At 39.7% G+C, this 59,072-nt stretch overlaps 1 protein-coding gene across 1 annotated transcript; it reads left to right on the top strand.

Moving 5' to 3' along the window:
• The first annotated feature begins 3,872 nt into the window (after window positions 1-3,872).
• LOC137298204 (DNA topoisomerase 2-binding protein 1-like) lies at window positions 3,873-46,077 on the top strand. The gene is made up of 44 exons (XM_067830373.1): window positions 3,873-3,960; window positions 6,103-6,202; window positions 7,493-7,635; window positions 7,975-8,020; window positions 8,417-8,503; window positions 8,997-9,104; window positions 11,685-11,758; window positions 12,226-12,353; window positions 12,784-12,849; window positions 13,600-13,773; window positions 14,245-14,411; window positions 14,966-15,039; window positions 15,426-15,515; window positions 15,749-15,871; window positions 16,496-16,611; window positions 17,103-17,177; window positions 18,140-18,277; window positions 20,236-20,345; window positions 20,961-21,082; window positions 21,508-21,567; window positions 21,824-21,952; window positions 22,802-23,327; window positions 25,673-25,792; window positions 27,069-27,137; window positions 27,414-27,515; window positions 28,163-28,309; window positions 30,148-30,231; window positions 30,378-30,446; window positions 31,105-31,410; window positions 31,726-31,814; window positions 32,014-32,054; window positions 34,624-34,710; window positions 34,875-34,913; window positions 35,180-35,255; window positions 35,884-36,040; window positions 36,450-36,516; window positions 36,682-36,806; window positions 37,195-37,288; window positions 38,602-38,708; window positions 39,729-39,851; window positions 40,370-40,491; window positions 41,532-41,601; window positions 41,983-42,116; window positions 42,682-46,077. Exons 2-44 carry the CDS (start codon window positions 6,122-6,124, stop codon window positions 42,755-42,757), a joined length of 4,941 nt encoding a protein of 1,646 aa, XP_067686474.1. The 5' UTR covers window positions 3,873-3,960; window positions 6,103-6,121; the 3' UTR covers window positions 42,758-46,077.
• The last annotated feature ends 12,995 nt before the right edge of the window (window positions 46,078-59,072 follow it).

Here is a 59,072-nt window from a genome sequence, read left to right on the forward strand (position 1 = left end):
ATCTTTCGACTCTAGAAAACCGTTAGCAAAAGCCACTCAAACCCATCCATTCGTTGTGCAAATGACGTTAATGCCAAATCAGGTTTTGCACGTGCAGTCGATCACGTGATCTTCGCATCGAAGTTTTCTGCATCTGCACGTGTTTGCATTGGCCTCAAGAATTGAGAAAAAACGCTTTTAAACTACAGTTCTCAGGGTATTTAAATGACACGATTGTCTAATGTGCAACGTGAACGTCGCATTGGCATGTTACAAGCGGGAAGATCAGTTATTAACGTCGCAAGAGCAATGGGATGCAGCCTTCGTACTGTGTATGTCTTGCGAGGTCGTCTACAACAAACTGGCACCACTTCTGATCGACCAAGGTCGGTTCGTCCACGTGTGATGTCACGAGCAGAAGACCGTCAAGTCGCACAACGTCACCTGCGTGACAGATTCTTGCCGGCTACACGAACCAGGTTGAGATGTTTAGAGGTCGACTGTCCTCACAGACCATTCGAAATCGGTTGCGGGCTGCCAGTCTCCATTCCCGACGTCCATATCGTGGGCCAATATTGACGCCGTTTCATCAACGTCAGCGTCTGCTGTGGGCCCAACGTCACCTCCGATGGACCCAGAGAGACTGGAATCGAGTCGTCTTCAGCGATGAATCCAGGTTTACCCTCAGACTCGCTGATGGCAGGCATAGCGTCTGGAGACGACTTCGTGAACGGTTTGCCCAATGTTGTGTACATGAAGCCGGCAGATTTGGGTCGGAAGTGGCATGGTGTGAGGGTGCTTTCTGTGGGAACAACCTTTCCCGACTTCTGGTCATACGTGGAAACCTCAAAACTGCTGCTTATTGCGAGCAAATGCTCACCCCTGAACTCGTTTCTTTCATGGCGGCTTATGGCCCATGTCTACAGTTCCAGCATGATATTGGTCGGCCGCATGCCGGAATGTTGAAACGAAATTTCCTTATAAACGCTGGAATCAACGTCATGGACTGGCAATCGAGGTCCCCTGATCATAATCCAATAGAGCACGTTTGGGGTGCACTTGGGAGAAGGCTTCGTGGTCTTAGAAACCAACCTCAGAATTTGCAGGAACTTGGCGCTGCCTTGCAAGAGCAATGGCGCAGAATCCCCAACCACGTGTTCATAAGCATCAGGCAGTCGATGAGGAGACGGTGTTTCGCAGTGGTGAATACACAATATTGAACTGAGAAATTTCGAATTTCGATTCTAGTGACTTGACATTCTATGTACCTATATTTTGGAACGGCGGTGTCGCCTTATGGAACTGATTGTGGCACTATCAGTGTATCGAGTACATCGCACAGATCTCAGCAGTGAAATAGTAACAATTTAATCATCTTACCATCTCTTGTTCTTTTATGGTGTCCAGGAGAAAGAATATAAAGTTTCTTTTTGACTCTGTTTATATGCCATCTGACGGCAAATACTGTTTGTATTTAGACTGAGGATCCGAACCAAGCCTCTACTCCATGCTTTTACAGTGTACTCCGGTTTCCTTGGGTGCGAAAGGCAAAACAATGATATGTATGATCGGATCAATGAAAATCATTAACATCAGGTGTTCGTGCAAAGGAACATCATGACCAAGCCTACCTGCAGCCCACTCACCTGGTCGCTGGTATTCTGACACTGACTTTTCTTACTGTTGTTTCTCTGTAAAAATTAACACAGATGGGACAAAAGCAAGTAAAAAATGCAACATTTTGTATTAATCCAGGCAACAATAGGACAGCTAACACAGTCGTTATGAGCTTACAACGTATAGAATATTTTAGAAACAGAAAAACTGAAAGTATGTGTGGAAATTTGAATACTGGTCTTGCAATAATCTGCAGTATTGAACTCCTTTGAACTCGGCTTATAAGATGCTATGAAAAATGGTCACATAAACCACAAATCTGTTTATGTATTTAGATGTCATTCCACAAATGTTCCCGTCACTCCTCGCTCCGGATTCTTTCACTCATCAGGGGATCAAGGTTGACCAGTCTGACATATTGAGACCCTGAAACAAATTTACTCAGTAGAACCCTTGCGAGTCTGAAATATGTGGCAAGTCTTGATTAGCATAGTTTCAGGAAAACGAATAAAATCTCAGGGCTCCCTTTTGTAATACTTTATTAACAAAATTTAGGGAATGTTTGTTTCTGTAAAAACTCATTTCAGAGATTAGATCTTAGTAAACCCCCTGATTGGTTAGTTGTCCTTTCATGATACGTGCAGCAATATTCCAGCTATATGGCGATGGTCTGTAAATAATCGAAAAGTGGTTGCTGTAACAGGTAGACACCTGGTGTGTTTGTTTACAGTTACATGATACTGTGTCGTGTCAAGCTCCACTGTAGCTAAAGAACGACTACTGGCCTTCAGACAGATTTATTACAAAATACGATCATTATCATTTAGATTGGGACATTTTTACTGCAATGGGTCATGGGTGTGCAGAGAAATATTTGTCTTGGGGTTGATTAATATGTCATCAAAACACAACATGACAAATATTTCCCGAAAATATGTCAGTATCCTACAAACGTTGACTGGCCGCTGCCTGGAAGCCAAGTACACAGGATCCATGCATTTTCACACTAAAACATTCCGACATTTTGATATTGATTAGTAAATATGGCGAAAAATCGCCCACCTTGGACAGAGATCGTATATTGTGTTCTGCTCTAGAATGATTATATGCTCTTTGTTAAACCTGAAAATGCTTTCGCAGTTATTTCCATTAATTAAATACATATAACATGCATGTTCTGCTCGTTCCAGAATGTCCGTAGTGCTTTTGTACCTAATATTTCAAGCGATATATTCAACACATTGTCTGATTTTGTCCCCATCACATTTGTTCATACATTTGTACATAAAGCACTAGGCATTAGACACGTCAAATATACAGTTAGCTCTCCCACAAGTAAGCATTATTATCAAAACTTCAATACAATTTTTGATAGTTGCATCGGAGGGGAAATGTCAGAAGACAAGTCTCGCATCTTTCGTTTTACTCTTGTAGTTCTTTACAAAAGCGTTATAGCATGCACATAACTGGTGTTACTGCGTTGTCAATGTATGAATATTACTTTTCCTCTTATCAGATCACTAATAGAAGATTTATCATATAAAATACTGTGTAATATTACATGTAGAATATAATATGAAGGTTGGCAAAAACACTGGGAATTTATGGCTTATATTTAACCATTTTACATAAATTAGGGCTCTTTGACTAACCCCCTGGGGCATTTTTAATAAATTTGCTGGGGTGTCTTGTCCCTGGGGCGATTGGACTCGCGCCCTTTGTAGAGTACAGGCATGCATATCAGTGATTTGAGGCAATAAGCATTTACCGGCTTGTTTTGTCAAATGTTATCATGTGAACTGCTCAGGGAATAAAAACAACAACAACAAACTGTCTCCGTGTAGCGCGGGTGAGAACGGCATTTTTAATTATCAACATATAATTTCTTTGAATTTGCTGTACGATTCTTTGACGACACTTCAGAGAGCCAAGGAGTACTCACTTATTTATAATATATCTGCATGTTAAATCATCGATGCTTATGGAAAGATTGTATCAAAATAACATTTCACATAGTGCCTGCTTGTTTGTTTCATAAATGTCGGTGTGATTTTGCGATATGGTTTCATTAGCAATCATATTTCGTTTTAGTTCTTGCCTGGATAATATCGAGATGTTGGCTTTGGAATATCAAGACCATAAATCAGTTCGTTTAACAATAAAACAGCAGACAGAATATTGTACTATGTGTAATTTGGAAATATATATGGGTAAAACTAACATTCCACAGCATTCTTACCAATATTTGATACGCATCTGATTTCGTTTGTTCTGCGGTTGTTACTTTTTTGTCCTCAAACAAAGATGGCGATTCAAAACTTTGGCGGTCGGAGAAGTGGAATTTAAACAACATATCTCTGTTGGGTATGCCTAATTCACGTTTACAACTGACTGTCAGTGGTTTAATAGTGGTTAGTGTCGTTGTGATACCACAGTCGCCAATGTGATCTTTGACTTTATTGTGACAGCAACCATGTTTCGCAATCGTCTGACTGCTGATTTTGCGGATTTGGAATGACAACAATAACAATTCTTCCTACACATTTCCTGGCTCACTACGCAAATTTGTGGGTTCTTTTCCTGAGGTATTTTTGGAAAATATACCCAAATTCTATAGACATATTCACGTCAGTCTCTGATATGTCTGTGTTGAGTTTTCCTGCTAGTGTCATTCAACTGTCAGTCAGACTCAAAATCAAAGAACGCATATTCCACGCCTGATACCATCAATACAAGGTTTATGTATTTTGTGAATGGAGAGGCGATTTCACATTTTTGTTATGACTGTAGACATCATTGGATCAGTGACCAAGACAGCATGTCAACCATGTCAACACTACTTTTTGTTTGTTGTTTTAAAAACTTGCAGGGATTTTTCATAATTTAAGGCAAAAAACATAATTTTTATCTATAATATTATTTGAAGTCTCATTTTACTAACATTGAGTGATAGATGGTATATTGGTCTATTTCCATTAAAGTAACATCAGATGTTTCCTACAAACATAGTGTCGACGACAATGCTCACTCTATATCCCAGTGTTAGGGGTTTTCGACGGTATAAGACAAAAACGTAATTTTTATCTGTAATATCGTTTTAAGTTTGATTTTGTTATATTCATCTATTTCACAAAAAAGTATCATGTGTTTCCAACAAAAAAAGAGTTTATAACATCGTATAGGTGCTTGTCACATCCGGGTATATTTGTATGTGTTTTCAATGGTGAGCCATACTTTTCCCTCTGCACTTCGAGAAAGTGTTTTGATCACATGGTCTTCAGGACTGTTTCATACATAACCTGGCACTAGCAGACGACTGATCTTGTTGAATTTTGCTCGCTATTTTTTGTTATACAGGCAATTGATTTTGCATCTGAAGTGGTATTAACGATCGAGGGTAAATAATATTGTTTATTTGCTCTTTACATAACTTAATTTCTTGATTTCAATCGTCAATAAAACGTCTCTTGACAGGAACTGGGCATCCACCCTACTGATGAAACTGTTTGTGCACTCCGATCGCGCACATACTTCCACGATATAGCGCTGGCAATGCAATCTTTGAAATCACCAGATCGTCGAATTCAGCTCGCTTTGGGATATATCTATGATGAGCCATGTCTTTTTCTCCACACCGCGAGGGAATGTTGTGATTACATGGCCTCCTATTATATCTTGCCTACTACCAGCAGATGACTGATCTTACTGAATGTTTGATGAACAGTTTTTGTTATATAAGCAGTTGAGTTTGCATTTGAAGTGGTACCAACAATCTTGGTATAATATTGATGTGTGTTTGCTTCTTATATGACATAATTTCAGATTTCCATTATCAATAAAACTTCTCACAACAGTGACTGGGCATCCGTCCAACTGATGGAACTGTTTGTACACACACTCTACTCATATAGCATGAGAAATGCAATCGTCGTAATCACCACCTCGATTTGGGATACCAGCTACATGGAGATGGTCTTAGAATAAATACCAGACAACCAGTTATCAACATCATGATTTTCTATTTAATAGCATCTATGCAACCGGCATATGATGACATTTGTCAACCAAGTCAGTGAGCCTGAGTAGGAGATCCTGTTACTCACCTTTTACAATAAGCATGGGTTACTGGAGACCAATGGCATTTCTACCTAGGATCTTTCTGGATCTCAGCATTATGACTCTATCCAAATGTTGCTCATGGAAATTCTAAAATTCAGAACTCTCTGTTGACATTTATTTTCAAGATAACAAACTCTTTTGCTTGCATGCTGTCTTGTTCAGAGTAGTAGAAGGTTTTGTCAGGTTATGAGAGAGCAAGGTGTCCAATTTGAGGAAAAGGATGTCAGTTTTGACATGCTCTCAAGTTTCATACTTCTTTTCCTTTCATATGTGCAGCTTTTATTTTTCACAGACCCCAGCACATCCCATTTTTATCAGTTCTCTTCATCATGCCAAGGAACCCTCCTGTTATATGACTATGTGTTTGCTTGTCTTTATTCCTTTCAGATAAAACAGGAGCACAATAATGTCAGAGGATAACTTGAAGGTGAAATGTGTGGGAGAGGCTGGTGGTGAGACAACAGATGAACTGAAGGAAGCTCGTGAGGTAACACTGAAAATTATGTTTGCGTTGAGTGTGACTTACAATGCTTAAAACATAGGGGAAAAATATGTTCTCAATTGCTTCAAAGTTAGTGCTGTCTAAAATTCAGAATTATTAAAGCAATAAAGGTCACATGCTACCAAAAAATCAAGCATGATTAAAATACAGTTATCACTTATTCATTATAGAAAATACATTGAAAAAATAAGAAAAAACAAATAAACAAAATTATAAGCTCATAATCGCAAATCAAAAGTGCAATATTTTGTACTTGACTTTACCTACCTCAAAATGAAACAGTTGCGATACCGAACCCAACCAATAAATATGGAAAAAAAAATAGTCTGTGAAATCAGAGTTGAAGTGATTCACTAATTGTCCCCCAGCGCAGGGGGGAAAAGTGGTTTCAACAGTTACATGAGTCTGTGGGTGTGCACTCAAGTGTAACAAAGCCCTTTCATTGGCCACTGGATCATTTGCCGATACGCTTAGGTGGCCCTTTGTTTATGGCTTATAAGCCTGATAGGTGTTAATTTCAAATTGCATGTGGTCAGTGGTTGAAATTGTGCATTGCATATTGTCTTTAGTAGACGGGCAGGCAGACGTAGGTGTCACTGAACCAGACATTGAGTTTCCTCTGTGACAGAGGCTGCTTTTCACAATCAGCATGTTTTTTTATGTATTGAGTAGATTATTTACTTGCTTGTGTAACACAACTACGACTAGACTACTGCTTACGGCCTCATACTTTTTCAAGCTCAGCGAACATATTCACTGTGCATGTGTTATGAGCACAGCGGAGCGTACCTGTTGACACCACTTTTTGGCCCAGTGCTGGGGGAAACTTAATGAACTGAATCGCTTAAGCTCTTATTTCGCAGGCTTTTGTTTTCATCATGTTCTTTTTTTCAACTTTATTGGTTGAATTTGCATTTTTGATGTTTTGTTTTGGTAAGTGCATGTCGAAAGATATCAGAATCTGCAAAGTTGTGTTGTATGTTGCATTTGACCTATGACTGCAATAGCCTATTGACAGTGTACTGTGTAGAAATGTTAATGGCAATCTATGGGTATCTGATGACGGTTCCTGACTGGTAGGGTTTGTTTCCTTCCACATTGCCAGTGTTCTTGACAACAGCATTCAGTCCTTGTAAAGACTGGTTGACTTCCAGGTAAGGCAGTTAATGCTTTTAACAGAATTGTGTGAATAAGCATGGTGATACAAGAATATTTATGTTAATTTGTGAATTATTAATCTAATGCTCATGATACATGTGTCCATGTTAATTTCAGATTTTAATTGAGAATGGGTTCAAGCCTCTCTGGATTACACCAGCTGAATGTCTGGACATGGAGCAGAAAGACAGAACCAGTGTTTACCTGATTGACCCATTTGAAGGAGAAGCCTTCCATCATCTTGCTGCCATAGGATGCAGGTCAGAAGGATTTGTTTCTTACTGTGTGTAACAGCTCCAGTGACTTACCATGCTTGAGCTGTGCAAGCAGATAGGATGTGATAATTTTGATACACATGTCATTTTAACACTTTCAGTAATTATGACCAGATAGTGGTTCTAAGTTAGAACAATAATCAGTGATATCTATTTATGGACAAACACAAATTATGTCTTATATAGCCAAGTGTCAGTATTGTCTAGAGATTTTCAGTTCAAGACAGAAATATTTTGATGCTGAAGTTGTACATCAATGGCTTTCCCAATGACTGTTTACATGAGCTATCTCCATACTTATGTATCTTTTTGTTTATTTTGCAGAGTGTATGGTCCCCAGTGTATCTTGTCCTGCATGCTGCTGAGAATGGTATGTCTGTCTGTGTACAGGCGGTGAGGTAGCGTAGTGGTTAGAGTTTAGACCTTGGTTCAATTCCTTGTGTGGGTACAGTGTGTGAAACCCATTTCTGGTGTTCCCCTCCGTATTACTGTTGGAATGTTGCTAAAAGCAATGTAAAACCAATCTCACTCACTCACTGTATACAAATAGACATTGCTGGCATTTCCTATTGTCTGTTTGTTGTCTTGTGGGCAATTTTATCATTATTTTCATACAAAGCAATCCAACATGTGGTCAAATGTTGACATAGAAATCAGTTAACAATAACATGAAGTTTTTGGACAGCTTATAGTATGTTTTTTACATGTTATGAGAATATGAGAAATGTCATGGAAATATGATTTAATGTTTTCAAAACATCCCCAGGAAATTCCCCGAAGACGTGTTCCCATTTACAACATGGCTATGAAGGATGTATTGGTCAGCTGTACCAGTATAGAGAAGGATGTGAGAGTAAGTTATATTCAGTAACGTTTTTCAGGGTTTTTTGTATTATATGAAATGATGTTGGTAATTTCAGCAAAGAATTGTTTCCCTTGTAAAATAATGAGGTGGACTGAGTTGGTGACAGTTTCAATTACATATCATCATCCCTGACAGTGTTGAACATAGTTCATTATATCAACCAGTAGATAGTTTGGACTTGAATATTTACATGTTGCTGAGATAAGCCTGGATGCTATTGACTCACACTGAGTCAAATTATGAAATGTGATCATGTTCGTTTTGAGAAATATTTTCCTGTTTCAGTAAATGTTTCCTTACATTTGTTGTTCTGAAGAATCTATACCATTGATTCTTTTTTCAAGGTCACATTATTTATACACTGTGATGAAAGTAGACATAATATATAACTCTTGCTCTTTATTATCTCAGTTTAACAATGAGTACACATGCATTAACATGATTAATAATCTGTGTTATGTTTTTTTGTCATGCTTCACAGGAGAAAATCCATAAGCAGGTTGAATACATGGCAGGCGAGGTGAGCAAGGACTTCACTGATGCAGTTACACACCTTGTTGCTGGGGAAGTGGGCAGCAAGAAATATGTCGTGAGTCACGTGACTTAGTTTTTTTGTCATTTTTCTACCAGTTAACCTGGTTATATTGTTCTACTATTCACGTTAGTAGACAAATGATACTAGTGTGGGACAAAGCCAAACCCAGAGTCAAGTTAGATGTTGGGGTGCGTTTCATTGTCACCTACAGACCAGTGGATGTATTAGGTTACAAGAGAAGTTTATAACTAAAACAGCACTATTCTGCCACTACAGAAAGATGCCCATTGCCAAAACTTTATAGAAAGGTGTTTTCACTCAGCTTGGGATTATATCAACAGTACATGTGTGAATGTATATTTACTAACACATAAGTTATTACAAGGTTTATTTTACCATTTTAAATTTTTTTCCTTATCCTGACTCATGATTATTATGCTTATAACCTCCCCCTATGCGAAAATAGTGGAACACTTGAAATCCCTTAGAAGTTCCCTTCTTGAAGTGGATGTACTATCACACTCACCTATTAGTAGGCTTCCTTTGCCCTTGGCTCCCTTATTGGTCACATGACCTGCCATGCTTGTCACTCTCTTTTCCTCTGCCCGACAAGTCGTTTGGAGGCACTTGGGGTCCCGATATGTCATATATGTCCTTTCAAATTTCGGTCCTTTAGTCAAAATTAAGCTGTATACGGCTTTTGGTCAGTATTTTTTATCATAATGATGATAAATAGATGCTATTTGAGGCATATTCCAAGCAGAAAGGCTTTACAGCATTGAAAACTTCACATCCTCAAGTGGCAGATTACTTACGTCATTTACGACATATAGGAGGACTCAAGGGTTCCATGTTATTAACTTACCTGGCGGCACCCAGTTTGGTTATCATCATGGGAACAGGGACAAAGCTGATGAAAGTGCCAGACTTACTCGCCCTACTGCACTCGTTCAGGATGGCGGACTAACTGCGAAAGCTGAAGGCACCATGTTGGGATCTGAATGTTGTATAACAACATCTCATCAGTGATACATACGAGCCACTTTACTGGACATCCTTTGAACTGTTTCTGCTTGCGGAAATACATGCTCAGGATTTGACACAATTTGATTCTGAACATCGTGATGTCATACACTTAGGACTGAGATGGTGTTTTATTGCCAAAAATCAACTGTCTGGACAACTGAATAGAGAATTCCACATCCCGGCATTGTCTACTGTCCTTTGGCCAGAAGATATGTAGGATTTATCTTTGTGCCTTGTAAGAGTTCTGAAAACATATCTCCAACAAATGGAAACATGGAGATGACAATACAAGTGTCTATTCACCCCCTTGTCTACTGAGACAAATATCCTGGAATACCATCTCAGTATGGACGAGATCCATTATTCCGAGGTCCTACAGAGCAGCAGGTCTGAATAATGATAATGCCAATTATTGCGCATAGAATCCAGCTTGATGCTGCTCTCTGGCATTACATTATTACCTTGATGGAATTGTACTTTCAAAGCTGTTACTAAGCGCTAAGCGCGAACATATAGGTCTGTACATCCACTTTTCAGGTAGCCACTTTAAACAGCAGGGTGGACTGTGTGCCTTGCCCAGGGACAAAACACAGCATGAGACCAGGTCTCAAATAAAGATGAGCAACACTAACTCTTCTATCACGTGACTTGTTTTGACCAAGACAGTCCACAGAGTGAAATAGTTGAGAGTTCATTCACCCATCTTGAACTCGCTATCATGAGTGATTATGACCCTCTACGTGTAATGTAGATGCTTGTACATGTGAAGGGTCGCAACTTGTATTGATGAGAAAATCTTGACATCAATTTGCAATAATTAGACAATAGCAGGATGGTAGTTCATCTATATATCCCCATGGACATGTCATCAGTCACTTCACAAGAAGAGAAGTCTGACATGGTGTGGACACCCCAGGTAATGGATAAATATTGGAAGAACAGGACCGATAAACTGCTGTTATAGTTCCATTAGGGGGAAGTACTGGATGTACTTATAAACCTGCCGATTCTGTCAGATTCTGTAAGCATAATAAGCATGAGTCAGGATAAGGAAAATCTGTAATTTTCTGAATAAAATTGATATTTAATACTTATCCTGGCTCATGACGTCAAGCCCTCCTAACCAACCCACTTATGGCACGATGGATCTCACTGTAGTTTCATGTGTTGGGCTCAAAGTCGGAGAGAGTGACAAGCATGGCAGGTCTTGTGACTAATAAAGGCCATTCGTAATTACTCGTGTCATTCCGCCAAGCAGGATGATCTTCTTGTAGGTCACGGAAAGAGACGAGTAGTTACGAATGTAATAAAGGCACCAATGGCAAAGGGAGACTGCTCACGAATGAGCGTGCTCGTACGTCTACTTCAAGAAGGGAATTTCAAAAGGATTTCAAGTGTTCCATTATCTTCATATAGAGGGAGCAGATGAGCTTGATAAGCCTGAGCCAGGATAAATATCAATCTTATTCAGAAAATTACATCATGGTGTGGTTTCTGAAACCTGCTGATGTTTTCCTAATTTATCAAATGTCACAGATGTTCAGATCTTAAAGGGGTAAGACATAGTATTGTAAATGCATGGACAATTGGTTGTTTACTGCCCTTCAGGTGGCCGGCAGTTTGGGCAAGCACATCATGATGCCTAAGTGGGTCACTGCTGTGTGGGAAAAGGCCAAGTACAGGTTTGTGTTGCTTACTTCTTCATGTCATTGAGGATAATGATGCTTTATTGACATTTTGGTTGAATGAGAACAACTGATGTTGTCATGTGTGACACAGCAAGAACATATATAACAAACAGTACCTGGGGAAGTTTAGTACATACTAAAATAGTAATGTAAGAATAATATCATACCAAATTAAAATTGCTTTTTATTCACCAGTATTCTTGGCACAATGCACACTGATGTAGGGAAACTGATATCATTATTTCAGCATTATTCCTCATTCAGGTGTTTTTTTAGGCCCCACTGCAGTCACTGTGCATTTCCATTCTTGTGAACAGATTATTGTCAAAACATTATATATATATTTCTCTCACCAATTAGTCTAGTTAACTTAGCTGTATTCATGTGAATATGCTATGCTATTGTGCAATGATAAGAAGGTGGTGTGCTGTCATGGTCATGGAGATACTGCTTTGATTCAGACATGTTCATGCCACTGACGACCAGTTCCAGAAGTACCGATGTCCCATATTCAGTGGCCTTGTTGTCACAGTCTCAGGGTTGGACCAAGATGAGAGGAAAGAAGTAAAGAAAACAATTGAGGCAGAGGGTTAGTTTGTTGGTTGAGACAAAGGATGTCATTCACATAAATATCTCAGTTGTGGAATACCTATATAAGTCTGTACCTTTATGTTGTGTCACTGAAAGTCTGGACATCTTTTTGCATTATGTGTTTTAGAGTATAACCTGATATCTCCCGATCTTCATCTGGTAAAGACTGTGAACAGTGTTAACTTTTTCCTCAGTGTCAGAAGAAGAATGGTTTTTAAAAAGGTTATGTAATATTGTTGTTCACTCGTATAATTGCTGCTTCACTGAGGTATAAGTTGGCTCCTTGACATTGAGTGGATAACAACTTTTTAAATTCTATTTTTTGACTTTTTGGGCAAATTACAGTTGTCATATAGATTTTTTAGTCATGACTTACATCCACCTTGAGATTATGCTGACTGTTATACTAAGTCCTGTTATTTCTACAGGTGGAAAATACACCGGGGAGATGAAGATGAAGGAATGCACGCATCTTATTGTCAAGGAAGCCAAAGGTGAAGTGTGTTATATCATTGCATTGGTCCATTGCCACTGATATACTTACTAGCGACAAAGATGTATGCCAAGGGACACTCATTGGGCAGACCAGGCAGCCCAGTCATATAAGGTTCTACAGTTTGCTATGCAGAGTTGAGTCCTTGGGGGGCTCCAGAAAGTTTTGATTGTGGGTTCAAATACTGGTTTGTCGTGATTATGTAATGAAGTTTTCAGCGTCATACTCATGTGTTTTACCTAAGTGGTAAATGTAGTGTTGAAGCATGCATAAATTATTCAATGCGGAACAGGTTCACTGCTATGATGGTGTTATAATTTGTATCAGACCTGTGAAGGTCCCGGGGTAGAATAGGCCTTCAGCAACCCATGCTTGCCATAAAAGGCGACTCAGCTTGTCGTAAGAGGCGACTAACGGGATCGGGTGGTCAGGCTCGCTGACTTGGTTGACGCATGTCATCGGTTCCCAATTGCGCAGATCAATGCTCATGTTGTTGATCACTGGATTGTCTGGTCCAGACTCGATTATTTACAGACCGCCGCCATATAGCTGTAATATTGCTGAGTGCGGCATAAAACTAAACTCACTCACTCACTCACTTACATAATTTGTATCAAGTGATGTAAAATTGTAAAAGAACAAAATGTGATTTTGTAAAATTAGCATGATTAGATCTTCATATTTTTTTAATCCCAAAACGAAATGGTATGTTAGAATGTATAAACTATTGTACATGTTACGTATAATCCAGGACAGAAATACGAGCATGCTTCAAAGTGGAAGATACATATAGTGAGGCCACGCTGGTTGTATGACTCTGTGGAGAAAGGGTACTGCCTGGATGAGACAGACTATAGAGTAGAGAAGAATCTGAACACAACAGGTCAACACAAGACATCAACGCCAGACAGGGAGAGATCTACTAGTGAGTTGTCAATAACAAGCATGAAACAACATTTGCTCTCTCTGTACGAAGAGCATTGAGCCATAAAGTTACTATGTTTGTAAAATCATTAAAAAATTGCACCTTTTCAAGATCAATCACATGTGTTTTTCAACTGTATAAGGCACTGAAATTTATGGTGCAGCATATCGTCCTATGGGCAGGTCAGAATGGAAGGTTTGAATTTCAGCTTGCCCCAGTTGTAGTTCTAGGTGTGTCAGCTCCATATCTCTCTTTGTTTGTTCCACCAAACTGTAAACACCTAGGACCAGCATCACTTTTCTTCCACATCAATTTGACATGTATGATTTTACTATTCAAAGTGGCATCAAACCCAAAATTATGTATCATAATAAAATGTTTGTGATAGTGATCTGTATTCTTACAGATAAATATCATGTTCAGTTTCCAGATGACGTGTTCCAATGTACTCAGTTCCATGTCTATTTTCAGTCCATGCAACCCATCTTGGTGACATTAGTTCCATAAGCAATTTATCTGTAATATCGGGGATCAATGAAACTACGGCTGCCTTACAGAGGACTCACGTTACCGAGGACCCTCTAGAGTCCCTGGATGTCACTCATATACCAGGAGATGTCTTCTTAGATGGTTGTAAGGTACTTGAGAGATATAAACAATTGAGTGTGTAAAATAGGAAAGATGTGTGTCCGTTGACAAGTAAACAGTCAAAATTAATTTGTCAGGAAAAGTGTATTTGTCCAAATTATTGACCAAAATTTTTGGTTTGTTGTGTATAAGATCTGCTTGATTTTAAGTTTTGTCTGTGACAACCTGTTTACTTGCCTGGTAATTTCATGATATGAGTTTGTCAAGGGTTAGTCAACACCAGGGCAGTGAGTTATGCCTTTCAGTGTTTATATGTAGCAGCTTCAAATGGTAGTCATTTAATGGTGGTGGCATGTATATGTCCCATATTTCAGAACCTTTCTAGAAATCATTTAACGAAAAGCAGAGGTGTTTTTCTTGAATGCAAAGCACTACAAATATAATCATGGACAAGCTGGAGATAAGAACCCTGCTGACAGTAACACTATCAGATTACCTTTCTTCTGTTTAACCTTACTTCTGTTTTGTACCTGGCTATTGTTACATTGTCACATCATGGGCCATGGTGATACTGTCACATACTGTTCTTGACTGAATTTTACAGTTCTACCTCAGCGGATTCCGTGGCTCAAGTCTTGAGAAGCTGAGGAAGATCATCAATGCAGGAGGAGCTACTAGGTATTTGTAACTAAGGCTGCAGATTCTTTTGAATTTTGGGCAATAACCTGTAAAGTCACATTGAAGAATAACAATGAAAGTAATCTTTGCATTTAAAGGAAAAGACAATATAACAAAATATTTTAAATACAATTGAATATACTCGAGCTAACATGTTAACAGTTACTTGCAGATATTGTGGCCAAAATGAATTTGTAACGAACAGTTTGAGCTTACAAGTATAATTCTCTTTCTAATAAGGATTGTGCCAGTGGTGACAAACACCATTTTAAAATCTATTGGTAGATATTATCTCTAGTTTGTAAATGATTTAGAGTGACCAAGGTTTCTTTATGACCTCTCATCATCTATGGAAGCAAGTGTGATATATTGACCATTTCTCACAGATTCAACACAATCAATGAGAGTGTGACACATGTTCTGATGGGAGAGAAGATCCAGTCAGATATTGACATGCTCAGAAATAGTGATCTCAGGTGTGTGTTTAGGCTGAAAAATACATGTCATTTTAATTTTAGCACAGATTGTATGGACACTTACCGTCTTTTGATAAAGGTGGACACTCAACTCAAGAAAATAACTATTTTTGCTCAAATAAATATTTTTGAATCCATACTTTATTTGCTTCATTGTATAACATTTATGACATTTGTGCTTTTGTCCGAATATGTGTAACTGAATATGTGGTGATGTTGATTTGTTTACACAGACCCCACATAGTGTCAGCAGCATGGCTCGTAGATTGTTACAAGAAGGAGAAGATAGTTGATGTGGAGCCGTATCTTTGTCTGGAGTTACCTGCCCTTGATCCAACTTCACCTAAAATGAAAGGGTAAGCACAGTTTGGTCATCATAAGCAGTGTTGAGTTGAACGCATTTTTATAAAATGGCAGACACAGTGGAAGCTGTCTGAACCAGCACTCTTTGGGACTGAAGAAATAATCCGGTTTAGACAATGTGCCAAATTGTAGAGCTAATGATAAATGTACACGATTCAGATGGAACTGAGATTTTAAGCCGGTGTTGACAACTTGCTTCATTGAACAAATGCCAGTTTTGACAGCTTCCACTGTACATGTCTTGTCTTGCTCTGATGATTTTTTTCATTGTTTTAGTAAATTCTGTTTGTTCAAAGGACATGGTAACAAGTATAGAAAGTTGGCAAGTACATTTTCATTCAGGGTATTTGATGTGATAAAACTACTTTCTCTACATTGTTTGGATTATAAAATTAATAGATGTATACACTTCAGAAAAACATATGATAGCTTTGCTAGTCATCAGGCTAGACAAGATTGCTCTCAGTTCTGTGATAACTGAGGATTCTCTTGTTTGTTTTGTTGTATATGTTTCAATTTGAAAAGTCACTTTATCATATTAGTCACTGTTACTTATGTCACAAATATAATATTTATTGGTTACATGTGAAGAAAAACAACAACTTTTTACACTACAGAAAAAGGAAATCATCCAAAACAGTTGCAGCACCTAAACCTGCTGATGCTGATGCAACACAGAATCCAGCAGATCAGAATGATATGGACGATATCCTCAGCCAATATCTCCCTCAAGGTACATTTTGTCTTCCTGTCCTTCTGTCCGTCTGTCCGTCTCTCCGTCTGTCTGTCTGAATGCCTTGATGGAGTTCAAAAACAGAAACCATGTTACAATTTGTTCTGGCCCTTGACATGTCTTTCTCGATTAGGTTTAATGATATCCCTACTGAGGACAGATTTTCTGAGAAACTATTAGAGATGAAACCAAATTTGATATGCATTTTCACGACATGAATGCGTTCATGGAGTTCGAAAACGGAAATGGTGTTACAATTCTTTACAGAGTTGTGGCCCTTATGAGTTTCTTGACTTGGTGTACCGTGTCCCTGTTGGGAACTGATTTTCTCATTTTACTGCTTATGTATCACTATTTGTAGGAAGAATGAGTAGGTGTCAAAATAGGAACAGAACACAGAGGCAGGGGTTATTGATGGCCTTGTGGTCTTGTTTTGTGATATTTTACATGTAAGTATGGTGTATGGTTGTTATGTTTTTGTTTATCTGTAGAATCTACAGAGAAAGATGCAGAGAAGGAAACAGCAGTTGAAGCAGCCAATGAGGATGAAACAATTACAGGCAATAGTGAGTTGTCAAGTAGTTGTCACTTAGATTTGAACTCTGTTTAAATTTGGATGACCTGTTAGTTAAATAATAGTTGAGAATTATTTGATGCCTTTGATACAGTTTTTGACTGAAACAACTTTACACCAAAATGCTGAGTTAGAAAATTAAATAGGTATTTGTTGAGTTAATTTTTATATATGTATTTTCTGTGAGTGATCAGTAGCTTACTTCAGAAATTATTAGCATTTTCTTCTTTGTCCATCCAGTATTGATTTACAGTCAAACCCTGTTTACTCAGACCCTGCATATCCAGAACATCTCATCAGTAAAGAAAACACATGTTAAGTAAGATTATGGTTAACAATATTGTAATTGTTCAGTATATGACACATATAAATCAACCCCTACTCTTGTCCTGATGCAAGTTAAAAGTAGCCTGCCACATGTCATGTAATCCTGACTGAAAGTTTACTTTCTGTAGACAGCGTAACTTTGATGTGATGTCAAATGTTTTCAGAACAAGGAATGCAGCTTTAAAATTAAGAAAAATTAAATGCAGTTGGCCAAAATGTGACTGTTTGTCATGGATTTATGTTTCTTATCTAACTTACCACCTGAAGCTCACACACCACATGATCAAACATCTGAGACAGCTCGTAATCTGCGTTCCACCTTCCATGTTTTATTGGTACACCTATATGTTATGATGATTCACTGTTATTACCATTGATTATTACTTTATTGATAAATGAATAAATTTTCTTAATTTTCACGTTTTGCTTGAATGATCCAGTCAACTGATGTCCTGCTCTCCGGATGATATTCAAGTGTAAAGTAGACGTCTGGATTAACGGGGTTCGACTGTGTGTGAAATGTAGTTTCTTGTCCATGTCAGCATATCCAGGTGAATGCTGAAAGTCCATGTTGTTTGCTAGTACTGACTGACCTGTGTTGACTGTGTTGATATTTCTCTATCCCAGATTATGATGAGGTTGATGGAGGAACTCAGAGCACACAGGAAGGGGACAAGGGGATATTTTACAAGAAATCCATTGTCTTCTTTGGATTTGATGAGGAGCAGATCAGTGAACTTGGCAATTACATTAAAGAGAGAGGAGGTAGGCCAAGTGATCAGGACGCAAAACTCCATACTTTGATTCATTCGTAACTACTGGTTTCTTTCCGTGACCTACAAGAAGACTCATACTCCTCGTGTGCCATTATTGCCAAGAACCGGGGCAAACCAATGAAAATTTCAAAACATGAAAATTGTGGAGCTGTTGAACTTTGAAACTATACCAAGCACAATTTAAACATAAACTCTTAAGCTTGAGGATGAACAACTTTCAACACTGAAACATATTTGCAAAGGGAATGACTGTATTACTGTTTTGCCCACAGGATGTAGGATATTCTAAGATCCATGTTTGGAAATTCAGAGTTATCTTTCCTTGATAATAGCACTAGACTATTCTCATCTCTGTGCCAGTTTGTGCTTAGACAGGACCCAGTCGTAAACATGGCCACGAGAGGGGTACAAGATGCTATCTGTCTTGCCGGAATGACACGAGTAGTTCCAAATGACTTTCAGTGTCAACATCAACATTTTATCATTTGAAGCCAGATGAAACACATTTCATCCTTTTTATACAGGAGAATATAGTGACAATGTACAGGTCATAAGTATATGAGCAACCAGTTCTATGAGTTTTTGGGAGGCTTGATGCAGCAGCCTGTGTGGAATTGACAATCAACCTTGAGGGGTTTGATGACTCAACAAAGCCACACAGCAAGTCAACCCCATCCGATTAAGTTGCCTCTCGCTGAGACTCAGGAAAGCAGTAGAGACCTAGTTTAACCTATCCTAACTTGAATCCTCATCAAGTCACATTCCAGTCACATGACTGGATGTATCTGATGTACTGTTCAAAACAATGATAAACCTCCTTTGCTCACACTCCAGGAGTAATTAGCAACTTTCATTGTTCAGTGTGGCATCCAGACTGCCTGTTTTGGGGATTCTCCCTATTAACATACTTCTCCTGCATTAAATAAAAATCAATGTGCGATCTATCAAGCAGTATTTAAATGACTATGTACTTATTGTGTCAACCCTTGCACCTGTGTAACATGTAAACAAAGCCGCAAATCATGCTGATAAGCTCTTCTGTTTGGTAAAAATAAACCGGATTCTGCATTCTCTCTCCTTTCTTGACACATACTCACAGTGGTTTTTTGGCCAGTCTAAGTAAACTTATCCTCAGTACTTTTCGTTACACTCCACTACTGAGTCTAACAAAACCTTATGGGGGGTCGTGTCAGGTAACCTTCGAGATTGACCAATCAGAGCACAACTTACCAAATCGCGAAAGTGGACATTCGCACATACCTTGTGAAGGTTCATACCAGAACAATTCCGAATGCTATTTAGTGTACGCTCGCTTCCGGGTGATGCACACGGCGTACTTACAACCATGACAACGGTGAGTAAACAGTCGTTGAAAATAGTGGTTTTGGCAACATTCAAGGATGTCATCTTGCAGAAATATTAGCTAATGGTAACCATGTCAACAGAAACCCCAAAGCGTATATACTGCTGGTCAAATAACAGTGTTATATCGGAATTTTTGTTTGTGGAGAGATCTGTGTCAGTGACCTGACTATTTTGAAAGTTCCTCCTATCCCTAAATAGTAGCCATTGTCTGATTGGTTAAATTTATTTAACCGTCTCGCATTTGATTGTACGATCATTGGTCGCTCAAAGGTCACTGGTTTTTTGGCCTATCTATTTCCAGCTTTGCATATGGTAATGTTGCAGCTTGGCAACATTTGTAATTTGAGTGGTTAAGTATTGTTGTAGCAGCATAAACATTATGGTAAATACCTATGCTTGGTGTCAGGCTGTCCTCTTTTGTTATTGTTAGGGGGGATGTCCCTTTAGTGCCAAATTCCTGGATGAAACACTGATGTTAAGAATACCAAATTCTGTAAAATAGTGCGATAGTACAAATAATTAATGAGCAGTATTAATAAACTGAGGACATGAGCTTCATAGCAACTATTTTTTTTGTTTCAGGCAGAGTTGTTGGTGAGAACCACCGTGTTGTTGCAGACTATGGCATTGTGCCCATTGATGGGTATCCTGTGTCCATCACTGTCAATGAAGTTCTTACTAATGTATGGCTGGTAAGGGACATTCTGCAATGTCCTCTGATGTTTTGGAGTGATATGTTTGTGAACCAAAAGTCATACTCAGATACTGGCATCGGTGTTCAAAAAAGGGTCCAAAGATTGGACAGTCCCCTAGTCCTTAGTAATGAACCCTAAACAATCAAAGTTCGCAATGCAACTCAGATTTTGGGGAAATGATAGAGACAAATTGACAGGTAAAAAACTTTATAAAAATATATGCAAGAACTCCTTCTACCTCTTTTATGGTACCTCTCATCATTTGTGTTGCCAAGTTTAATCAGTTAGATAATTTAAGAACCAACAGTGAGTTGTGTACGCTCAACTTCTTCCAGGCATAGATGATTGGATGAAAAGCCAGCGAAGGGAGGTAATAAGTTCATCAGGCGAAGTTACGGATACATCCAGGGTATATGGGAGATTTGTCAGAACATATACCCTGGGGATATCAACGATGGGGCTCCTCTTTGCTCAAGGTTTTCAGTTGCTAAGTTTTTTATTGAGATTTAACATCATTCTTGTGTTTTCAGCAATTGTGTATTGAGATTTAACATCATTCTTGTGTTTTCAGCAAATGTGTATTGAGATTTAACATCATTCTTGTGTTTTCAGCAAATGTGTATTGAGGAAGAGAAGCTACTACCTGTGCAGCAGAATCAGCTATTTCTTCCAATAGATATGATCAACAACATCGATGAGCTGAAGCCCCTAGATGGTTGTGTGCTCTCCATCAGGTTGGAATGCCACCATCCTAGTTAGCAGAACATTTCTAGGTCTTAGAATGGCATTTGTTGACATGAAATTCTATTGAACTTTTGTAATATGTGGGATATGACGTCTCCGAGTATATTCTTAGTCCTTTATCAGTTGAAGAAATCTGGGAAGCAGATATCAAGTACATGTGAAACAACAGTGATAAGATGACCATGGTGGATGCTAAACATGGGAAGTCAGTAGGTGATTGGTGTTGGATGTTAACGAACAAATAAAAGCCATGCTCCAGGCATAAATTGCGTCATATGACTTTGTTAGAAATACATTACGTCTATCACTACTTTCAGCTGTGGAATCACCAAGTCTTTCACCTTGCATGTGAGATAATGATGAGTGTTGGAGTAGTTCACATCATGTTAATGGTGAATGTTGTTCCTTGTTTCAGTGGTTTCAGTGGTACAGAGAGGGATTGTCTCATGCATATAGCCATGATAATTGGTGCAAGGTAGGTGTGCTAAACCCACCAGCTTTTCGTGGTAACTTTGTCACTGTGGCAACAACGGTACTCACTTTTAGTCAATTATCAGTTAATATTTGTATGTGTTTCTTCCAGTGAACTGGACATGGGTACAATGTGTGAAGCCCATTTTCTGGTGTCCCCGCCGTGATATTGCTGGAATATTGCTAAAAGCGGCGTAAAAATTTAACTCACTCACTCACTCACTCCAGTGAACTGGTGTTGACAATTAAATCTGTTGCAGTTGTCAGGAGTACTTTGTCCGGCGGGCAAATAAAGGCCTTCTGGCCAGCACACACCTGTTGGTGAAAGAAGCCTCAGGGACCAAGTATGAAGCAGCCAAGAAGTGGAAATTACCTGCAGTTTCAAAACTGTAAGTTGTAGGCTTGGTAGATTGGAATCAGTTTTTGTGTACAACAGTGCAGGTACATCATGGCATGTATGCTGGAGACAGAAGGAAAACCCCAAATTGGTGCAAGTCTTCATTGACATCTTCTGTGTAACACATAAGCATGGTATGGTGCTTGAAACCCAGGAACATAATTGTGTGTAAACAGGGGCTTATACTAGAGACATGTTCAGAACCACGAGAACTCAATCCTTAAACCAGACAAGCGTCCCCGAGCACCTGCAAAGCATCCCCACAGCTGCATTGCCAAGATGGGCACAGTATATGTCTCATTCAAAAAATAAAATGAACAAGAAAAGCAAGACCTATGGATGTCAACTTCTTTATTGTGAATAACATGACATTTCCGAGCGTATTCTTCCTCCTTCATCTGGTGCTATAATGTCATTTGTCACCAGTCACCCATTTCTGTAACGTCCATCTAGAGGACAAGAAGCTGTTCAATTTGTCCTGGAATAACACGAACTGATCATGAATGGTTTAGTGTAACCAAGCGCTCGTGTCCATTCAGGACCGATGCAAACATTCACACACACCTCTGAGATGATACTTGTCAGGTGTGCCCAAGGATTGTAACTAAGTGTAGTCAGTTGTGGCATCATAGACAGTTGTGCAAACTATGGTTTGTATGAAGGGTTTAATAGATTTATCTTATATCAGTAATAGAAATATTATTTGTCGTTTGATACTGTTCTTGAAAATCATGTGAAACAACATGATAGACATGATAATGATGATAAAGGCTCAAACAAAGATGGACCAAAGTAAATTTCTCTGTTTTCTCTTTTATGACAGTACTCAATTATTTTACAGCTGGCTGTTTGCCTGTGCAAAATCTGGGAAGAGGGAGCCAGAAGCTGACTACACAATAGATAAAGTCACTGCTCTGAAGTCAGGCCCAGAGTCAGTGCCCAACATTCCAAAACATGAGCCAGCATCAAAACACTGTGATAATCAACCAGACACTAACTCAAACAATAACAACATTACCTGTAAAGAGCCAAAAACGTCCGCACTTGAGGAAGTGACTCCTGTGTCAGTCAAACCTCCTAATGCAGTAGCATCTGCTGAGGAATCTCAGGGTCGGCCTAATGTGATGGACCCAAAGGCTTCCACTTTGGAGAAAGTGACTCCTGTTGAAGAGAGACCTGCTGATTCGGTGATACCAACATCATCGGCTGAGGAATCTCTGAGTCGGCCTAATGTGATGGACCCAATGTCTGGGGCCAAGTCATTGATGGAGAAGGAGCTGGCTTTGAAGGAAAGTCTCAGCCAGAAAGAAAATATATCACTGGAACCAACTGACATCACCAACAGACCTCAGCATAGTCGTGTTAAGGTTGGTTTGTTTTGTTTTTCATTTTATGCCACACTCAGCAGTATTCCAGCTGTGCGACAGGAGTCCAGTGATTGACTTTGTGAACAGTAGTTTTGGAGTATCAGATGGGGACATTCCTCTGAGAAGGGTATTGATGTTCATTCTATTGATATGGATTCGTTTTAGTCAGTAGAGGGTTGGCCTTCACAGGACCTTCATCGGGCTGTTGATGATGACCTTTGTTGTGAGAAATACTTTCAATGTATGATTGTTGAAATTGGGAGATATATGGGATAGAATCAATGTTGATACAATAATATGGATGTTTTGCGAATGCATCGCCACATGGATTTTGTATAGGAGAAAACACGCCTCCGAGGTTTTGGTAGACAATGTAAAACAGAAAGGGGAGGGATTTCCCGCCCCTGATGGTTTTACATTGTCTACCAAAACTGAGGAGAAGTGTTTTCTTTAACATATATACTGTCAATGATGGGTGATTACAATGTAGATGATCATATAATGAAACTACATAACAATAACTGAAGCGCATGTGAAATCAATTTAATGACAGTAACTATAAGTAGATAATTTAACCCCTCCACCTTCGTCAGCCAGGTGGCCGTGTGGTAGGAGAGAATTGCGGTTCCAATCTCGCTTTGGAAAACCTTTGTATTGCGAGTTTAATCTTGAGCGATATTTTTCAATTGATTTCAAACACTCATGTATCATTTGAATGTTAATGTTTACATGAAGTAAAACCTGGGAAGCGGTCTTACAAACGAAAAGTAAAACCTTTCCTTCCAAAACGAAAACCTCAAATGCGGTTATTCTGGGAAAACAAGAGATGACCTAATATATAGTGAGAAGCACACTTTAGGTTTATATATTCAAAGCAAAGCTGTTCGTTCATTTACCCCACTTGTTAGGTGACTAGAGTATGACATGAAAATTTATAGGTTTATAGGTTTCAGTCAGGAGTGTGTGATTTCACCCTGAAAACCCGGACCATGAACAGAACTCTGACCATGCAAGAAAATTATTGGAAAAAATGGTCTACAGTGATTTTTCAACCTGTCTGAAAACGTCAAGATTCATAATGACCCGCCACACACGTGTAGGAGGCTCCCATGTGTTGTGCCTGTGCTTCCCATGCAATGTGTTTGCGATATAATGTGTAATGATGCTGCATACACAAGATAAATGTCACTGTAATATTTCTCAATGGGTTTTATTTCTATCAGACTTTAAGGTTCAGGTTCCTTGACTTTTTATGCCCCGGGCATGTAATGCGGGGGGGGATGTAGTCGGCTCCTCGTCCTTACGTCCATTCATCCGTACGTCTGTTCGTCAATACGTGATCATTTTGTTTCCGGAGAATAACTCAAACCATTCTATATTTTTAGACCAAAATTGATAGATATAATAATCTCAGCCTATGGTTGTGCCTTTTGCTATTTACAGATTTTTAGCATTTATATTTTTCTTGTTTTTGCATGGAACATTTTGGTGTTAGTGTAATGGAGGGGTGGGCTTCGTTTCTGTCCCATGACTGAGTGTCAATGCCTTCCCACTTTACTGTATAATTCAGGGCATGAATGACACGATTCAGTCAAGTGAAGACCTATTCTTGACATATGAATTGTCTTAAGACAAGCAAGAATCATATTTCATGACAGTCTTAAAAGCCTGTGAAATCTTTATGATTTACTTTTTTGCTTGAAGGTGGTACACCCAGGGATTTACCCCGAGTCCTGTATTTGAAGGGTCCTAGAATACATCATGGGGTTCCCAGATGCTTAAATTAAATATTATTGTCAATACTATGTTATAAAATTGTTGCAGTTCAGTTACTGTTATTTTATTGTGTATCATGATTATCACAGTAACTAAACTGCAAATGATATCATAACCCAGCTAGTAGCAGACTCAGTGGTAACTTATTGTTACTTGATCAACATTTAAAAAAAATGGGCTTTTTCTGTGTCCTTGTGGACTCACTAATCTATTTCGTTTTGTCCGTTGTCGCTTTTTTGCATATAGGATGCAGGAAATTGTGTCCTGTAAATCCCTGTTCCCTGTTTCTGCAAGATTTGTGAAGACTGTAAGTTTCCTAAGAGTTTTATGAAAAGTACATGAATTCAAAATTAAGTGTCTGCTCTCCACTTACCTTCAGATTCAGGCAAATACTGGTAGTATGAGTCAGGTTAAGGAAATATACATATTTTTCAGAGTAAAGGCTAGGAACACATTTTCACTTGGCTTGTGGGAAGTGAATTGTTGCTTATTTTGAAAGCTTTTTTTTGTGCAAAAAATATAGTACAAGTTCCATTTGTCCCTGCATACTTGTATCCTGTTTGTTGTAGGAACTTCATCTTGACAAACCTCAAACACCAAAGGCTGCTTCACCTTCAAAGAGTGGGAATGACACACCTGGAAAGTTTCTCCGTTCTGGAGTTTCATTTGTACCAAAGTACAATATTGCAGTGAGTATTTTTCCTATAGTGCTCTCTAATCAATGACCACCACCACCCCCAGAAGAATTTGTCTAAATTTTTAAAGTCAGCTACCCAGACTGTCATACCTTGGGTCATTTTCTTGCTTATTAAAGAGAAACATGTACAATGTTGTTTAGCCACAGTTTTCCTGTATGACATATTTCCTTGCTGCCTCATAAAAGAATCAGAGGGTCATCAGTGAAAAAATAATATGGAGACATTGTGTAACTGCTTGAAGTGGCTGTATCCAACAAATCTGCCCAGTAACTGATGTTAGGTAACTCAAATAATGTACCATGCTCCAACTGCGATTCCTTTGATCTCAGCCATGGTGTATTGTATAGCTACACCAGCAACTCTTTGATTGTCTCCTCACAGTTTTAGTCACGCCTATGTTTTACAAACATAACTATCTGTCTGAACTGGATGTAAGCCTTCTAAAAAGACAATCAACGTATCGCTCTTTTAATGAAAATAATGACAGCTTTTTTGGAAACAAGGTAACAAATGTATCGTTAAATATTTGAATCCGTCATGAAGCACTTAATTTTTAGAAGTACAGACACACAATTTTGAACTCGACAAGTATTGACAATATGTATACAGTTCTTGTAATTATTTCTTATTCGCCCAACTCCAACATTGAAAACTAGATAAACTAGATCAATCCCTGTAATACTGTAGATTGGGTTTGCATATGGCTTATGAGAGAGCAGTGTCATTGATTGCATCATCCCAGAATTTAGCACCTTCAATTTTGTCTTCAATTTGTGATGGTATGATTCTGTGTATAGTTTCATCCTACTTATGGCTAGATCTGGTGGCATTGTTAAACAGATTTCGAAGTATGAATGCAGAATGTGGACATGGTACAAAGCAATTACATCATTCAGTCTCTCAAGCCTGGTCCGAATAAACCATAACTTTGTCGCTGGTGATTCTTCAATGAATTTGCGTCTCAGACTACGCCCTCCACAATTCATCAGTCATTCACCAGCAACCAGACCATGGTGTACTTGGACCCAGAATAACGTAACAACTACATGCATTGCTAAATGATGCCTTAAATTAAACCACAATTGAACCTTGCAGTAGAACCAGATGTAATGCATGCTACTATGAAGTATAGCCATTATGATTATTGTTGACCATTTTAGCAGAAAAAGTTATCTAGACAGTGTGTAATTAATTGTTCCTCTGACACAGCTTGAAGGATACCATTACATACATTTATTTAACATGTTGAAGTGTTTACATATTTCAGGATACTTTCACATCCCTGCAGTCTCCTTTAGGAGATGGAAGTCAGAAACACAGGCGAAGATCAAGTGTGGTGAGATCATTACTATTTCTATACCACATACATCTGCTTTGCTCCACTAACTGTACCACTCCTTGTTGCAAGTCCCAGGACTCATTGATAGAACTTGATAGTTACCTCAGCTATTATCCCCACTTTATGCAAAGGACTCAAATTTTCAAGCAGTTTGAGCACTTTCATTGTATCACTGTTCAGTCTTGTAATTGTTTCAGGTTAATTCTGTTGTATATACTGCATCATATTTTATGATTTATTCAGATATTCATGGGAAGTGATTATTGATTCCAGCCTCTTGGAGAGTATTTTCTCAAGCATGTGAAGAAGGCAGTTGAGAACAGCTCTGTGAAGAGGACAGAGGACCAGGATATAGGAGATGATCAACACTCTGAGGTGAGTGGCCAGAACTAATTGTTGCACAGACATTCCTAGAAGAAAGACACAAGCAGCAGAAGTTTGTGTTCACAAATAGTCCATATATTGAGGCTGACTACTTTATTCAGGCCGAATGTCACATGATGTATGACATTTGGCAGATAATATTGTGTTGGAAAAGCTCATGATCATATAGTCAGCTGCCTGCAGTATCAAGCTCATCAGGAACTGGTTACATAACAGAAACCTTCAACAATAACTTTGAGGACCCTCTGTATGAAGGATATTCATGATGATCCGGGTTAGAATTGGTCTTCAGACACCTATGCTTGTTAGAGACAACTAGAGGAATCAGGTGGTCATCCTTGCTGACTTGGTTGAAAATGTCATTGTATCCCATTTGCATAGATCAGTACTGTGCCGTAGATCACTGGATTGCCTGGTGAAGACTTGATTATGCACAGCCTGTCACCATATAGCTGAGTTAATGGTATGAATGACGTGCCTTTGCCGGGGGCAGGTGGAGGATGTTGTATGAGAAGAAATTAGAGAAGATATGGTACCCTCTAATCTCAAGCCCTTTCCACCATTGACAAAAGAGGTAAATGAGTCAAGATGTTCTGACACTACTGTGAAGGGTAAGACTGTTGTGTGTTCTGTTTCAGGAGATGCAAGGGCCTCTCCATGGTGTGGTGATTGCCGTCAGTAAGAAGCTATTGCTGAACCAGGCAGAGTACAACAACATCGTGGAGGACCTTGGTGGCTTCTACAGCTGGAAGCAGGATGGCAGCTGCACACACTTCATCTTCCAGGTGGGGAGGAGGCTTTCACAAATCTGTAATCATGATTTGAATCCTGCTTCACCCTGATGTTTAAGATTACCTTATCCTTTATTTAAGTGTGCTCACCAGCAAGAGTGATTGACTGGTGTAAGGCTATTAATTACTTTAGAAAGCGAAGATAGACACATACCACTTTATGACACTAAATGTTTGGAGCCAGGACCTAATTTACATCCCCTTCAATATTATTCCATGGACATAATGCTGGGAAAATCTCTGTTCTAGCAAAGAACATTATCAGGCCCCCCTAAGTAATTGAAGGAATTACAGCAAATTTGAAGGAATTGCATCTCAAATGGATACAAACGCAGCCCACTCGCGAAACAATTGCAGCGATATCGGTAGTTTAGCGGTAATAATGGAAACACATCGGCCCTATCGGAAGCAATGTCGGTAATATTGGAAACACGCTCGGCCATCTTCGGAGATTTTTCGGTCGCGAGCGGATACTCACGCAGCAAAACATGGCGTCGTTGGAAGAAACACCTGTCTCGGTGAGTTGTGTTTTTCGTTCCTACTATTACGTTTTTATACCTATCCACCTTTGACAACCCGTGTTGAATGCGTTTAGGTATGAGGTGTTGTCGGGGCAATAGCTTATGTTTTCAGGAAAAGATTGCCACTGCAGAACAGAACAGTCATGCCCCTGGAGATTGTTTACACCTGAACATCGAAGTCGTGCCGATGATTACGAACATCATGAACGTGCGCCATGAAGAAGTTTATGAGGCATAATTTTTCTTTCTATGAAGTGCAATTGACAAATTTAAACACATTTTACAAAAAAATGATGTTATATCTAGCGCACGTTCGTAATCATCGGCACGACTTCGATGTTCAGATGTAAACAACCTCCAGGGGCATGACTTGTGACACTCTTCTAGAGTGACTATCTTTTCCTAAAAACATAAGCTATTGCCCCGACAACACCTCATACCTAAACGCATTCAACACGGGTTGTCAAAGATGGATAGGTAGAAAAATGTAATAGTGGGAACGAAAAACACAACTCACCGAGACAGGTGTTTCTTCCAACGACGCCATGTTTTGCTGCGTGAGTTTCCGCTCGCGACCGAAAAATCTCCGAAGATGGCCGAGCGTGTTTCCAGTATTACCGACATTGCTTCCGATAGGGCCGATGTGTTTCCATTATTACCGCTAAACTACCGATATCGCTGCAATTGTTTCGCGAGTGGGCTGCGTTTGTATCCATTTGAGATGCAATTCCTTCAAATTTGCTGTAATTCCTTCAATTACTTAGGGGGGCCTGATTATGCACATAATTTTGATAATACTGAAAAGAATTTTGGAAAACAATTTAGTCAGTCAACTGCTCTATCAATTCGCAATTGAAAATTATGAAAATGTTTATTCAAGTGAGTAGATGTGAATGTGAATGGTAAGATGACAGTCTAAGTAATGCAAAACATCAACTCTTATGAGAAGACTGACACTTAAGACAATGACTAGTCTCATCAGACAATATTTAGGGTGTCAAAGTTGATACATTTGGAAAGTATGGGCTTAAATATGGAAAGAAAATCTGTATTTTAGCCCATGGGCTAAATTTCACGTAGGCCTTAATAGGGGAAGTCCCAGTAATGAGACAGATTCAGATTAAGGGGAGATAATTACAGATGACTGCAGAATATTATGAATACTTTGTGCAGAAAATATGATCAGGATATCTTTTTTTACCTGTTTTTTCTGGGTATTGGCAAATCATGGTAACTTTCTTCATATTCTAAACTATGGATGAGGATAGTTTGTAAGGTTTAAAATAATCCTTTTGTTCTCATTTCTTTCAGGGGAGGGCCAATGATACGAGCAAAGAGTTTCGCTTGGCAAGAGATCAAGGGATCTTTATTGTTTCCCCTCACTGGCTGTTTGCAGTAAGTTTTTTCATTTACTGATTAGTTATTTATTACACTGCAGTATGGCTACTGTATGTTCCTTATGTCCATGAATGAACTGCAATACAGACATCCACTGGATGCAGGTACATGACCATCATTTGTTGATGTTTTAATATTTTCAGTGCAAGGAACAAAGAGCTAGAGTTGATGAGGGCCAGTTTCCCCATAATTACAACCCAAACCTTAGTCTGGTGAGTTTTACTGTGGTGTTGCAAAGGCCTTGCTTGTTAATCTTAGGACCTATCTCTGATTAGGCATAAGTCATTATGTATGGCAAGTTTGTTACTTATTGCTCCAATTATTCAGAGTCTGAAGTTAGAGAACAAACAAATTTCATTATAGCCAACATTTTGATAACTATACAGGCACTTTTAAGAGCAACTATATGTCTTTGATGAAAACCATGCAAAATTAGGATTGACTTGCATTAATATCTCAAAAGGGGTGAATAGCAATTTAGATGTATTATCTTTCATTACATGAGAGAGGTCTGGAAGGTTTTGGCTAAAAAATTCTGCAAGAACCTGACACCATAACCACACAACTGGGCATTCATTTATGTTCAAATATGGAGTAGTCTGGTCTCCTTGTGACAACAAATATGTGGCAGAATTATTCTGTTCTCATTGCATTATGTGGAATAGCCTATTGGGTAAGGTGTTTTCCTTTTCATGCTGAAGACCTTACTGTTTCTTTTCTTTAGATTGCTGTGTGTTAGCAAGCATAAAAACTTACAATCTCAAACTCTTTTTGTTTTATCTCGAAACTGTTTTGTAGCCTTCTTTCTAATCATGAAGTACTATTGTGGGTGATGTTTTTTGCTTCTTATCATGTATGACCAATGTGTAGACAGTGTCTGGTGGCCGAACTCCGGGACGTCCCTCGCGAAGAGCAGCTCGGAACAGCGTGAGGGGGAGTGATAAAAATGAACAATCAGAGCAACCAAAAAAGCATGAGAGCCTTGAAGATCAGAAGAAGCATCAGGAAGAACTGAGAAAAAAGGAAGAGCAAAGACTTAAGGAGGAGCAAAGAGTAAAAGAAAGACAAACAGAAGAACAAAGGTTAAATTTAAATGAAGAAGAACAACTACCCGACAGAGAAGGAGATCGGTCACTGGAGAATCAGCAGGAGGAGATGGCACAGGATGAGCCCAATGTACGTACATGTGTTGAATCGTATCAATTGGAACTTCATGCTGCCCTCAGCGGTAGTTTTGAAGCTAATATTCTGTGCTTTACCACGTAGACTAACATAGCAATAGACATAGACTGAAAGACCATACCTGTACCTGTAATAATGTTGTTTATTTTGTGAGCTGGAAGGCCATCTACCCAAATTCACAACATATAATGTTACAAAGATTATTGATAATGTGAAAAAGTAAAAAAAACAAATATTAAAGGTGTTTTCTGTGTGTGAAAGTGCAGTGGTTTGGTCGTGTGTTCAGCGTGTGGTGGTTTGATCTTGTAGACTGGTGTGGAGCATGATGTGGGAGGCACACTGGAGATCCGAGAAGAGCTGTCAAAACAGATGGAGGCCATCATGAACTCTGCGGGGAAGTGAGTCTGAAGTTTGTAAACTGTGGCCTGATAAGGTCAAACAGTATACTTGAACACTGAGTTAGTGCAAGTGTTCACTTACAGATTTGTGATTTAAAGAGTCAGTCAATGTTTTGCAGCATGCTCTTATTCTCCTGAAAGTTTGGTCTTCACTTGTGGATTGTGCGTAACTCTGAGAATGGTCACTGTGTTTTTGCAGGATTAAAAAACAACCAAGAAAGAAAAGCAAGCGACTTGATGGTGAGTGTTGGATATTTTTGGCTACCAGAGGGGTCATGCACAAAGTTTGAGATGAAACTGTTTCATTAAATGTTTCGTTTAGTTTCCATGACAACCATGACAAAATGCAATATGTGTGGCAACTGATAAATTATTTTGTGCAGACAACTACCTGGAAATGTCTTTTTGTGAGGCTAGTAAGCAGTTTAAGAAATTATGAACATGGGATTTTTTACACAGAAGCTGGTGTTGATGTAATTCATGTGATAATGCCATGCACTTGCCTCTTTATGTAATTGTTCCCTATGCTCAGGGCTCCAGATAAGGAGCATATCACTGTATGTATGGGAAAAAATATGCCATATACAATAGGAAATAATTTAGAAAAGAACAGATATGAACCACAGCAATGGCGTATGGCACTGATTCCTTTACAGACATATTTATCCATAACATATCCGATTTCAAGCAGTGTCCTACATTTCAATTTACGTGATGGCGACCCATTGTGGTTTCCTTAATGGTGTGAGAGACGTACTGCAGCATACTCCATCTCAGTTAAATTTGAGTGTTCAAAGTTGCATGTGTGTATGTAAACATAGCAACACAGAAGCAAGTTTCTTTCAGAAACAAGACTACCTCGATGATTAGTAAATGGTCAAGTAATCAAACTGCTGTATGAATAATGAACTCACTGTTTACCAGTATGACTCATTCATCTTGTTGCAGTTACACTCCATGTATTCCCATTCAGTAGTCTAAATGTTCTAAGCTTTTCTAGCACTCATATATTGAAAAAATAAGGAGTAAGTACTCTTTATGTTGAAAAATTATCTGGAGCCCTGCTATGTTGTAATTATTTGCTGTTCCAGAAACATTCAGATGACTAGTGACTCTAGATACATCTGAGTATATCAACTTCCCCTCTGAATCTTATCAGAAACAAATTCATTTACATCATTGTGTTACAGTGTTCCCAGAAATTATTGAGAAAATCTTTGGTTTTTTTCTAATGATGCTAAGATTGGAAAAAGGGCTTTCACTATACACTAAGCATACTAAATAAGGGAGACAACTCTTGAAGGCTTAGAAGGCAGCTCATTACGTCAAGAGTTATCTCCCTTGTCTGAGCAGACGGCTTCCTGTGTTGACATGGCAGAATTTACAGCAAGAGAGAAAAGAAAGCTCATTCTAGATGATTTTGAAAGGGGTGAGGCTGATGCTAAAGTGTTAGCTTGTAGACATGGTATTCCTCTGTCTACAGTATACAGAACTTTGAAGAATATTCAAACAGGAACCGGGATAGAGCTCAAAGCAGGGGCAGGTCGGCCTAGGAAATTCAGTGTTGTGGATTGCCGAAGACTTGGGCAGATTGTGAGTAGGGCAAATTGAAAAGTGTTGAGAACATCAGAAATGAAATGATTAGCAGAGGAAGTCCTCAGGTATGCAATGAAACAGTTAGGCAGGAATTACAGAGACTTAATTGGGTGAAAAAACGTGGAATTCCCTCGCCGTTGATGAAAGATGCACAAAAACAAAAACGTTTAAACTGGTGTCAGGCTCATGAAAATCAAGATTGGGATAATGTTTTCTTTTCGGATGAAAGTTCTGTTTGGCTTTTCCCTTATTGTGTGAAAATTTGAACCAAAGATACTGTCAAACCTATCTACCAGCGACCAAAACATAGCCCGAAGTTTCACATGTGGGGTGGCATATCGGCTCGCGGAGTGATGCCATTGTGTGTTTTCACGGGAAACTTGACAAAAGAAAGATACGTTGACATTCTAAATGGTCACCTTCTTCCGACAGCACAAACATTGTATGAAGATGATTGGATTTTCCAGCATGATAATGACCCAAAACACACTGCGCGCTACACAAAACAGTGGTTGTCGGGCGAAAATGTTCAAGTTTTAGACTGGCCCAGTTACAGCCCAGACCTAAACCCAATTGAGAATGTGTGGGGAGTCATGAAGGACAGAATAAACCAAAAGGGACTGAGAAATATTGAAGATATGAAGGCCGAAGTGGTCCAATATTGGGATACCCTGTCACACGATTACCTACAAACTTTGATGGGTAGTGTGCCTAGGCGTATTCAGGCATGCATTGAGAAGCGAGGAGGTCTAACAAAGTACTAAAACAAGACTGAGACTGTAAAAGGATGATGTTTTAACATGTTTATGTAAGTAAAACGCCAGAAGTTAATAAACGTAATGAGTTAAATGACGCAACATGATTCTCAATAATTTCTGGGAATACTATACATTGGATAACACTGCGGCATACCAATGGTACTTTGACATGGGCCCTTGTGTTGCATTGCATTGCATTGCATTGCACTGTCACATAACAATGGTACTTTGAGATGGAACCCCTTTATTGCACTGTCACATAACAATGGTACTTTGACATGGGTCCCTGTGTTGCATTGCACTTCACTGCCACATAACAATGGTACCTTGACGTGGACACATGCCCAAGGCCTGATTATTTTGTGGCTGTCTTTTACAGTAAAATTTTGCTGGAATGTTGCTTGCTTCAACATTCTGATCCTTTCACTTACGCATGTCACTATTTCACTAAACAGGAAGTGGTCAGTTCAACACCTCTGGCAACACCTCAGACAGTGGACGCAGTCGGCCTTCATCAAGACAGAGCCCATGGGCATATCAAGGTATTTGAGAAGATCTGAATCAGCTAATATGGAAGACTTACTCCATTTTCAGCTTAAAGTTTGAAAGGTTAAATATGTTGGTGGAACTTTTCATTTGATTTTGTTTTAATTAATTGCTGTCATGAAAATGTTGCATGTTCAAATCTGTCTGGATAATGTTTCAGATGAAAAGAAAGGTGTTAGCAGAAGAACCAGAAGTGGAAGTAAGTCCTGAGATATAGTTGCCACATACCTTCTATTCGGACGTCTGAAATTCACTGCACAGTTGTTTGCCTTAGGAATGAATTCATGTATGTAAAGTTGCCAGCACCATTCACACATGTCATAGTGTTCAACAAGGTAGTACACACCTACATCACTTTCTTCTGTCCAATTAAAACACAAACCCAGCGAGAAAGTGATAAAATGTTGTAGATTTGGGAAATTAGAGGAGCTTTTTACATCATGTACATATTATTGTTTTGTGTAGGCAAGAGTTCTGACACCAACAGCATGCCTGAAGCTTCACAGAGTGTTCAGGTGACGTGGGATGATCCAACAGGAAGGTAGGTTGGAAATATACTGACATGTTGGGCCTCAAGTTATAAAGTAACAGTCTGAAAGTAGGAAAGGTTGATATATCATCACCTTGGCAATACTGCCCAGTCATTGTCATTAGCTGTGCAGGCGTGTGTCTGTAAGGCCCACAGATTTTAGTATGTCCTGACTTTCTGTTTGGTTTTGTCAGTGCCATTTCCACTTTTGTGCATCACTGTGTGCATTCCTCCCACTTTAAGCTTACTCTGCATGGTGTAACTTGAATAATGTTCAACCTGGCCAAGACCCAAATTCTTTCATTCATTCTTCATAGGACAATGTACACAATCAAATAATGGTTTGATGTTAATATTGCTGCTGCTGCAGACATACGCAAGATTTAGCCTGTAATCTGTTCAATACATGAACCATATCTGTTTAAAGAAAAGACCAACAGGATTGTTTGGTACCTAACTGGACTGTGCTGGACAGTATTTGGCTGTCACCTGTCATATGTTTAGAACACAACTGAGTGGTATTTAAACAAATTTAGTATCGTTTTCTGAGAGTCATCTGAGATGCCTGAATGTTTACGGAAGTAAGGCTTCATACACAGACTACTCACTCATATATCAACTTGTATTTTTTGTGTTTCAGACTGGAACAGGAGAAGCTGGCTGATGAGCTGCATCGCCAGTGTAGTCAGAGTCAGAACACAGATGACTACCTGGCAGGGATTGACCTCTCAAGTTCCAATGCTCAGTTCTCCGAACTGGAAGACCCAGCAGCGACCACCAAGGAGAATGTTTCTCGGGTAGGTCCTACATGGACATCATGTATTGGACCCCTCTTGAATTTTGTACATCGATAATGGTTGAGAAGAGGACTGATTGTGAAAATATTGGCCAAATATAGTAGTGTCTGGTCCCATGTAAAGTGGACAAACCTCAAATCGGGTGACATTTAGTAATGTTGGGCTCACAGTGTGGATGAGTGCTGTGCTTGTCAGGTGTGACAATCTAGCATTTCTTGAGCTTTGGTCCTGCCTGAAACGGAATCACGTTTCTAGTTTCTCCTAGAAGCTGACTTTGTTCAAACATTCCATGCATGGAAACCTGGATTACATAATGAAAATTACTGCTGTTATTGATATGAAATTCATTATCATTTATTGAACACATATGCTATGAGGCAGACATGATCTTTACTGTTTTACGTTATAGACAAGGTCCTCCAAACGGAAAAGCCAGGAAACTGTGAGAACACCAACCCCTGAAGCTCCACCTCTTGGTAAGTCAGTACATTCAGTAATGGAATATTATAGACACTTCTCAAATCAGTTTAGGAGGCCAAAATGAGATTTCTAGCTAATCCTTCTGTTCATTCCACATACACAGTTTTCACACCCAATACACCTTCTTAATACACCTGAAGATTTTGTTTTTCATTTTGCAGCTTTCCCTGAACCGCGTAGAACCAGCAGGGTGATGTCGCCTCAGCCTGTTGAAATCATGGAGGAAGAACAGAAGAAGAAAGAACGGAAACTTCCAGTGATCCTGGTGTCTGGAATGCAGCATGATGTAAGAATGGAATGATGCAAGTGAACAGTGATGAAATTAAGCAGTAATGCTAGGAAACAATGATGTGATGACAGCATCGTGTTTGAGGTAGTAATTGGTTTCTCTTCATATGTGATGTTGTTGTTATGGTATGTCTGCGGTTTTCACTTTGCAAATTGCAACTGTCTTCATCATGGTTATTTGTCTGCTGAGTAAACAGAGTGTCTTCAGTATTCAGTCAGGTCAATTTTCCGCTCATCTGGGTATTTCTGCTAATTTTATTTCAGATTGATCAATTCTGTCAATCGTCTAAATGCCTGATCCTACATTTGATGATACTACGTTAGGGTTTCAGCTGAAAATACATATTCCTGTTGCCTTCCCTGTATGATGTGTGTTGGTGTTGTAGGAGCGTGTGGACTATGGAGCTCTGGTGGAGCAGCTGGGAGGGAAGTTGCTGGACTCCCAACACTTTGATACATCTTGTACACATCTAGTTGTGGGTGAGTCTATCACACGTCTTGTACACATCTAGTTCTAGGGGAGTTTGTCACATGTCTTGTACACATGTAGTTTTAGGTGAGTCTGACACATGTTTTGTGCACCTTTAGCTTTAGGTCTGTCACATGTCTTGTACACATTTAGTTGTAGGTGAGTCCGTCACACATCTTGGACACATCTAGTTGTAGGTGAGTTTGTCACATGTCTTGTACACATGTAGTTTCAGGTGAGTCTGACACATGTTTTGTGCACCTTTAGCTTTAGGTCTGTCACATGTCTTGTACACATTTAGTTGTAGGTGAGTCCGTCACACGTCTTGGACACATCTAGTTGTAGGTGAGTTTGTCACATGTCTTGTACACATGTAGTTTCAGGTGAGTCTGACACATGTTTTGTGCACCTTTAGCTTTAGGTCTGTCACATGTCTTGTACACCTTTAGCTTTAGGTGAGTCTGTCACATGTCTAGTATACCAATGGATTTAGGTGAGTCTGTCACATGTCTTCTACATGTCTAGTTTTAGGTGTGTCCTTCACTTTTGCTGTTGTCCAACTTGGTCCATATTCAGAAACCACAACATTTGAAATGTTTTACCACTAGTTCAGTATGCAGCTGCCATTCACAACTACCTCAGATAAATGTACAACATCTCTGTTGTCATACATCTTTGGAACTATTTGTGACAGTGTCAACATGTAGTGTATACTGGAGAGTGCTGTGTGTGACAATGTCAGCATGTACTGTATACTGGAGAGAGCTGTTTGTGACAGTGTCAACATGTAGTGTATACTGGAGAGTGCTCTGTTTGTGACAGTGTCAACATGTAGTGTATTCTGGAGAGTGCTGTTTTTAACAGTGTCAACATGTAGTGTATACTGGAGAGAGCTGTTTGTGACAGTGTCAACATGTAGTGTATTCTGGAGAGAGCTGTTTGTGACAGTGTCAACATGTAGTGTATTCTGGAGAGCGCTGTTTGTGACAGTGTCAACATATAGTGTACACTGGAGAGTGCTGTTTGTGACAGTGTCAACATGTAGTGTATACTGGAGAGAGCTGTTTGTGACAGTGTCAACATGTAGTGTATACTGGAGAGTGCTCTGTTTGTGACAGTGTCAACATGTAGTGTATACTGGAGAGTGCTGTTTGTGACAGTGTCAACATGTAGTGTATACTGGAGAGAGCTGTTTGTGACAGTGTCAACATGTAGTGTATTCTGGAGAGTGCTGTTTGTGACAGTGCCAACATATAGTGTACACTGGAGAGGGCTGTTTGTGACAGTGTCAACATGTAGTGTATACTGGAGAGTGCTGTTTCAGAGACGCCAGCTCGGAATGAGAAGTTCCTGGCCTGTGTGGCTGCAGGGAAATGGGTGCTACATAAATCCTACTTTGAGGCATGTCGAAGAGAGGGATACTTCGTCAAGGTAGTAGCATTGATAACTGAAGCAGGAATACGATGTGTATAGTGGATAATGTGTGTTAATCATCAGATCATGCATGGCTGATAGGAATACTTGAACAGAATTGATGCATGTCATGTTGACCCAGTTTTGTGGACTGATGTTCTTGATGTGATCACTGGATTGTTTTGTTGAAATTATTCAGTGACTGCTTCTACATAGGTGGATTACTGCTGAGTATAGTTAAAATACAAACATTAATAAATAGGGCCACAGAAAAGACAAGAAAAATACTGACATCTACTTCATTGTGTATGCAATATTTAGGACCAGTTTCAGTATTGATCTAGTTAATATTATTATGCTACCAACCAGTAGATACCAAAGACTTTAATAATACTGGAAGTACTCATTCTTCCTGTCATCAGTGTCTTGTTCTGGGAGTTTATAATGCAGAGTAAGTCATGATGTCTTATTTTCATAGTACAAGTCTCTTGTATTCTATGACCTGTGAAGGTCCCTGTGTAGAATAGGCCTCCAGCAACCCATGCTTGCCATAATAGGCAACTATGCTTGTTGTGAGAAGTGGCTAACGGGATCGTTTGGTCAGGCTGGCTGACTTGGTTGACACATGCCATCGGTTCCCAATTGTGCAGATTGATGCTCATGTTGTTGGTCACTGGATTGTCTGGTCCGGACTCGATTATTTACAGACCACCGCCATATAGCTTGAATATTACTGAGTGCGGCGTAAAACTAAACTCACTCACTCACTCACTTTCTCTTGTATTCTATAGTAACTCATGCTGTCAACCACTAGTGTGGTTCAGATCCAGATAATAGAGACTGCTGTGATACTTCAGATTTCAGATTAAAACAACTCCCAGGTCACCTACTTAGTTCCCTCAGTATAGAATACATGTATCTTAGGACAGTGTTGTAGTCCTCAACATGGCGATATAGAGATCATGATGTTGGATTCAAGTGAAAGATGATGATAAGTGGTGTGCCAATTATTTCCATGTGAATGCTACCTGTCTACAGGAAGAGTGTCATGAGTGGGGAAGTGAAGCAACTCACAACATCATGCTCAACATGAATGCCCAGTGTAGTAAACTAGCAGCTGCAGCTAACAGGTGGAGGCAGAAGGTCAAGGAAATGAAGAAGGTACCCCTTTTATTTGCATCCACTTGTGGTGTCATTACCAGGTAGCAGTTCTTGTGAAATAGACTGAATGGGTCTCCATGTAGATGCTCCGTGATGGAACACCAGGACCACATCAGGCAGTGGTCTTGCATCTGTCATGCACATGAAAGGTGGAAGTACTTGTTTTCTGTCTTTTATGTCAGACATTCAGAATACTTTGTCACATTTTAGAAGTTGAATGACTGAACTAAAATTTCTGTCATAAATTTGACTTTGTTCTTCTTTCAGTGGCACATTTCACTGCAGGTGGTTGTACCCTTACCGCTTTCGAGAATGCTGTATGCTCCAGTGCCAAAAATATTGCATTTGATAGGAGTTATGGAGAAATCCGTATGTCAGCTCACTCATCGTTCAACAAGAGTCACACTAAGTACATTTTACAGAGATTTATCTGTGGCATGTTTGACGTTACATCAATGTACTGTTATTTCCATGATTCACATGAAACTGATCCTAAATGGTTTCCTCTGGATTCTCAGATAGAGCCAAGCTGTCGAGGTGCTTTTGAAGGATGGCAGGTTATTTTGTGTACAGACAAGAACAGAGAGAGCAACTTCTCTCGATTGCTACAAGCAGGTGGAGCTGAGGTGCTGCCCCTCAAGTAAGCACAGTTACTGAGATACCATCTTCTTGTGTGTGTGTGACTGTTCACTCACCAGTAAATGTTTCATCTGTATTATAAGAAATCTTCACTAGCAGCATGGTTGGCATGCTCAACTGGCATGCTGTAATGGTGTAATCGCTAGAATATGTTGATACTGGAAATCGATTTAGTGTCTCATTGATTTCACTTCTGGAATCAACAAATTGAAGCGATTTTTGAAAAGTGAACCTTATTTTGGCTGATAATTTCTTTAAATGTTCACGATAACAGCTTAAGTGATAATTTGCAGGGACTGGTTGATGATATGTTATCGACAAAAAATAGAGGAACTAAGAAATTGAATGCAGCAAATGTTGCTGACCTTGCTGACCTTGAGTGGTCAGCGATACGTTGATGAAACTTTGCATCCTGTCGTGGCTCCACTGGCTAGAATGATGGGCAGGAATTTTGAATTCCAAGATGATAATGCAAGACCATATCGGCCTCACATTGTCACAGGTTATGTCCGACGAGAGGGCATACAGACATTGGACTGGCCCTCTTAGTCCCCAGACCTGTCCCCAACTGAACAGCTATGGGACATTCTCGGTTGAAGTGTGTACACCAGGGACCCCACACACGTCAACCTAGCCCAGCTTGGTGCAGCTCTTCAGGAGGAATGGCGTGCAATACCACGGGCAACCACCTGGAAATTAATCAACAGTATGCCATCAAGGTGTCATGAATGTGTCGCTCAACATGGTGGACATACTGGATATTGAACGTCACGTCCAAATTTGATTTAGTGGACATTCAGAGCTATTTCACATTCACTAGCGTTTCATCAGCTCCCTTATTTTTTGTCGGTAGTATAGTTTATGAGACTGAATGAAATATTTTTCAGTGACTGACTTTGAGATCTGTCATTCAGCTTTGAAGCCTTTCATTGAGGAGAGATGTTGACATCAGTGTATTGTATGAAATGGCTTAGTGCCAGATGACATTTATGATTTCCTATTTGTGAAGATTATCTGATTTGTATTTCCAATCTGTTTCAGACCACCGTTCAGCAGTGATGTTACTGCCACACATGCATTCCTTGAACTTAACAAAGTTAAACTGTCTCAGGTTCGTACCCTACTACTCAAGGGATACTCACCTATTTCCCAGCTTACTATCTGATGGTAGATCAGTTTGAAGAACTCTCAAAGCTTGTCATGGAATCCTGAACGTCTGAGTGGTGTAATTATCACACATCTCATCTGAGGTTATCTGTGTTGTTTTCAATAAAAATGTCCTGTAATGTGAAACATAAGAGGGGGGATACATTCTTTTCTTCTTATTTTTTGCTAATCAGTTTAAGATGTTTTGCTTACTTTTATATTATGGAATCCATATTCATGAAGCATATGTTATGTATATTACATAGTCATTATATATTTTGGTGAGATGTGTTATTGGTTTATCTTATGTTGACGTTAGATTCTGATGGATTTTCTTGTTCTTTAGGATGATTTAGAAAATCTCATCAAATCCAACATCCACTGCCTGAAGCCTGAGTTTATCGCTGCCCATCTGACTGAGGACCCTTGCCCCAACCCTGATGACTACAGCCCACCAGAAATAACAGCATTGCGAGCTAGGTATTGAGCAACTCAATTAGGGCAGTCTTCTACAATACTGTGGGGCAGTAGGGGAGCCAAGTTGTAAAGCATTTGCTTATCGCTCGAAGAGGTTCGATTCCCGACATTGGTACAATATATGAAGCCCATTCCTGGTGTCCCTTGTCATGATATTGCTGGAATACTGCTTAGTGTGGCAACTCACTCACCCCACAAAACTGTGAGATGCCTCTCTCTCTTTGTAATTGGCTTATTTGAATACCTTATGGCAATATAGATTCTTTTAAATGATAATATGTGATTGTGGAATTTGTGGTGACATAGTTTTCTGACAACCAGTGAGTACCAACATCTGTGGATAATAATTTGACTTATAAAACCACTTGGAACAAGGATTTCTTTTAAGATTTGCCCACTTTTCCAAGATGAGTAGCATGTCTGATCTATTGCATTACCAGGGAACATTCTTGGTGTTAGTACACTTCTCTGAATCTGTTAAGACCATTAATCATTTTTGTTCAAAAGTGTTTGAAATGTCTGAAAGAATTGTTAATATTCAATGCTGTAGCAAATGTTTGGATTTCAGTCTTCCAGATTCCATGCCAACAAAGAGAAAGAATTCGGCAACGGAGGGCTCTGGGAAACGACCACGCAGACATTGAAAGTTTCCTCGGTGTACATACATGTATAGACTTGTACATTTTGTGAAGACAGTTGTACAGTTTTGTATATTGCTGAAATTCTTGTTAAAATCACCACTTTTAGATTGTGCATGGTAAATATTGGGTTTAAACTTGGCCAAAGATACACTTTTAGCCAGAATTTTCAATTTGCATTTTTAATATGACGATTTAAAATATCCTTTAAATCATGTATGGAAAGAAAAATGAAGTACCACCAGTTATTTTTGTTGACCTGTGATCTGTACGCAAGTGACTGATTTATGTGTAAGGTTATGTAGCTACGTATGTTACATTACAAGTTTGGAACACTGCTTGACATTAATGACAACGTGTCATACAGGGGAAACAAAAATGTTGTGATAGTATACACCTAGACATATACGAACTTAAAACAAGTTCGGGAGCACCCACATATTTCATACAGCTGAAGTTAATCTTCCATGAAGTGTCAGCTACTGTAGTAATATGAGTGAGGGTGAGTTCAGATTTAGACTTATACTCACATCGGCAATATTTCAGCCATATCATGTGGTAAAACGTAAGAACTGGCAGATTTTAAACTTCTTTTGAGTAGTATACATGACTTTACTCAACACAGAAACCTTGAGTTTCTGGCCCGCTCAAAGACTCCTAAAGCAGTAAGACATATCTGTTGGTCAGTGATGCCTTCTGCCTACTTACAATGTTTGTTATGCAAAATAATACTAATGAACGAAAGGTGTATGAAATTGCTTTTCTGCCAGTATGCTGTTATGTTGTGTATGCAGTGCTGAAGCTGAGTCGCTGTGTTTGGCCAGGTTATGTGAGATCCAGAGACCAGTTCCTATGTAAACATGAGCAGTTGGGGGAAAACAGGAAACAGTTGTCTCAGAATGTTTAAGTTTGAATGATGATATATTCCCATGTAGCATCTCTGATCACTGATCACATATATACTGTTGGGTCCTATTGTGTACAGTTTGTATTCCAGAATTATTGACAGTTGTTGCATTTATGATTTGGGACTTTGCCCCAAACTAGGATCAGTAATCTGCATTTTCATTTATATGATGACATTGTCAATGTGTAACTTACCTGCACAATGACTGTTCCAGTATGTGAAGTCTTGGGAGTTAGGTAAATGTACAGGTGTGGGATGGGTTTCTAATGCTGATGTTTGTCTGTGGATGAGGTACGGGGGATGTGTCCGGATAAGGTGTGGACAGATGTGGTGTTTGTAGGGATGGATGAGAAGTGTGACAAAGGCATGGCAGGCTTTGTGTAATTGGGCATTGTGTTCCTGTGCCTAGATTTTTGAAATGTTCTTAGTCCTACGAACATCTTAAGAGCATTCTCAACACATTGACTTTCATCAAAGTTAAGAATTCTTAGGTCTACCAACGTTTAAAACATCTAGGCGTAGGTAAGTCACAGAGCTGTCATTTTGCAACGTATTTAGGGAAATTTCTGCAACTTACTCCTAGTCCTCTAATGCTATATTCATTATCTGTAAAGTGCATCTTTATGAAATGCCAAATTTTGTAATGTGATATCTTACTCAGAAAGATGTTAATGACTTATGCCTTCTGTCAATGGTAGTTAACCATTTAGGTAAATATGATTTATCAAGCTTCTCAAGTTATCTGTGTCAAAACTAAGATTTCATATCTAGGTTACAGTATAGTCAAACATGCTTCAGTTTCATCTATAACCAGGAGTCTCTGTTCTTTAGTCTTAATCCCAAATTTCACATATGATTAATCCTGGTTTGTTGGATGATATCTTTGTGGGTTCAACAAAGCAGTACATGTCCAGCCCAGTGTCATTTTGGGTTTTCTGGATGAATATCTCTCTCACTGAGTAATGTAGGAATTTGTAAGAAAACATAGGAATCTTTTTCTGCAATAGGAATATTTAGATTAAATGAATACAATATCTTGTATCAAGTATCTGTTGAAATACAGAAAACTTGAAAGAATGACTGATCAAGGTTTACACCCATTTCCGTAATTAGACCGTAATGTAGACTAAATTTGTATATAGTTTTTCTACAAAATTAGTGTAATATTTAAAGAAAGAACTTTCCAATGTGTTGCATGGTGTTGCTTGAGTACAGTTGGATACGTTTAACAAACTATATATACACCAGGAAAAGTTTGTATTAGTTTTGCTGACATTGTTCACCAGCTTATGTTATCATTTATGTAAATACATCAGACTGTTTCCGGTTGTATTGGGAACAGGATTTATGTATATATGAGTGTTGCCTGTAACATTTCACTGCCAGCTTGTCCTGAATATATACATTGTTCATTGCTATCCTTTTGAAGTTCTGAGGGAATTAGTGTTACATTTTGGTGATGACTTGAATAGTTTTGGTGTAGGTTTGAAAACAATCATACTTGTCATTTACGAAGTACTACCCCATAAACTAATTATGACTGTTTTGCATGGTAGCAAATGCTGACATTTATGTTTGTGGTTTTGTGATGGAGTGCTTGAATAACTTTAACATACAATGACAGTTGATCTGAAAGGGACGAGAACAACATACTTATGGAATCTGTGTGATCTGTGGACATATTGAGATTCGTTAACCAGATTCCGCAACCTGATCTTGTTTCCTGTGTGTAACATGTCATCATTGACGAAAGAGTCTTGATATGATGGTAATGTTGATGACATGAAACCTTGAACAGCTATCTTCATACCTTATACAGTGAATGACTAGGTTACTTATATATATTTTTATACAAGTGTTCTTATTGAATGAACTGTTTGTTATTTAACTTAGTTGATACAAACTATGCTTTGATAAATAATTAACACTTGACAGGTCCAAGTACAAGTTCTATTTGCATGGCATTAAAGCCAGTGTTCACATAGAGAATTTGTTTAGGACATTCACTGTTCATTCCTGGTTGCCAGAGGGATCATTGTGCTAAGATGGTTGGGACTCATGCATGGTTGCTGTGTGGAACAGGATTTAGGTTCTGTACCTCTAAGTATAATACCTCAACAACTGCATTTGGACTTTGGAGTTTAAGATGGTCTATTTACTTTATCACAAGATATATATAATAGAAAACCTGGCTATGTTTGCGATCCCTTAGTCCACCCAGTCATATGCAGCTCTTCAGTGTCTCTGACAAGTATTTTATATTAATCAAAACATGTACAAGACATGACATCAAAATTCTTCAAGGTCTTGGCTTGCTTTATTGCTAACTGATTGTTCATTAACTTAACAATATTACTGTACTTAAGATAAATGTTCATTTCAAGTTAAAATGTGCAATAAATTGAACATTTCAAGAATCTGTAAGTTTTTTTTGTAACTTCTTCAAGCCAGTGAGTATGTATGAAATAATGCAGATGGACAAGATCAGTACCATGTATTATCTATGTAACAATCGTCCGGACTCATGTGGTGCTCATTATATTTGTAAAGAGTAGACTGGAGAAGGACCAGGTCAGAATATTTGACTTCAGTCTTATCGGATCGGGTGGTCAGACCCCCTGACTTGGTTGACACGTCATCCATGCCCAGTTGCACAGATTGATGCTCATGCTGTTGATCACTCGATTGTCTGGCCCGTAGACAATTATTTACAGACTGCCACCATATAGCTGAACTATTGCTTAGTGCGGAATACAAAGCTCGCTCACTGAAGTGTACCATATCACTAGGCTGATCTCCGTATTAGTTAAGAGTACCATATGACCACTGTATTTTCAGTATTAGTAAAGTGAACCATATCAATGGTATAAGGTGTTCATACTTGTAGTAGCAGACAATATAAGGTTGGCTGATTAGAGTACAACATATGTGACCTTTTGAAACCTATGAGAATCATTAATGTCTCACATTGAATTCCAAATATGTTGTTCTGGGTACCTCCTGGTTACAATGCGTCACCTGCCTTAGTATGTGCCTTACCATATTGCCCATGCCGCATAACACAACATTATTCTCTCAACATGATCTATCTCTCAACAGTGCCAGTGCCTGTGACCCATGTACGAACCAAGTCTGTCACGGATGTAAGGCTGATATTAAATGTATATCCCCCTTTCACTCGCGGATGTCTTATTTAGACTGTCTATCCATGATGTATAGCAATCACTGACTCACGGAGTTCTGCCGTCTTATGTAAGTATCAAGCAGGTTTTAACCATCTATGCTGTCGCTAAGGCTAGAGAAATTTGGTCTTTTCCCCTGTTTATCAATACTGCAGTAATAAGTGAGTGAGTGAGTTTTACGCCGAACTCGGCAATATTATAGCCATATGGCGCCGGTCTGTAAATAATCGAGTCTGGACCAGACGATCCAGTGATCAACAACATGAGCATCGATCTGCGCAGTTGGGAACCGATGTCATTTCCCAACCAAGTCAGCAAGCCTGACCACCCGATCCCGTTAGTCGCCTCTTACGACAAGCATAGTCGCCTTTTATGCCAAGCATGGGTTGCTGAAGGCCTGTTCTACCCCGGTACCTCCACGGGTCTGCAGTAATAAGACGACCTTGAACATGTGTAGAGGACTTTATGTAGTGAGTCCTCAAATGTCCACCTTCATTGGTAGACGCTTCATTCGCAGGGCACTCGAGCGTCTTTAAAGTTGTCCTTGAATTCGCGATCACATGGTCATTAATGTTGTTATACTGGGCAATAGAGATTAATATAATAATAAACCGTAGTTTGGTCGCAGTGTCATGTTGACGTAGTGTACAACGGTCAAAACAACGTTGCAGTAGGGACAGTTGCGGCCTTCTATGGAGAACTAGGGTCTACCACGTTCAAACAACCGTAACAGTAACTGTTGGGTCTTGGCGGTCAAGTTAACCGTAGAGATCTTTTAAACATGTCCTCTACATCATTAGTTTTGTTGTAGGTTCTGCCGTACTAGAGTGTAATCTGTGTCTGGATGAATGCACACAGTCGTGAACAGGCAAGACAGAGAGATGGTTTTACGACATCTACGATCGTGAAAACTATGATGTAAAAACAAGCCTAAGATGCAGAAAAAGACAATGTATGTATTCAGTGGTAATTTTACCAAGCTGGGTCACCTCGGTCTGGATCCGGTATGAACACAGCGAGAACCCGAGGAAGGTCGAAACCAGATGATCGAGCAAGAGCCCAGCCAACAATAGCGAGGCCGAGTTAGTGACCTGCTTGTAACACCTTATAAAACATACGTGTAAAAGTGAGTTCCTTGAGAAGATGGTGTCTAGTTACCAAACTATTGATTTCAAACAGAAACACAGTACGTCATTTCCGTCGCCGAACCTATTTTTCGAGTCGGTTCACAAAGGTTTCCTCTTTCATGCGACAATGTGGTGTCTGTTAAACCCATGTTACCATACACTGTCTGGGTTGCAGGAATGATCCAATGAGAGCTTGTATTTCTAGATCGGGCCAGGAACGCTGATATCGAGCTAGAGGTGTCTGTCGTAAGACACGTGGCTGTGTAAACTGGTACTACGCTGGACTATGATAAGCAGAAAAAAACTGGTTGGATCTTCTTGTAATGCAATACTTATAATGTTCGGGTTTCACTCCACACTTGAATGAACGGAAAAGAAGTTTCATTTGTCATGTAGAACTCGTCTCACTTCATTCATAACAGCTCACCTTAAATTAAACACACCTGGCTGAAAGTCGCATGAACTTCTGCCATGAGCTGCTTGTCCGGCGTTCATCCTTGACGTCGTCGTTGTCATCATCGGTGAACTTAGTCTCCTCAGAGTCCATTTGACAAAGAGGCTGAACCTGCATGTGGTTATTCCGGGAGATTTGAATCCTACTTGGAATATGCTCACTTTATTGTAGCACATTCTTATATTCCTTCATGATAGTATTTCCCCTGCTAACGTCTCTGATGATACTGTCGGACCGAGGGAGATGGCCTTTGAATCGCTTGATCCTGTAAATACACAGTGACTGCATAGACCCTCAAATGATAAATGATTAGTATTAAGAGTCGTTTATATACATATATTACAATATTTGTATTGGAGAAAGTGTTCAACCGCCATACAGAGCCCAGACCCGATTCCCCAAATTGGGTCAGTGTGTTGAGGTACAAGTCTGATATTGAAAAAAAAACCACCAAACATTCCAGGGTCCTGGCTCACTTTGTTTGCTAGGTGAGCTACAGTGACGTATCACATTTTTATTGTTTCCATCTCAAGGGAATTGCGGAAACAGCAAGATCCTGGACAACGTGCAGAACAACATCTCAACAACATTACCCCGGCAAAATTAGAAAACCTTTGATCTTCGTGTGCCAGGAGGCATTCCATAATAATTTTGTTTACAGAGTTGATGCACGTATTTTGAACTATTTTGCTATTTCATTCAGTTCGATTCTACAACAGACCAGCTTAACTCAAATGAATGTCAGTGTTCGCTCAGTGGAAACCCGAAACGCTGAGCATATGTGTTAAAATTGGGTTTTATGTTCGTGAGTGTGGCCCTCTACGGATTCGTAAAAGTGTTGTGCGTGCTGTTGATATGGGAAGAACTATTCTTATGTAACTGACGAAATACAAGTTTAGGAGACCTCCGAGTGGCAGCCTATTACTGCCAGAAGTATGCAACATTCACGCCACTTTATTTTGTGTGCACTGACATCAATGTTACACTAAATGTTTCGAAATCATTCAGGGTATATTGGGAATGTTTGTTGTAGCGTTTTCATTACTAATGTAATGATTTATAGATACTAATTACTCTTTTCATTGACGCAACATTCAAATCTGTGTATAGCATTCTACGGCGCTTTTGGTAATGTGCTTGCAAAATCTGGGAGCGTTAAACACGCAAGGACGCACGCACGCATGCACACTCACTCGCACGCACGCACGCCATCGGCGTTGTATAGTATGCTTGCGCCTATGTGTCGTGAAGACTACAGTACGATTGTTCAACTTCAAGACGGGGAATCCACCAAAGTCGTCACCGGGTGAGGTTTACATCAGTTCGAGCTTTCCTCCCACATTAAGCAGTCTCAGCTTATCACAGTCCAGTGTAGTACCAATAAGCTGCCTACATCAGACAGTCAGTGTAACATGAAGTTATCGGACAATCGACCACTGCTCAGCACCAGCGTTCTGGATGGCGGTGACTGGCTTGTATCGATGGCAATTCAACGTGTGACCTAGGTACAAAAAGTTTGTTACATGTATGAAAACGATTCTATTTTGCTCATTGAAGCATCTTTCGCGGATCACAAGTACCTCTGTAACTCCCTATGTGTAAATGTCTGTTCAGTGTATATTCTTCAATGCTATATCCAGCAGTACTGAGGCTATATGGCGGCGGTATGTAAATGAACTGGATAATCTAGTGATTGACATCATGAACATCAATCTGCGCAGCGAGATATAATGATATGCACTCAAAGAAGTTATCGAGCCTCATCCACATCTTACGACAAACTGCTGGAATATTGCTAAATAGCGGCGTAGAACTAAACTCACTCACTAACTCTTACGCCAAACGAACTACTTGTGACCTGGTGTGGGGATAGCTCAGTGTTTACAGCGTTGCCTTGTTACGCTGTTCACCCGGGTTCGAGTCCCCACAGTTCTTTTGTCAGCTCTATGATATAGCTTAATAGCTGGAATACTGCTAAAAGCGGAGGACAAAGACAAAGCTCATTCACAACAAGGGACCTATATTCTAACCCGGAACTCCAAGGTCACCTCTGCAATTTGTTAGGCGATCTTCACTACTTTGCTGTAATAAAACCATTCAGAACCCAGCCTGAGATCACATCACTGCACTACAATACGAGTTTCACCTTCAGACAGTCGTGAAATTGATCGCATTTAAATCAAGTGAATAGACGCTGTGGCTGGTAGATCCCGGATAATCCAGACCTGTGAAGTATAAACGGTTATAGCTCGAGGTGACTTTTAATGTCTGACAGGGATTTAGGTCCTTCCGAGGGGATATTTAATTGACCGAACACGTGGTGCATCGCAATAAAAAAGTATCTACTTGAACCTTGCAGTAGAAATCAAAGTGATCGTATGTCCCGTTTAATGTCGTGACCGGCATATCGCGAACTGTAGAACTGTGAGACTGTCCACTGTTGGTCTGTTTCTGTTGTGATCCTTTCCATGACCAGGAGAAATTCAAGCTACCAGCAGAACTCCGTGTACCATATCGATTGCATCACAAACTTGTGTTAATGATTCACTATTATGTAGTAATGACACCACGTGTTTGTGGACAGGTGGGAATACCCATTAAGAGCTTGGTGACTGAACTGTGCTTTGAACAGTATTTCCTGTATATAACAACTTGTCTCATGTATTGAAAAGGTCCGAAATTGTGACTCCGAGATATTACTGGAATATTGGTAACAGCGGCATAAAGCTAAACTCACTCACTCACTTGAACATCATGGTATCCTGGCTCTAGTAGGGAGCGCAACCCAGCACAGTGAACTCCACCTTGATGGCCCTATGGTTAGAGGAGGCGTATCTGTGTAGTGACAGCTACAGTCGGATAGATCCACTTGTCTGATATTATACTGCAGTTTCTGAGGTGCTCGTTATGTCCATACGATACGATAAGTGCGTATAGCTACTTATCACTGTTAAGTTTAGTGAACATATCTAAGAGAACTCTTCCCTGGAACTATTTCCATGGCAATATCACTGTGATCATGATGTAAGACGTCCACATCAACGTGTCAAGAACATCGTCAGTACCAGTTGTCAGTTGTGCTACCCTTAGGATACCCAGTTGTTGGCGTTGTCCATAAACTACTGTATACAGGCGTAGTCGTGAACGTTGTCTTGGGGATATGTCACCACGACTTCTGAGAACTTTCAAAGTCTTCACAACAATTTGTTATTCATTAATTTTCAAAATGCATTTTTGACAACATTCAATCACGAACATGTTACTGATATCGTATTTCACAGTAAACACAAGTTTAATGGCCATAAACAATCGAACCGTGGTTGAATTCCACACAACAATTTCTGCAGCTGATAATTGTGGCGACAAAACTTTGATTCATTTCTCGTTGTATTCTTCGATGGCAGCTTTTGTGGCCCTTGTGACGCAGAGGCCTCCCAACACTACACAACATTCTTTGTACATTATTTGACATGTTATCCAGGCGAGGATTATTGTCCTATGAGGGGATAATGAAATTCACATCTTGCTTTTTTAAGGAAATGCGAACACTTTCAAGCATGAATGAGCAGGTAAGTAATTACTCATGCTTGTCGGAAACGTTTAATATGGACTTTTGGATCGTTTTACAAATATCAGACCTTCACATGTAATAACCTTAATGATTTATCTTTTAAGTTACATAATGTGAAAACTGATCACCATTTAATTTTATTGTTGAACGCGACTTCCTTCAATATTTGATGGTCTATAGCTCCAAAGCATAATTCATGTCAAGAAACTTCAACAAACACATTTACCTGCTCGGTTATTCATAATTCACATCAATAAAAGTGAAACCTTCATTCAGTTATGAGAATTCCGAAACGCAAAATAAACATGAACAAATTTGAAAGTATAAATTGGTATTAATAATGTTTCTCAGATATCATAATACACATCGTTTTGTCCACAGGATTGGCATCAGTGAGTCAGTCAGAGTTTGGAAGATATACTTCGGTCCTAAATTAATCACTGTTGATACTGCTCAAGCGTGGACTTATGTGTCGGGTTGGTAAAGAATCCATCAGCCAGATTCTCTGAGGTATGGTCATGATAAATCATGAGTTTTGCCAGCCTGACAGTCTGGGTCAGTGTTGAGTGTAAATAATTATAACCCGTGGGGTACTCTGGTTATTTCTTAGAATGTCATTGGATCACTGCCGTTACTAGAACCCTATGGGGCGGAGTTGGTATCAATGGAACAACATTCAGCTGGGAAACAATGGATGACATGGACTAGGTACCTGGAAGAACCCCTGGCTGATGGCTGGTCTCATAGTAGCGCATCTTAAAAAATAGGAAACCTGCATGAGATAGATGATACCTATGCCATACATTAGGTATGTTGCTATCAGTGACGTGACAGATGAGAATGTCAGCTAGTATGTGCTCATCATGCACTAGTAAAGGGTACTGTCTCTGCGTCATAACCAGAAACTTCTCTATGATGATTTTGTGGCTCTTTCTTTCATAACCCCCATATGTTCTGAAAATGTCGAAGTGTCATATTTTCATGATCCTCCAACTTCATGAAGTTATACAGGAAGCTAGTTTTATAAGGAACTAAGAAAAGACCACTAATTTGAGTAAGTTATAACTAGAGTAAGTTACGTGCATTTCGTATAAACTATAATTAACTCCTACCCCTAGAGTCACCATTCTCACCCCCAACCTCTCAACCCCAGTTCTTTATATCTATTTGGTCGTTATTAACGTAAATTCACTGGGTGTAATTTTGGTGATCTCTTGTGTATCATGTTTAGTGGCTGTTCTCTCTCCATTACTTATACTATTAACCACTAGTTTGTCTTGAGCACGTCACGTTACTAAATACAGTTGTCATATTTCCTTACCACTCAACCCTGTATTCCATATGATACCATTGGTGTAGTACCACACACTCTTGTTTTGGTTGACAAAATTGTTTTCGATGAATGATTTGAGTTTAGTATGTTATGGTTGTTATCAAGGATTACACTTAAATACAATGTTTCGGTTGTGTTATCAAGGATTACACTTAAATACAATGTTTCGGTTGTGTTATCAAGGATTACACTTAAATACAATGTTTCGGTTGTGTTATCATGGATTACACTTAAATACAATGTTTCGGTTGTGTTATCATGGATTACACATAAACACTATCTTTTGGTTGTGTTAGCTAGTATTACACTTCAATACAATGTATTGGCTTAGTTATCGTGGATTACACTTAAATACATTTTTTTGTTTGTGTTACACCTCAGTGCAATGTGTTGATTGTGCTATCATGGATTCGCGCCAACACAAATTTTTGGTTTGTGCTATCGTGGATTACACTGAAATACAATGTTTTGGTTGTATTGTCAAAGATTACACGCAAGTCTTCTACACTTTCATGTATTTTGAGACTGGATTAGCAAGGACGACACTCTCGTCTAGTATTACTTTAGTTTTGGTATCAAGGATTACATTGTAAATTAGTATTGTTTTATCTTTGTGTTATCAAAGATTACCCCTAAATGCAGATTTGTGTTGTGTTATCAATGATTTCTCAATACTCAGGAATTTTGGTGTTATGTGGTCAAGGATTATACACTGAAAGGCAAAAGAAACGTCGTTTGTAAACGTGGTACTAACTGGTGTAATTTTACACACCATATTTATGAGGACCAAGGCTACAATGAAAAGACAACAAACTGCTACTGGATAATCAATAGTTTAATAATGCATTTCTGGTTAGTTGAAAGATCGTAATCATCGATGACGTCACTGAAGGGAGCGAGAGTCAATACTGTGTGTGACCACCGTTGGCAGTGACAAGTGCAACGCACCTCCTGACCATGGAGTGTACGAGCCGATTCACAAAGGCCATAGGAATTTGTTCCCACACTCTCAGGAACGCTGCCCGTAGTTGGTCTCCAGTTGTCGGCCGTGGTTTGACGTCATTGAGGCGTCTTTGGATCTCATCCCACAAATGCTCAATAGGGTTTAGGTCTGGGCTCAGGGCTGGTCATGGCATGGTTTCCACATTGTGTTGATCCAAGAATGCTCTGGTGAGTCTGCCGGTATGTGTACGTGCATTGTCCTGCTGGAAAACATGGTTCCGATGACGTGCAAAAAAAACGGCACAACGCGGAGTCTAAGGACTTGATCAATGTACCGGGCGGCTGTCACACCATTCCCTCGTCCTGGACCAAGGTTCTGGAAGATTACAGGCCCAAGTTTCTGGTCAAGCCTGATTCCACCCTATACCATGATGCTCGGACCACCTCAAGCGTTTCTCTCCATCACAGAAGCATCTTGGAAGCGTTCTACCCTACGACGCCAAACCCTAGTCCTCCCATCGGCTACGGACACACAATATCGACATTCATCCGAGAAGATCACTATTCTCCAACGTCTCTGATGCCAGTGTTGACGCAATTGTGCCCAGTTTAGACGTACACGTCGGTGATGTTGTGTAAGAACTGGCCCATGAGCAGGAGGTCTACAAAACAGATGGCTGGCTTCAAGGCGTCGCCGAACTATACGGTCGCACTTTGATGGATGCCGATGGTGCCTAGAGCTGTGTCTGTTGCCCTACTGAAGCGATCTTGCACGTGTTGACGGACGATCTGACGGTCTTGGCGTTGTGTGGTTACCCGGGGACGACTACTACGTGGACGGTCATCTGTGCTGTTAGTGGCGTGGAATCACTCTCTGAGACATTCAATCGTTCTAACAGAACAGTTGAAATCAATGGCGATGACAGAAACGCGTTATCCAGCATGAAGACGTCCGATGGCCGTGGTATAGCTGCTGTAGTCAGGAAACGACTGATGTGCGAGCAGTCAGGGTGGCAATTTATACCTTGGATGCACATGAGATGCACGTGCATTGTGCTTTCAATGTTGAGTTTGGGTGAAGTGATCCTTGTCCAAAATCAATGAAAAGTAATCATTTTTCAAGGAAAATGTTTTGGGACACGACTTTATCTTTTTCACTTTAAATAATGTTTCATAAATGTTGGTTGATATTATCAAGTGAAACAACAGTTGACCTAACTATGTCATTGATATAAATTTCATGAACTGAAAACTACGACGTTTCTTTTGCCTTTCAGTATATTTGTTCAATATTTGTTTTTGTAACTCTGTTTTTGTTACATTTGCAAGCTGATTGCAAATAGTTCATTATTGCCTACCTGTTGGCTCCCATGAGACATAAGCACAATGTGTTACATAATATGACATGTTAACGCAGTAATAAATAGCCAATACAGAACCAACCTGTAATTATTAGAGACAGTGCCAACCAAAATATTATATAATACGAAACCATCCATCTTGTGGCGTTCTGTCAACGTGTCAGACATCAGAGAGACAGTATGTGACGAGGGAATAAAGGCTATCAATAATGTGGCTGCAAAAAGTCAAAGCCTCCAAACACGAAAATTGTTAAGATAATAATGGTTTGATGTTTGTCTGGTCTATTTGAGGGGACATGGAAAAGTGTTGCCCTTAAACGGTTCCAGTGAAGAAATACGACCAACGCACTGCCGCGTCTTGAATGGCCCCCCCAAGAGGGAACGGAGGGCCCTTTGCAACAAAATAATCAATCGGTTTACACAAAGGAATTGGGATAATCAATAATATGAATTTATATGAGATCGTTTTACCATAAATAGGTTCTGTTGTGTAGAGGAGTATCCCGATATGGGATGGTACGTGTTGGATGCCTGGATGTCTGGTCTGACGGGGAAACAGGACCAACAGGCCTTAAAGGTGTAGGGAGCCCGTCTGTGCTGGACGTGTTAGTTACACAACACGCCGCGGTGATAGGAGTGAGGGGGAATCAGAGAGATTTTATACTGAGTTGTATTTCGTTATTGCCCAGTTTCTTACGACACGAAGAATGGGTTTTTATACAGTACCCACTTGGGACGCTTAAACCACAACATACTACACCTCCTCGATCATATGACTTAGTAGGAATGATATCATTATCTTACAACACGATTTTCTCGGTAGGTTATAGTAAAATCATGCGTTATACTAAAGGACATTCAAAAATTCAAAAATGGGTTTCGTTGTTACCCATCGTTACTCTTGTCCTTACACAGGAATACACTTGTCTTTATCCAGCCTTATGTTTAGCCTTACACAGTCTTACTCTCGTCCTTACCCAGCCTTACACTTGTCCTTACCTAGTCTTATGTTCGTTCTTACTAAGTCTTACGGTCGCCCTTACACAGTCTTACGCTCATCCTTACACTGTCTTACGCTCGTCCTTACACTGTCTTACGCTCGTCCTTACACAGTCTTACGCTCATCCTTACACAGGCTTACTCTCGTCCATACATAGTCTTACGCTCGTCCTTACACAGGCTTACTCTTGTCCTTACACAGTCTTACGCTCGTCCTTTCACAGTCTTACGCATGTCCTTACCCAGCCTTACGATCGTCCTTACACAGTCGTACGCTCGTCCTTACACAGTCTTACGCTCGTCCTTACACTGTCTTATGCTCGTCCTTACACTGTCTTACGCTCGTCCTTACCCAGGCTTACGGTCGTCCTTACATAGTCTTACGCTCGTCCTTACACAGTCTTACGCTCGTCCTCACACAGTCTTACGTTCGTCCTTACCCAGGCTTACGCTCGTCCTTACATAGTCTTACGCTCGTCCTTACACAGTCTTACTCTCGTCCTTACACAGTCTTACGCTCGGGCGGAAATTCACTGCTCTGAAGATGTGCATAATGTCAAAGTGAGAGATCTGTGGTCAGCTGCGACAGAGATTTGGATGGGCCAATATAAGAAGCTAAACGCCGTGTTCTTTACTACTGGCAGAGGTTAAGGCATCTTTGCGGCAGTCATAGCACTGTGATCGGTTTGTCGAGCAGGTTTTAGGGCCCCCTTTCACAAAGCTGTCCTAGCGATACGACTGTCGTAGCTCTGTACTAAAGTACAGGAGATACGATAGCCGTAGCGGTATAATTTATTTGTGAAACGCTCCCAATGCCGTAATTAACACCGATGTGTGGTTGAGTGAGGGGAATGGACCTCGCATAAGTCAGCCCCTGGCATCTGCTTATTATCTTTTAATATTATTGTGGTACCTGAGTATCTATTGTAACTTCATTATGACCAGACTGGACAGACAAAAAACTTCCTATAGCCATCTAATAACACAATACTCACAAGCGCAGGAAGTCAGTCTGATGTTCCTGATAGGACGTAGAGAATGGTGACGCCACACAGGCACCTCAACAACGAAGTTATGCTGTGTAATGCTTTTTGGATATTTATCAGTAAAACGATACGCATGGTGGGCGCGGTAGGCGAGCTGGCTAAAGCGCCAGGTTAGTGATCAAGCGAGGTTGAGGTGTCGGGATCGAGCCCACCTGTGGCCGGGTGTAAAAGCCTTGGAGTCAGCTTTGTGAGCAGACTCTTTCCGTGTTGTCACAACCCCTAGTGTGCAGTTGGTGTATTACCAGACGGTGGCCTGATGAATACGCGCATACACATAGTTGCGGGTACAGCAACGTGCAGTAAACTTGGACAAAGTATTGTGACTATGTCTCCCAGTTATCCCAGCTGTGAATTGGGTATCCCGTTAGGATGACAGAACCATAATAAAACTCGGCGCGCTTAGTTGTATACTCCCCAGGAAGTTTAGATTGGTGATACCATGTGACGGTGAGACGGACATCCAATGACCGAGGGAAACAAATACCAACGCCTTGAGAAACCAATAGCTACATAGATATGCTCTATATAAATATCCTATAATAATAATGAATGCGTGCCACAGTCTCAAAGATTCTCTTCTACTTGGATGATACTACGCAGAAGATACTGACACTAACATAGATAATACTAAGTCTTACATTTGTGTAGAAAATATTTTACTTAGAAACTTTCATCTGGGTAGCTACTCACATTTACGAATATAATCTACTTCTGTCAAATTATCGGTATGGTTACTAACTTTCTCGAGTTATTGACAATACGTATTTGGCCTTTTCGGTTCCTGTTTGTGGGCGATTTGTTCAACAAAATATTTCAGGTTTTTGTATTCTCAAGCAGATGGTTTCATCTTTATTTTGTGAAAATGCAGAAAACACCAAACGGAAATAACCGACCAGCAGAAAAATATACAAATAGGCGTGCTAGATGAAGTGTACGAGGGAATCTTCATAAGACAGAACCACGGTCAGAGTACGATCATAATATCGTGTATGGGGGTTTAACTATTTTCTTCGTAGAATCGTTTATGAAGAAGATATAAAATACACAGTTGTCTAATAACTTTTTAACGATGTCTTTTGCGAGTAACTGGAAAATAGTGGCAGAAGTTCTGCCGTTGTAAGGCATCTGTGTGGTGTTTGTGTCGACACCCCATGAAGCAAGTGAGATGTGGAACTGTGACATGGACTGTCCGCTATATTGGATGCTCAGTTTATTAAAGGTTGTCATGGAGCGTTCTTTTTAAGCGCAGCTCTATCTAAACAGGAGTTTTCGGATTTCGCGCTGTTATTATATTCGCTGAGTTTTGTACACATCGAACCGGGGTCCATATTGTGTTACCGTCCTTCTTGCCGCTCAGGTACTTTATCCTTTTTGCTGATCAGGTACTTTATCCTTCTTG

The sequence above is a fragment of the Haliotis asinina genome, chromosome 10 (assembly GCF_037392515.1).
Source record: "Haliotis asinina isolate JCU_RB_2024 chromosome 10, JCU_Hal_asi_v2, whole genome shotgun sequence".
In the NCBI taxonomy this organism is placed as follows: domain Eukaryota; kingdom Metazoa; phylum Mollusca; class Gastropoda; order Lepetellida; family Haliotidae; genus Haliotis; species Haliotis asinina.

Coding starts and splice junctions, on each gene's coding strand:
- LOC137298204 (XM_067830373.1), top strand. CDS start 6,122: ATGTCAGAGGATAACTTGAAGGTGAAATGTGTGGGAGAGGCTGGTGGT. Junction 23,328..25,672: donor CTCAGCATAGTCGTGTTAAG/GTTGGTTTGTTT, acceptor TGTTTGTTGTAG/GAACTTCATCTTGACAAACC. Junction 42,117..42,681: donor ATAACAGCATTGCGAGCTAG/GTATTGAGCAAC, acceptor TTTGGATTTCAG/TCTTCCAGATTCCATGCCAA.